Here is a 72,089-nt window from a genome sequence, read left to right on the forward strand (position 1 = left end):
TGGAACAATTCTGTATTTTTTTCTATGAGCCAATGCAAGACAACAAAACCAGGCAAAGCCCCTCTCAGTATTTGACCAGGACTAGGAGCCATAGTGTCTATTCCAGATAAATTAAAATAATAGGTAATTACAATATGGACTTAGAAGCCTTTTAAGACTTTGTCCTTTTCAACTTCTTCCAGTACAGTTGAGGTCTTTTCTTGTGAACAGATACATCCTGACTGCCTTAAAACAAATTGATACCAGTCTTGTGGAAAGGATGCAATTATCTCCTCCATTTGTACATACACTTAGAGACCCACTCCTCAAGTAAGCTCAGTAAGTGAGAATGTGAACACCCAGACTCCATTTTCCTTTGCAATAGCAGAATGTTCCACACAACTGCTTTGTGAAGATATTTTTTAGGAACTATGAAGCATGATCATCAATTCTCACTGATCCTGGAAAGGAAAATTTGTACCTGGAAAATCTTTCAACAAGAGTTTTTATTTTCCTTTTGTCTGTCTGTGTAAACTCAAATAGTCCTTTTCCTTGTCCAGGACAAAAATTGAGTAGGCTTCACTAATTTTTTCATCATTTGTACATCATAGAAAGAGCCATGAGCACTTTAGTCATGATGCAGGATCATGTGATATATTATCTGTGTCCAAGAAATTGGTAGGTAGGACAAGTCATAATTAAAATGAATTCCTTTGATTCTGAGTATGAAAATCTTTCACAAACCTATTGAAATGTATAGCAGTGAGGATAAATGTGAAGAAATGAGCAAAAGTTAAAGTGGCTGTTATTGGTCTCCTGAGATGGTTCTCCTCTGGGCCAGAAGGGTTTTGTAGTTTATTCATTTTAATTGCTATATAGAATTTCATAGCATCAACATACCACTGTTTAATCACTTTTGAAGAATAAATCACTGTGTTGTGTCTAATATTTTTCCTGTTCAACAATGTGGCAGCAAACTATTATACATTATCCTGTACCTGTGTGCTGGAGTTTCCTTAGATAGCTTAACCACAGAGTAGAATCCTGGGTCCGAAGGCATGAAGATATTTCACATTGCTGAAGGTTATTTTGTTCCTATCCTTAAAGAGGGTGGAAAAAAACCTTGCTAATAAGATGGGTATGAAACTTTATCTCATTGTTATTTTAATTTGCATTTCATTAAGAGCAAAGTCAAGTGTCTTTTCACATTGTTTATTGTCCATTCAAATTTATTCTGGAATTAACTACTGAGATATTTTTCCATTTTATTAGGATGTTGGTACTTTCCTAAAAGATCTGCAGGATGCATTTCATATTTGGCATATTAATCCTCTGTTGGTTATGTACATTGCAAATAGCTCCTAGTCTCTAGTTTGATTTTCATCTAAGGAGAGTGTGTTTGAAAGTGTGTCCATGGGCATTTAATACCAATCCTTTTCTTAATGGTTTAAATCTTATCAAAAATGTATCCTCTGTGACACATTTCTCTCTCTCTCTTTTTTTTTTCTTCCCCTCACACCATCATATGTGTATTTTGTATAACGATGAGGGTAGAGAGAGGTGATGGGAGGGGAGGGGAGGGGAGGGGGTATAGGAAGGGCAGCAGAGTACAACAGACACTAGGATTGCTGTATGTATATACGTGGGTGTATAACCAATGTGATCCTGCAGTCTGTACACGTGGAAAAATGAGAATTCATACCCCATTTGAATCAAATGTATGGTATGTCAAGATCATTGTATTGTCATGAGCAACTAATAAAAAATTTATCCTCAAGATAATGCCATAAAAATATTCTCTGTGTTCTTCCAAAAGTTTTAGTAACTTTCTTTAAACATTTAAGCCTTGAATCACCTTGGTGTATGTATAGTTGTAATGGGTTGACATAGAGATCTGGGGTTTTTTTTCCCTCTTCAAATAATTACCTATCTCTGCAACATTTATTGAAATGTGAATGCTTTCCCAGTGATTTTTTCCTTTGTCGGGTATAAATTTCAGTGTGAGAATGGATCTGTTTCTGGTAGTTCTCTTTTGTTCTATTGTTTCACCTTCTATCCCTACATTAATTCTCTTTGTCTTGTTACCATAGATTTGCAATATCCTGACAAATTGTAGCCCAATTCTCCAAATGTTTTCCTTTTTCAAAATAGTCCTTTCTCTTTGTGTCCTTTTTATTTCTCTCTGAGGTTGTTAAGACCTATTAAATTTTATCAGAAAACTCTGTTGGGATCTTATTAACATTATATTGGAGAATAATTAGAAATAGTTTGGGAAAATAGACATTTCTTACAACATAAAGTTTTTGAATTCATGAATGTGGTAGATTTCTACAATCACTCAGGTATGTTTTTATGTTTTTCAATAACGTTTTATAATTTTTCTCTATGGAGGTCAAGCTAACTTTTTTCCCCCAATGACAATTTTACCTGGTGATTTCTGGTATTTATTAGTAGTCCCTAATGCTTTTTTGAATCCCTTTTAATTAATATTCTTATCTAGAACATTTCATTTCTCCTAATTTTTGCCTATTATTGCTTTTATTTAATGAACTTTCAGGTTGCAGAAATGGAAATCATTAATTTTTAAATTTAAAATACATTGAATTCTATAAATTTATTGCTAAATGCTGCATTGGTTGCATTCTACAAGTTTTGATATAAAGTAATTTCATTGTTTAGTTTGCTATATTGCAAAGGCCATCAAAGGTTTTTTTTTTTATAAATTGGTTTTTCTAAGTTATACATGACAGTAGAACCATTTTTAATAAAATTATACATGCATGGAATATATCTTACTCTAATTAGAAGCCCATTTTGTGGGTGGGCATGATAGTGGGATTCACTAAGGTATTTTCATATACGTACGTAGGAAAATTATGTTAGATTTATTCTACTGTTTTTCCTATTCCTATTCCCTTTCCTTTCATTTCCTTTGTCTAATCTACTGAACTTCCCTTATTTCCCCTCCCCACCTTTATATTGTCTTTCCTTCCACATATTAGCAAAAACATTCAACCTTCGTTTTGGGGGTATTGGCTTATGTCACTTAGCATGATATTCTGCAGATCCATTTCCTGCAAATGTTATAACATAATTCTTTATGACTGAGTAATATTCCATAGTGTATATATACCACAATTTCTTCATCCATTCATCTGTTGGTGGGCATCTAGGTTGGTTCCATAGCTTAGCTATTGTTAATTGTGCTGCTACTAACATTGAAGTGGCTGCATCACTGTAGTATTCTGATATTTTACTGGTCAAAATAAAAGAAATTATGATATAGTAACAAAAAAAAAAGAAAACTCCACAAATCCCTTCTGTGACTGAAACACTAAAGCTCATGCCAAGTCTGCTACAAGTTCAGGTCACTCTCCACGGAGCTGCCCTCCAGGCACGGTTCAGCATTCCAGGGTGCAAAGTGAAAACTGCAGATCAATACATCAGTTCATATCACCATATAATGGAAAGAGTGTGCTGGAGAGTCTCATGTTTATAATTAAATGTTTATATGTAACCGTGACACATTTTATCATCCTTCATATTTTATTGGCCAAGTATATCATGTGGCCATGACTAACCTCAAATTGACATGAAGTGCAATTACCCAGTGTGAAAAGGAAAAAATATATATACACATGACCAACTCTATTATTTGCCAAAATCTACCCTTATGGTCATGAAATAATTTATTTACTGTCCTCTCACAGGCATGTGTGCTTAAGTAACCAGAAGAAAATCAAATGTGGAGAAAGGTTTACACAGGCTGTTAGGTAGTAGCTAGAAATGAGCTGCGAAACGCAGGCAAAATCACAGGTCTACTTTAATTTACTTTAGGGTCTTCTTTAAACTACTTCCAAAGCAAACGAGGAAGCAAAATGTGATAATTTATAAAAAAGAAACAGATACAAAAGGAGCTAATCAGGAATATGTCAAGAGAAAAGATTAATGGGACTAACTCTTGATCGGGTCCATTGATGTTGACATGAAGCTAGGAATTATGGCTAAAATTTTCTTCATTTATCTAGGGAGGAAGATTCCTTTGGTAGTGAAAGTGCACTAACCATAACTTCTGGCCAGATATTGACCCAAGAGCCCACATTAACATGGAATTGACTTGTAGATGAAGCCCTTAAACAGGATAGACACCATAACAGTTCTGGAGAGAATCAACTAAGGTAAAAAACTCCAGTGCCTGATGTAAAGGAGGAGTTGAACACCTGATTGGTAAAGAGTACAGAAGGTGGTCCCCAGTTCCCCTGGTAAATATCAAAGAATAATAAAATTGGGGACAGCATTGTTTTCTTCGTGGTTCTCTGCTTGAAGAGGATCCACTCTCTCCCTTGAGAGCGTTTTTAGCTTAAACTTCACTTTTCCTTTACTTTATTTTCACCTCACTTTCACTTCTAATAAAGTTCTTTTGCATGACTTTTGGTGTCTGACTTTAAATCTTTTTTTGTTGGAACACAAGAACCGAGGTTTGTGTTCCAAAAAAGCTCCCTGCTTTCGTATGACGTATTATTACTTGGTGCCATGACTTGGATGAAGAGCCAAATGCAGGACAGGTATTTACACTTGATCATCTCTCAGCTTTGGTTGAGATGACGTCTAACTTAGCCTCTGATATCTGGCCTTTGCCTTGGACTTCTATGTGTACATTTTCCTCTGCCAGAACCTCCTCCATATGCCAAGCCCTGGTGCTCCGTTTGTCTTATGCCGTCCTGTTGCGTTTGCTCAGCTCTTTATGTGGTCAACTACTTTAGTGACACTTTTCTGTTCTGGGTGGCATGGAGCATTCTACTCTCTCTTGCTTTTTGCAGCATATATTTTATTTTGATCAGGACCACTACAGAGGCAAAGAGATTATCTTCATTGCTGTGAATATTATCTTTTGGCATACACCTGACTCATTTTAGGAATGGGCATTTCACAATCTCATGTTAGAGGCTATAACCAAAATCTAGAGCATATTTAAGTCACTGTCTTTGTCTACTATGATCATTGTTCTTTTTTATGGCATTTATCCTGTGGTTATTTGCTGTTTCCAACATGGTGACACAAAACCTCTACTCCTCCCCCCCTCCACTTTTAAATGTCCAGCCTAAGCTACCCTTAAATGCTATGCAGAAGGATTAAGGGTCACTTCCCCAAAATTATTAAAGATGTTTCTTAAATTAGATTATAAGTGAGTGACAATAGTTGCAGCAGATAAGCCATGTGTTGCAGAACTTGGACAGGCAAGCTACACCAATTTCTCAGGAACAAGGGCAGAGACACTTCCTGATTCTAGGTTTAGAATGTAATGTACGGGAGAGACATCTTCATACATCCATTTCTCTTGGACATCAGTGATGCTGAGGGATACCTGAGATATTGACAGACTCTGGCTTTATCTTAGAGGGGAAATACTCCCTCACAGGGTTTTAAACCTCACCAGTAAGAACAAATAGTCCAGCAGGTTTCAGTCTTTTCTATGGCCACACATGAAAGAGAAGACAAAAAAATTACCAGGGGACTTGGAAAATAATGGTCAAAAGTGCCCAATGTATAAGTTTTTACCTCCCATGATCAAAACAGCAGCTTTCTTTGATCCTTAGTTGCCTGTCTGATAGCCACATAGAATGAAAGCTGCATAAACAAGTGCCCAAACTGATTTGAGACTGGAGGAAAAAGTGTTGCTTTAAATCCAAGCTGCTGTGAGACACAGAAAACTGTATTCTCTTTTCCTGTACTCTGGGATTCCACTCTTTTAATAATTTCCTCCCTCTCTTTGCTCAGATGGGCACAAGGAAGAAAAATAGATCTGGAGTGACTCTCATTTGATCCAAAAGTACACTGTTGATTTTTATGTCTATGTGTGCACGTATGTTTTTGTGTTGTGTCTATATGTGTACTTGTGTCTGTCATTTACATGGTACCAAAATTGGCATATAAATGCGTGCTCATAAATAAATAAAGTTGAATCCAAATAGCTTTCAATTCACTTGACTTAAAATTCTTAGAGATAAAAAATAAAGATATCTTTAAAATCACTAACCCACTCAGGTTTTTTTCCAGATTATCAGACAGTGAAGGGTGCTGTTTTGTATAAAATATTTAAGTGTAATGAAGTCCATTACATCTTAGATTTTCCTTCAACAGAAAAGGTTTACTTAAAATGTTAACTAAATTTGGTTTTCATGGGTAACCTAAGTTAAAAATGAATAAATCAGATTTAACATAAATGGGATAAACATTATAAATGTATTTTTTAAAATTGTTGCTCAATGGAAAGTTTAAGATTGATTTATTTCTGGTCTTCACTAAAATCAAGATGATTAAGGGTTAAAATTCCACATTCCTGTATGTTCTACATATAAAGATTAAGGAAAAAAACCTCAAAGGATGATAAGATACTGTTATTTTGTTTGGACCCAAGAATCCTTCAGTATTCTGACTCAAACCTTACGCCTCCTCAAAGCCAACACTTTTGGACTTCTGACTCTGGAAACAATGCCAGCAATAAGGGGAAGAAAAATCTGAGGCAGGGGAATGACCCCCGCTCCTCCACCTGCTCTGTACTCTTCACTATCCAAGCTAAGGGAAATTTGTATGTGCAAGTTTTTCAGTTTTAGTTCTCACCTGATAGCCCTGGTTTTGGTGATTCTTTCTTGTTTATCTGTTTTTTATATCTGTTACTGGCCTTTTAGTATATGGGCCATATTACATTGATCTTACTGGTAGTCTAAACTCGTCAGTCAAAAGCATAGACTGGCAGATTGGATTAAAAAACAAGACCCAACAATATGGTGCTTCCAAGAGACTCACCTCATAAGCAAAGACATCCACAGACTGAAAACTGGAAATCCAAACCTAGCAAAATGAAATTAAATCCCTATCTCTCACCCTGCACAAAAGTCAACTTAAAAATAGATCTAAGGTTTAGGCACTGGATTAGAGACTCTAAACCTAATAGAAGAAAAAGCAGGCCCAAATCTCTGCCATGTCAGCTTAGAAACTGGCTTCCTTAAAAAAACTCCTGAAGTGCAAGAATTAAAATCAAGAATCAATAAATGGAATAGAATCAAACTAAGAAGCTTCTTTACAGCAAAGCAAACAATCAACAATGTGAAGAGACAGCATACAGAATGGGAATTCTTTACCACACACACCTCAAAGAGCATTAATCTCCAAGATAGATAGAGAACTCAAAATTTAACACACACACACACACACACACACACACACACACACAAACAAACAAATAACCCAATCAGTAAATGGGCTAAGGAACTGAACAGAACTTCACAGAAGAAATACATTCTATCAACAAATATAGGAGAAAATGTTCAACATCACTAGCAATTAGAGAAATACAAATAAAAGCCACACTCAGATTCTATCTCACTTCAGTCAGAATGGCAATGATCAAAATTACAAGCAATCATATGTGTTGGTGAAGATGTAGGGAAAATGGCACACTCATACATTGCTGGTGGGACTGCGAATTGTTGCAATCACTCTTGAAAGCAGTATAGAGATTCCTTAGAAAACTTGAAATGGAACCACCATTTGACCAAACTATCCTGCTCCTCAGTCTATACTCAAAGGACTTAAAATCAGCATTCTACAGAGACACAACCACATCAATGTTTATAGCTGCTCAGTTTACAATAGCTAAACTGTGGAATCAAACTAGATGCCCTTCAATAGATGAATGGATAAAGAAAATGTGGCACATATATACAATGGAATATTACTCTGCTTTAAAGAAGAATAAAATTATGGCATTTGCAGGTAAACGGATGGAATAGAAACTATCATGCTAAGTGAAGTAAGCCAATCCCAGAAAACCAAAGGCCAGATATTTTCTCTGACAAGTGGATGCTTATCCAAAATGGGGGCAGAGAATAGAAGAACTTTGGATTGGGCAGAAATAAGTGAAGGGGTGGGAAAGGGGCTTGGGGGTAGGAAAGATGGTGGAATAAGATGGACATCATTACCCTAGGTACATGTAAAATTGCATGAATGGTATGACTCTACACCCTGTACAACAAGAGAAATGTAAAGTCCATTTGTGTACAATTAATCAAAATGCATTCTGCTGTCATGTATAACTAATTAGAACAAATTTAAAAATGAAACTATTGTGAATTCATTCAAATTTCATGAAGAATATTCATGCTGCTTTCCAGAGTGGTTTCCAGTCCCAATTTGCAGTCCCACCAGAAATGTATGAGTGAATAATTTTCCCCACATTCTTGCCAACTTTATTATTATTTGTATTCTTAATAATTTTTATTCTGACAGGTGTGAGATGGAATCTCAGTGTGGTTTTAATTTGCATTTCTCTAGTTGCTAGAGATGTTAAACATTTTTTACATATTTGTTGGTATTATGTATTTCTTCTTCAATGAAATGCCTGTTCAGTTCATTTGCCCATTTATTGATTGGGTTATTTGGTGGTTTGTTTGTTTTGGCATTAAGTTTTTTGAATTCTTTGTGTATTCCAAAGATTAATGCTCTGTCTGAGGTGCAGGTGGCAAAGATTTTCTAAATTTTCTAGATTCTGTAGGCTCTTTCTTCATGCTGTTGATTGTTTACTTTGCTGTGAAGAAGCTCTTTAGATTGATACCATCCCATTTATTGATTCATGATTTTACTACTTGTACCTTAGTAGTCTTGTTGAGGAATTGGGTTTCTGAGCTGATGTGATGGAGAGTTGGGCTTACACTTTCTTCTACTATGTGAAGAGTCTCTGGTCTGATGCCTAGGTTCTTGATCTACTTTGAGTTGAGTTTTGTGCGGGGTGAGAGATAAGGGGGAAATTTCATTCTGCTACATATGTATTTCCAGTCTTCCCAGCACCATTTTCTGAAGAGGTTATCTTTCTCCAATGTATGTTTATGGTGCCTTTGTCTAGTATGAGATAACTGGATTTACATAGATTTGTCTCTGTGTCTTCTATTTTGTACCATTGGTCTTCATATCTGTTTGGTGTCAATACCATGTTATTTTTGTCTCTATGGCTCTATAGTATAATTTAAGGTCTGGTATTGAGATGCCTCTTGATTTGCTTTTTTTTTGTAAGAATGCTTTGGCTATTCTGGGCCTTTAATTTTTCCAAAAATATTTCATGACTGCTTTTTCTATTTTCATGAAGAACATCTTGGAATTTCAATAGGTATTGCATTAAATCTGTGTAGCACTTTTGGTAGTAATTCTGCCTATTGAAGAACATGGTAGATGTTTCCATATTCTAAGGTCTTCTTCAATTTCGTTCTTTAGTGTTCTATAGTTTTAATTGTAGAGGTCTTTCACCTTTTTGGCATATTAGTTCCCAGTATTTTTTTGAGGCAATTGTGAGTGGGATTGTTTTTCTAATTTTCTTTCAGTTGATTCATCATTGGTAAAAAGTCTTCTTCAATTTCTTTCCTTACTTGATGTATATTCTTTTTTTTTTATTGGTCGTTCATAACATTACATAGTTCTTAATACATCATATTACACGGTTTGATTCACGTAGATTATGAACTCCCGCTTTTACCCCGTATACAAATTGCTGTATCACATCAGTTTCCCTTCCATTGATTGACATATTGCCTTTCTAGTGTCTGATGTATTCTGATGTCTGTCCTATTCTCTACTATCCCCCCTCCCCTCCCCTCCCCTCCCCTCCCCTCCCCTTTTCTCTCTCTACCCCTTCTACTGTAAATCATTTCTTCCATTTGTATTATCTTGTCTTACCCCTCCTTTCCTCTTGTATGACATTTTGTATATCCCTGAGGATCGCCTTCCATTTCCATGCAATTTCCCTTCTCACTCCCTTTCCCTCCCACCTCTCATCCCTGTTTAATGTAAATCTTCTTCTCAAGCTCTTCATCCCTACCCTGTCCTTGTTTACTCCCCTTATATCAAAGGAGTCATTTGGTATTTGTTTTTTAAAGATTGACTAGCTTCACTTAGCATAATCTGCTCTAATGCCATCCATTTCCCTCCAAATTCTATGATTTTGTCATTTTTTAATGCAGAATAATACTCCATAGTATATAAATGCCACATTTTTTTTATCCATTCATCTATTGAAGGGCATCTAGGCTGGTTCCACAGTCTTGCTATCGTGAATTGAGGTGCTATGAACATCGATGTAGCAGTGTCCCTGTAGCATGCTCTTGTTAGGGCTTTAGGGAATAGACCGAGAAGGGGAATAGCTGGGTCAAATGGTGGTTCCATTCCCAGCTTTCCAAGAAATCTCCATACTGCTTTCCAAATTGGCTGCACCAATTTGCAGTCCCACCAGCAATGAACAAGAGTGCCCTTTTCCCCACATCCTCTCCAGCACTTATTGTTGTTTGACTTCCTAATGGCTGCCAGTCTTACTGGAGTGAGATGGTATCTTAGGGTAGTTTTGATTTGCATTTCTCTGACTGCTAGCGATGGTGAGCATTTTTTCATGTACGTGTTGATTGATTGTATGTCCTCCTCTGAGAAGTGTCTGTTCAGGTCCTTGGCCCATTTATTGATTGGGTTATTTGTTATCTTATTGTCTAATTTTTTGAGTTCTTTGTATATTCTGGTTATTAGGGCTCTATCTGAAGTGTGTGGAGTAAAGATTTGTTCCCAGGATGTAGGCTCCCTGTTTATCTCTCTTATTGTTTCTTTTGCTGAGAAAAAACTTTTTAGTTTGAGTAAGTCCCATTTGTTGATTCTATTTGTTAACTCTAGCGCTATGGGTGTCCTATTGAGGAATTTGGAGCCCGATCCCACAGCGTGTAGATCATAACCAACTTTTTCTTCTATCAGATGCCATGTCTCTGATTTAATATCAAGCTCCTTGATCCATTTTGAGTTAACTTTTGTGCACGGCGAGAGATAGGGATTCAGATTCATTTTGGTGCAAATGGATTTCCAGTTTTCCCAGCACCATTTGTTGAAGATGCTATCCTTCCTCCATTGCATGCTTTTAGCCCCTTTATCAAAAATAAGATAGTTGTAGTTTTGTGGATTGGTTACTGTGTCCTCTATTCTGTACCATTGGTCCACCCGCCTGTTTTGGTACCAGTACCATGCTGTTTTTGTTACTATTGCTCTGTAGTATAGTTTGAAGTCTGGTATCGCTATACCACCTGATTCACACTTCCTGCTTAGTATTGTTTTTGCTATTCTGGGTCTTTTATTATTCCATATGAATTTCATGATTCTTTTATCGATTTCTATAAGATATGCTGTTGGGATTTTGATTGGCATTGCATTGAACTTATATAGGACTTTTGGTAATATCGCCATTTTGATGATGTTAGTTCTGCCTATCCATGAGCAGGGTATATTTTTCCATCTTCTAAGGTCTTCTTCTATGTCTTTCTTTAGGGTTCTGTAATTTTCATTGTATAAATCTTTCACCTCTTTTGTTAGGTTGATTCCCAAGTATTTTATTTTTGGGGGGGATATTGTGAATGGAGTAGTTGTCCTCATTTCCGTTTCAGAGGATTTGTCGCTCATATACAGGAATGCCTTTGATTTATGCGTGTTGATCTTATATCCTGCCACTTTGCTGAATTCATTTATTAGCTCTAATAGCTTCTTTGTGGACCCTTTTGGGTCTGCTAGGTATAGAATCATATCATCTGCAAATAGTGATAATTTAAGTTCTTCTTTTCCTATTTTTATGCCTTTAATTTCTTTCGTCTGCCTAATTGCTCTGGCCAGTGTTTCGAGGACTATGTTGAACAGAAGTGGCGAGAGAGGGCATCCCTGTCTTGTACCAGATCTTAGAGGGGATGCTTTCAATTTTTCTCCATTCAGAATGATGCTGGCCTGTGGCTTATCATAGATTGCTTTTACAATGTTGAGGTATGATCCAGTTATCCCTAATTTTTCTAGAGTTTTGAACATAAAGGGATGCTGTACTTTGTCGAAAGCTTTTTCTGCATCTATCGAGATGATCATATGGTTCTTGTTTTTAAGTCTATTGATGTGGTGGATAACATTTATTGATTTCCGTATATTGAACCAACCTTGCATACCAGGGATGAATCCTACTTGATCATGGTGTATAATTTTTTTGATATGTATTTGAATCCGATTCGCCAGAATTTTATTGAGGATTTTTGCATCAAGGTTCATTAGAGATATTGGTCTGTAGTTTTCTTTCTTTGAAGTGTCTTTGTCTGGTTTCGGAATCAGGGTGATGTTGGCCTCGTAGAATGAATTTGGAAGTTCTCCCTCTTTTTCTATTTCCTGAAATAGCTTGAAAAGTATTGGTGTTAGTTCCCTTTAAAGGTTTTGTAAAACTCTGCTGTATACCCATCCGGTCCTGGGCTTTTCTTAGTTGGTAGTCTTTTGATGGTTTCTTCTATTTCCTCTATTGTTATTGGTCTGTTTAGGTTGTCTATATCCTCCTGGCTCAATCTGGGCAGATCATAAGACTCAAGGAATTTATCTATGCTTTCACTATCTTCTATTTTATTGGAGTATAAGGATTCAAAGTACTTTCTTATTATCTTCTGTATTTCTGAAGTGTCTGTTGTGATATTGCCTTTTTCATCCCGTATGCTAGTAATTTGGGTTCTCTCTCTTCTTCTCTTCGTTAGCATGGCTAAGGGTCTGTCAATTTTATTTATTTTTTCAAAGAACCAGCTTTTAGTTTTGTCAATTTTTTCAATTGTTTCTTTTGTTTCAATTTCATTAATTTCAGCTCTGATTTTAATTATTTCTTGCCTTCTACTTCTTTTGCTGTTGTTTTGCTCTTCTTTTTCTAGGATTTTGAGATGAAGTATGAGATCATTTATTTGTTGGTTTTTTCTTTTTTTGAGGAATGAACTCCAAGCAATGAATTTTCCTCTTAGAACTGCTTTCAATGTGTCCCATAGATTCCGATATGTTGTGTCTGTGTTTTCATTTAACTCTAGGAATTTTTTAATTTCCTCCTTGATGTCTTCTAAAACCCATTGATCACTCAGCAACCTATTGTTCATTCTCCAGGTGATGCTTGATTTTTCCTTTCTTCTTTTATCATTGATTTTCAGTTTCATTCCATTATGATCAGACAAGATGCATGGTATTATCTCTACCTCTTTGTATTGTCTAAGAGTTGCCCTGTGACATAGTATATGGTCTATTTTTGAGAAGGTTCCATGTGCTGCTGAGAAAAAAGTGTAGCAACTTGATGTTGGGTGGTATAGTCTATATATGTCAATTAAGTCTAGGTTGTTAGTTGTGTTATTGAGTTCTATAGTTTCCTTATTTAACTTTTGTTTGGAAGATCTGTCCAGTGGTGAGAGAGGTGTGTTGAAGTCTCCCATGATTATTGTATGGTGGTCTATTAGACTCTTGAACTTGAGAAGAGTTTGCTTGATAAACACGGCTGCACCATTATTTGGGGCATATATATTTATGATTGTTATGTCTTGTTGGTGTATGGTTCCCTTGAGCAGTATGAAGTGTCCTTCTTTATCCCTTTTGATTAGCTTTGGCTTGAAATCTATTTTATTAGATATGAGTATGGACACTCCTGCTTGTTTCCGTGGTCCATATGAGTGATATGATTTTTCCCAACCTTTCACCTTCAGTCTATGTACATCTTTTCCTATCAAATGTGTCTCCTATAGACAGCATATTGTTGGGTCTTGTTTTGTGATCCATTCTACTAGCCTGTGTCTCTTAATTGGTGAGTTTAAGCCATTAACATTTAGGGTTATTATTGAGATATGGTTTGTTCTTCTATCCATATTTGTTTATTGATGTTACTATACCTGATTTGTTATCCTCTTTGACTACTTTCCCCCCTTTACTGTCCTACCTCCCATTGTTGGTTATCAATGTTATTTTCCATTTCCTCTTCCTGTAATGTTTTGCCAAGGATTTTTTGAAGAGATGGTTTTCTAGCTGCGAATTCTTTTAACTTTTGTTTATCGTGGAAGGTTTTCATTTCATCTTCTAATCTGAAGCTTAATTTCGCCGGATACACGATTCTTGGTTGGAATCCATTTTCTTTAAGCGTTTGAAATATGTTATTCCAGGATCTTCTAGCTTTTAGAGTCTGTGTTGAGAGATCAGCTGTTATCCTGATTGGTTTACCCCTAAATGTAATCTGCTTCCTTTCCCTTGTAGCTTTTAAAATTCTCTCCTTATTCTGTATGTTGGACATCTTCATTATAATGTGTCTAGGTGTGGATCTCTTATGATTTTGCACATTCGGCGTCCTGTAGGCTTCTAGGATTTGGGATTCTGTCTCATTCTTCAAGTCTGGGAAGTTTTCTTGTATTATTTCACTGAATAGATTGCTTAATCCTTTGGTTTGGAGCTCTGTGCCTTCCTGTATCCCAATGACTCTTAAGTTTGGTCTTTTGATATTATCCCATAGCTCTTGAATGTTCTGCTCATGGTTTCTTAGTAGACTTGCTGAGCTATCTATGTTCTTTTCAAGTTGAAATATTCTGTCTTCATTGTCTGATGTTCTATCTTCTAAGTGATCAACTCTGCTGGTAGTATTCTCAATTGAGTTTTTAAGTTGGTTTATTGATTCCTGCATCTCTAGTATTTCTATTTGTTTGTTTTTTATTACCTCTATCTCCCTGTGAAATTGATCTTTTATTTCCTGGATTTGTTTGTCAATATGATCTTTCATTGTCTGATTTTGCTGTCTCATGTCTTCCTTGAGACTCCAGATCATCTGAAGCATGTATGTCCTGAGCTCTCTATCTGACATTCCATCTGTTGCAGCTATTACCTCTTCTAAAGTTGAGTTTACCTGCATTGCCTGTGGTCCTTTCTTTCCTTGTCGTTTCATACTGCTGGTGTTTCTTTCTGCTTGGTGAAATTGTTGTGTCTTTGATATTTTCCCCCTCTATTTAATTATATTGCTCTTGTATAGTTGAAAAGTCACCCTTTCAGGGCAGGTAGTGGCTGTGATCCTCCTCCAATTAGTGTGATACTGGGGAGGAGAGATATTAGAAGGGGAGGGAAGAAGTCACTAAAGAGAATGAGTGTAGGCAGGTAGAATTCAAGGAAGGTGGAATAGGAATATTGAAAGAAGTGAGAAGACAAAAGAAAAAAAAAGTGAAAAGAAAGAAAGAAGAAACGAAAAAAAATAAAAATTTAAAACCAACAAAAAAAAAAGAAAAAAAGAAAAAATTTTATAATGATTTTAAAAAAATGGAAATTAAAGTTTAAAAAATAATAGTAATACTAATAAAATAAAAAGAATTTAAAAAAATTGAAACCATTAATAGGAACTTTAAAGAACAACAACTACATCAACAACAAAAAGTGAAAATAAAATTAAAAAAAATACTAATAATAATCATTAAAAAAAATAATAATAATAATAAATGCAGTCATATAGCTCGATTAACTTCTCATCCAGTTGGTGGAGCTATGCCCACTGGGCCAGGCTTTTCTTCTTGATAGGTGGGAACCAATCACTGTGCCTCAGCTCTTCTTCCCAGACTGTGTGGGTCTCTAATCCTGAGTGCCTAGGGCCTTCTCTTGTGGTTCCTCAAGCCAGGCCCCGCTCACCTGTGACACTCACCACAATACTGACTACACGCCAGGTCTGCTGCTCCTGGGAGCCCTGTTTTCATGGGTGCCTGGGCACACCCTTTCTGTTTGCCTCCCTCAGACCCTAAGTTTGTAGGGCTTGGGGCTGAGGGCCCCCAGCGAATTTGTTTGCCCTCAGGTAGCAGCAACTCCCCTGATAGCTGGTGCAAGGGACCTGTTGTCAGCACTGGTGATAGCAATAGCTGGGAGTCCTGCGCTGCTAGTCCTGCGTCACTCCTGATTCCCTGGGTCTGGCTGTGGTGCTCAGTTGGCTTTTACCTCTTTGAGTTCAGGCGGGCCGGCTAGTTATTTCAGTGGGATCATTAGTGTTGAGTCCATGAAGCAGGCGAACCTGAGCTAGAATGCAGCCAATTCGGGCTCGGTGTGTTCTGAGAAGGCTAGACCGTTTGCCCGGGGTCCACTTCAGCTCAACCGTGCCTAGTGGTCCTGAGCGAACAGTATTTTGACAGTTTCCTTCTCCCTATGCCCGTGCAGCTGAAGGGGTTAGAGACTTGATCTCTCCGCGTCCGCCGCCATGTTGGATCATTTAGATTTTAAATTGTCACTCATCTTATCAGCTGTTCCATTTTACTCGGTTAAGAGTCTGTTCTAAGGTGCTCCGCGGAAAGCAGTGGCGGCAGCGGCGGTGGCTGCAGCGGCGGCGGCGGTGGCGGCAAAGCTGTGGCCTTCGGGACCCCCGTGGAGGGGGTGCGGGCTGGGGGAGGGGAGGCAGCGCCTCGGGGCCCGCGCGGGCTAGGTACTGGGCACGCGAGAGAGCGGGTGGGGTGGGGGAAAGAGATTGAGATCTAGATTTAGGGAGTGAGCGTGGGAGGAGAGATGGCGTGGGAGAAGCGAAGCAGAGAGGCGGAGAGGGGAGTGAGAAGGGGCCCAGGGATCCCGGCAGCTCGGGGGCTGCAGCCTTACTGCTCGTGCTGAAGTCGTGGCGGATTCACTCCATCTAGGCCCTTTTCTTGACACGGTGCTGAATCCTTGTCGACAGATGTCCTTTGATGATCTTTACTTCTTCTTTTAAGAAGCAGCAACATACGCTGCGGCGGCGGTGGCGCGGAGCACAGAGCGGCTCACTCATTCCCAGCCGCCATCTTCCCAGAGCTGTATATTGTATTTATTTGCTGAGACTTCTATTTTCTCATTCATTTTAAAAGTTTTTTTAATTGGTTTTTAGATAATTTTTGTAATAGCTGCTTTTAAAATCTTTTTCATCTAATTCCAACATCTGTTATCTTAACATAGTTTCCACTGATTATCTTTCCTAATGTAACTTGAAATATTACTGACTTTTTGTATCTGAAGTGCTTTGCACTATCTCGTGAACGTTTCTAATACTATGAGATTATGGGCCTTATGAGATTATGTTATGAGATTATGGGCCTTACAAAGAATGTGAATATTCTAAATCACAAATATGAGATAGGGTTGACAAACATTGTATGTACTTAAATCATATAATATGAGGCTTTGATATGCATGTATATTGTATAGTGATTCTCTTAACCAAGCCTATTACCCTATATCAGCTTAAAAATATTTACCTATTTTGGTAGGAAAGCTTAAGATCTACTCTCTTAGCAAACCTCAAGTATGCAATACATTACCATTAATAAACTAAAGTCTCCATACTGAACCTTAGGTCCATAATTTATTCATCTTAAAACTTAAAGTTTGTACCCTTTGACCATTATTTCTCCATTTTCTTCCTCAGAAGCCCCTAGGCTTCAGAATTCTACTCTCTGATGAGATCAATAAATATTTTTATAGCCAGCCTTCTTGAAATAACCCAGTATTAGTTAAGGGTTTAATTAGATTCTCAAGTCACACTTCCTTAAATGCTGACTCACAACATTCTAACAATAATAAAATAAATAATAGTAGCTGGTAAGATACTCTATTCTTCAGATTCTTTGATAATGTAAACATAATCAAACAGTAAAATGTAAATAATTTCTAGATCACATTTTTTAGTATTTGAAGGGGGAAATTATAGCATCCAAAGAAATAGAAGATTAAAATAATGATCTGTGAGGTGACTAGAGAGACTACATATTGAGAGAAAATTATTACCCCTCACACATCAGATAGAGCACTAATCTCTAGGGTATATAAAGAACTCAAAAAGTTAAAAACCAAAAAAACAAATAACCCAATCAATAAATGGGGCAAGGACCTGAACAAACACTTCTCAGAAGAGGATATTTAATCAATCAGCACATATATGAAAAAATGTTCCTCATCTCTAGCAATTAGAGAAATGCAAATCAAAACTACTCTAAGTTATCATCTCATTCCTGTCAGAATGGCAGCTATTATGAAAACAAACAACAATAAGTGTTGGCGAGGATGTGGGGAAAAAGGTACACTCATACATTGATGGTGGAACTGCAAATTGGTGCAGCCAATATGAAAAGCAGGAGATTCCTTGGAAAACTTGGAATGGAACCACCATGTGACCCAGCTATCCCTCTCCTCCATCTGTACCCAAAGGACTTAAAAACAGCATAATACAGGGACCCAGCCACATCAATATTTATAGCAGCACAATTCACAATAGCTAGACTGTGAAACCAACCTAGATGTCTTTTAGTAGATGAATGGATTTTAAAAATGTGGCATATATACACAATGGAATATTACTCAGCAATAAAAGGGAATAAAATCATGGCATTTGCAGGTAAATGGATGGTGTTAGAGAAGATAATGCTAAGTGAAGTTAGCCAATCCTCCCCCCACAAAAAAAAATGGTGAATGTTTTCTCTGATATAAGGTGACTGACTCATAGTGGGGTAGGGAGAGGGAGCATGGGAGGGAGGGAAAAGGAGGGGGCAATGGGTTAGCAATGATGATATAATGTGATGGACATCATTATCCAAAGTACATGCATGAAGACATGAATTGGTGGGAACATACTTTATATACAAACAGAGATATGAAAAATTGTGTTCTATATGTGGAATAAGAATTGTGATGCATTCCACTATCATGTATTTAAAAAATAAAAGCAATTAAAAATTTTAAAATAAATAAATGTTGCCCCATTCAAAAAATAAAGTTATTATGAGCCAGAAAAAAATTAAAATAGAACTTGAATATGGACAATCTATTGTACCTTCTTTGCTGTACATAATAAAAAAAACCAAGTCTCCACCCTCTTCAGTCACTTTATGTCAGTCTTTCTAATATACTTGAACCTGAGAATGCAAGGCCATATGAAAATATGTAGGCAAAAACCATGGCCAGGCAACAATGAAAGTTTTATCATCAGCTCAGTAGAGGAAAAGGAAAGGGCTTCTTCTCATTGCATGGTCAGGTCAATGATTTAAACAATTTTCCATACATTTGAATAAAGTGGTATTGTGAATAATTATTTACTAAAATCTATGGCATTGATTTGGTAGGGCCACCTTAACAACATAAATTATTAGAAATTATAGTTCTGGAGGCCAAAAGTCTGGAATGAAGGTATTTGTAGATTTGGCTTTTTCTGTGGTTTTCTCTCTTGGAATTAAATATACCATTTTCTTCTTATGTCTTCACATGGTCACACATTGGTGTATGTTTTGTCTGCATCCCAATCTCTTCTGATAAGGTATGAAAACTTCTGAAAAATGGGAGCCATTCCTCCCATACCCATAAAAATGAAGCCAAGTGTGCATGGGGAAAAAATGCACAGGTAACAGACACCTGCTCTACCAACTACCTTCTAAAACCAATCAAATGGAATAGGACTGCCATAACTTTTTGTATGCAGTTTTCTAGTAAATAGACCAATTTCAAGTAAGGAAATTTTAGCAACCTTCAAAAATCTTCCAACTAAGAAAATCCCAGGACTGCATAGATTCTCAGCAGAATTCTACCAGGCCTTTAAAGATGACCTAATACCAATTCTCCTGAAATTACTGCATGAAATACAAAAGAGGAAACACTGCCGAACTCATTCTATGAAGCTAGACAAAAACCAAAACCAAAGATATGTCAAAGAAAGAAAACTTCAGATCAACATCCTTGATGAACATAGATGCAAAAATTCTTAATAAAATATTGGCAAACCACAAACAAAAACACTTTAAAAAGATAGCGGAGCATGATCAAGTTGGTTTCATCCCACAGATGCAAGGTTAGTTCAATATACACAAAACAATAATTGTAATTGACCATAAATAGACTTAAAGATAAGAATCACATGATTATCTGACTAAATGCAGAGAAAACATTTGGCAAAATACAGCATCAATTTATGTTTAAAACATGAGGTAAACTAAAGATGAAGAAACATACCTCAATATTGTAGAAGCTATATACAACAAATCCAAGGCCAACAAAGTTTTTCATTCTAAACAAAGAAAAATTAAAAACACTCTCTAAAAATTGGAACATGACAGGGATACTTACTTTCTCCACTTTTATTCAGCATAGTCCTTAAAACTCTAGCCAGAGCAATCATGCAAAAAAAAATAAATCAGCTTAATGAGAAATTAGGAAAATTATCCCATTCACAATAGCCTCAGAAAAAGTACTTGTTTAGAGTTGAATTCTATCTCTAATATATATATATATATATATATATATATATATATATATATATATATAATATGTGTGTGTTTGTGTATATAATATATATATATATATATTATATGTGTGTGTTTGTGTATATATATATATATATATATACATATATATATATATATATTCATTCTAAAATTTGTGAAAATCCAAATCTAAAACAATCTAGTCTTAGGTATTTAATATAAAAGATAAATTGTATGTTGTGAAATATGTTCACTTTATCTCTATGTAACAGCAGCTTTAATACCACAATAGTCATACTACCCATAGGAAATCAGTTGTTTTAATATAACTTGACCTATAACTTTAAAACTATTTTTTATGTGTCTATTTTTCACTTTGTAAAATCCACACTAATATGTTTAGCATATTCTAATTGTGAACAAAAGAAATGTTGAAAAGTAAAATTTGCATTCATAGTGAATTTTGGATATAATATAAAATTCTATGTCTAGTTCATAGCAAGAAAATTAATATAAACTTGAAAGACAGTTATTTTGAGGTCAAGTAATGAGCAAATTAGACTTTGTTATTACACATAACTCAAAATAACTATGGATTACGAATATTTAAAATGAACAACTCACAGCTTGTTGAAATTATTGATTTGATTTGGAAAAAATCTTCTCTACATCACACTTTGTATTTATTTTATATTTAAAAACAAAATTTGAAAAATAATTGAGATATATTAGTTGTTTACTTGATGGCATACGATGACAAAATCTAAAATATTAATATGAATATGGAAAATTTATTTTTAAAAAGTGATCAACAGGCAATTTGGTTACAAGCTGCAAGAGTTTTGTTTCAGATACATCTTGGACAGCATTTTGTGAGCTCTATATAAGGTACGTGGCTCCTAATTCTTCAGATGCTGTCATGGTATTTGTCTGTTCTCTGACATGAAAACTTCCATTTCTGAATCTGAAAATCCCTGATGATCTGTGTTTTTTCTGATTCCTGATGTCTCAATCTTGCTCAAAGATAAAACAGAATATTTTGAACAACTTTTGATTTAGTGAAATTTGAAGTTGGAAGGGATCAGTAAAACTATCTTTTTTATAAATCTAGAGATGGGAAATAAGATGTTCAGAAGTTTTAAGTGACCAAATTATTCCAGGGTCAAAGAGACTTTAAAAAATTAAGATGAATTAAACTACCAGTTTCTATTGTCACATTTCATTTATTTATTTGCTTTTCTACCTGAGAGCTAAGAAAAGAAAGCATTCATCTGAACCATGGTATAGATCTTAAAATGCCACCACCTTCACTTTTTCCTGCTCACTGGCTTTAGTGCACTGCTAATAGTGGGATTCAACATGAAAAATGAGGCCCAAAATAGGCTGAATATTGAATTAGAGTTTTGCTCTTCCCTGCCTCAGGAAAGACACTTCAGAAAAGCCAATAAACCAGTTATTGTATGATGAGTGTCCACAGCAAGCAAACTACTGTGTAAAGTTATCTGGGATAAACAAACAAACATGAAGAGGCAACATCTTAGACTATGAAAAATTTATATTTGCTATAAAATAAAAATAACTAAACTACAAAGATGCCTGTGTGTGTGTGTGTGTGTGTGTGTGTCCAGAAAGGAAAGAAGTGCTTGAGAAATGATACACATAGTTAAAACAATTTAAAACACAGTTTATCAAGGATATATTTAACAAATATGAGATGATATAAATGTCACCATCTCTTTTTTTATTGGTTTCTCAAAACATTACAATGATCTTGACATATTATATGTCATACATTTTATTCACATGGGGTATGAATTCTTATTTTTACCATGTGTACAGATTGCAGGATCACATTGGTTACACATCCACGTTTATACACACTGCCATACTAGTGTCTGTTGTATTCTGCTGCGTTTCGTAAATACTTTTATTCAGAAAGCCTGAAGGTAATTTTATACAATATTTTTAGTGTTCCTATATTTTGCTTTGACTTATCACTGGGGACAGGTGTGGAATCTTGCACTTCTGGTATCATATTGACACTCAAAAAGTTTCAGATTTTGGAGCATTTGTATTTGGATTTTCAGATTAGGATACTTGTATCTTATTGTCCTGGGACGAAAATATCTATTAGAACAGTGTTTACTTTCTCTTTAAAGAAAGGATAACAGGATTTTATTCTGCTCTGTCAAATATTCCTTGATTTCACTACTAGAAAAATGCTTCCCCTTAGTGCATAGAATTCTCAAAATATTCACAGAGCAGTTGGATTTTTAAAATGCAGCCAGTTGAACTGGGATTTGGTGTTGACCTTTAACAGAACAATAGTATAAGCTTCCACAGTCTTCCTCTACTATCAGATCACAATTTTGTGATGCTGTTTTCACATAAAATGTTTCTTTACAAGTTTCATTTCATTTTTAACATTCATAAACCAATAAACATTAAACTGTTAATGTATTCATAACATTAAATAAAGCAACTGCATTAGTTTAGCAAATTCAAATTGGATACATATGGGGCTTTTTTATTTGTAATATAACCAGCTCTTTTTGTATCTTATTTTTTAAAAAACTAAGCTTTGTGATGCATGTCCCTAAACTTTGACATTTTGTACATCTTATTTTAGTTTCCAAAGATAGTTCTGTTTTTTTTCCAGTTACCATAACAGTTTTTACAACAAGCTTTCTAGTTTTATAAGAGTATTCTTTAGTTTCAGAGTCAATATGTGTTCAAAAAACACAACATTGTTTTTATCTCACAATGTTAAGCAGAATTTTGTCAGAATAAAACTCATCATTATAACACAGTTAAAATTCTTCTAGTTATAGAAATATATTTTCTTTATTTGATGAATATTTAATAAAATAATTCAACATGTGCAAAAAAAAAGTACTTGTGAATCAATCTAAAAATAGAGATGAAGGACATCTATAGTGAAAACTAGACAAAACTAAAGACAGAAATAAAGGAAGACCCTAGAAGATAAAATGACTTCCCATGTTCTTAAATAGGCATAATTAATATTGTCAAATGGCCATAATACCCAAAGCACTATACAGATTCAATGCAATTCCCATCAAAATTCCAATGACATTCTTCATAGAAACAGAAAAAGCCATCATGATATTTATCTGGAAATATAATAGACCATAAATAACCAAAGCCATCCTTAGCAAGAAAAGAGAAGCAGAAGGCATCACAATCCCTGACCTTAAATTTTACTACATTGTAATAGTAACAAAAACAGCATGGTATTGGTACCAAAACAGGCAAGAAGACCAATGGAACATAGTAGAAGACATAGAGACAATACCCCTAAATACAGTTACCTCACACTTGATACATTTGTCAAAAATATACATTGGAGAAAAGGTAGCTACTTCAACAAATGGTGCTGGGAAAACTGAAAAATCTCTGTATTGTAGAATGGAAATTGAACCCCTATGTCTCACCCTGAACAAAAGTTAACTCAAGTCAGATCAAAACCTAGTAATCAGACCTGAAACCCTGCACCTACTAGAAGAAAATGTAGATCCAACACTCCAACATGTCTTAATATCTAATTTGCAAGAAGTAAAATCACGAATCAATAAATGGGATGGTATCAAACTAAAAAGCTTCTTCACAGCAAAGGAAATAATAACATGAAGAGAGAGCCTATAGAATGGGAGAAAATATTTGCCACCTGCACCTCAGAAGGAGCTTTCATTTTCAGGATATATAAAGAACTCAAAAACTTAGCACCATAAAACAAATAAACCAATAAAAATGGGTAGTAAATGTTGGCACGGATTGGGGGAAAAGGTATGCTCATATATTGTGAGTAGGACAGCAAATGGTTGCAACCACTTTGGAAAGCAGTATAGAGATTCCTTGAAAAACTAGGAATAGAACTTTCATTTGACCCCATTGTCCCACTCCTTGGTTTATATCCAAACATTTAAATTCAGCATAGTATAGTGACACAACCCCATCAATGTTTATAGCAGCACAATACACAATAGTTATGGAACCAACCTAGATGTCCTTCAACAGATGAATGGGTAAAGAAATTGTGGTATTGAAATGGAGTGTTAGTTAGCCATAAATAAGAATAACTTTATGAAATTTGCAAGTATATGGGTGGCCCTGGATACTATCATGCTAAGTGAAATAAACCAATCCAAAATACCAAAGGTCAAATATTTTCACAGATATGTGGGAGCTAACACACAATAAAAGGGAAGAGGGGAAGAGCAGATATTCAGTAGATTAGACAAAGAGGAAGGGAGGGTGGATAGGAAAATGAAAGGTACTGAAATAAATTTGAAATAATTTTTCTAAGTATTTATATGAATACAACATAATGAATTTCACCATCATGTACATCCATAAGAATGGGATCCTAACTAGAATAAGATATATTTCATGCTTGTACAATTATATTAAAATGAAATTCTACTGTCATGTGTAACTAAAAAGAACCAATAAAAACAAGTTTTTAAAAAAATTTGTCTAACAAAAGAGGTAAAGAACCTATGAAAACCATAGAACACTAAAGAAAGATATTGAAGAAGATCTTAGAAGATAAGAAGACCTCCCATATTATTAGGTAGGAAGAATTAATATTGTCAAAATAGCTATACCACCAAAAATAATATATAGATTCAATGTAATTCCCATCATTATTCCAATGATATTCTTCACAGAAAAAGGAAAAGTAATCCTGACATTCATTTGGAAAAATAAGAGGCTCAGGATCACTAAAGCAATCCTTAGTGAGAAAAGTAAACCAGAAGGTATCACAATAATACACCTAAATTATAATACGGAGCAATAGTAACAACCACAGACAGCATGGTATTAGCACCAAAATAGGCATGAAGACCAATAAAATAGAATAGAAAGCACAGAGAAAACCACATATAAATACAGTTAGCTGATACTATACAAATGTACCAAACACATATGTTGGAGAAAAGATAGTCTTTTAAATAAATGGTACTGGAAAAAAATGGAAATCCATTTGTAGTAGAATGAAATTTAACCCCTGTATCTCACTCTGCACAAAACTCAACTCAAAATGGATTAACTATGTACATATTAGACATGTACACCTGTGCCTGCTAGAAGAAAATATAGACATTCCAACATATTAGCTCAGGAACTGACTTAACAAGAGTCCTAAAGCTCAAGAAGGAATATCTAATCAATATGTGAGATAGCATCAAATTAGAAGCCTTCACAGCAAAGGAAACCTGAGTATGGATAGCCAACAGAATGGGAGAGAATCTTTGCCAACTGCTACTCAGGGCATTAATATCCAAGATTTCATCTCACTGCAGTCAGAATGGGAATTATCAAGAATACAAGTAACAGTAAATGTTGGTGAGCATGTGGAATAAGGCATACTGATTCATTGTTGGTGGGCCTACAAATTGGTGCAACCAATCTGGAAAGCAGTATGGGGATTCCTTAAAAAACAGGAATGGAACCACCATAAGATCTGATCCGGCTATCTCGCTACATGGTATATATTCAAAACATTTAAAAACAGCACACTACAGGGACATAGCCACATCAGTGTTTATAGTAGCACAGTTCAAAATAGCCAACCTAGGTGCTCTTCAACAGATGAATAGATAATAAAGAGAATGTGGTATACAAACATAAGAATGTGTTACTCAGCCATAAGAAAGAATGACATTATAGGATTTGCTGGTAAATGGATGGAACTGGAGATTATCATGCCAAGTGAAATAAACCAAAAGTCCAATGTTTTCGCTGATATGTGGAAGATAATACAAATAAAGAGCAGAGAATAAAAAATAGAGGAAAGATCAGTGGAATAGATGGAGAAGAATGTAGGGAAGGGAGGAAGAGTGTAATAGGGAAAGACAGTGAAATGAATCTGACCTAACTTTCCTATATGGATGTGTGAATATAGCACAGTGCATTTTACCGTCTTTTATACCCTTAAGACACTAATTTTAAAATCTCCTAAGTAAATAGCAGAAAGGTCAATATAATAGAGTGAAGGGAACAGAGGAGGGAGCGGAAGGGAAATGGGATGTAATGAGGACTGAACCAAAGTACCATGCTTCTATAATTATGTCAAAATGATTCTTAATGTTATGTATAACCAAAAAGAACCAATAAGAAAAACAAAGAGCAAAGAGAATAATCAACAAACTGAAATTCAGCCTAACAACTGGGAAAATATATTTGCAAACATGTAACTAAGAAGAAGTTTATGTTCGAATTTTATAAATAACTCTAAAGATTAAATTGGAGAAAATAAGGACCCATTTAGAAATGGGCACAGGAATTTCTCCAAAGATATCAAAAGGGTCCAAATACATATGAAATATGTTCTGTATCTGTAATCATCAGGAAAATACACACTGAAGCCACTATACGTTTCCTTTTTTTTTTAATTTTAGGATAATGTTTATTTATCCAAATAGGTCACATCATAGTCCCCATATGGCTTTCTGTTTCACAATCACCCCTTTACAAACAATGATGAATCTTTAATGAAAGTTAAATTTATAAACACTGTAAGATAGTTCAGGAAATATGTAGTTTAAAAAAATGAGGTCCACAAATTACAAATATTTTTTCTAATATACAAACTGTCAATTGGCAAATGCAAGCTACTTAACTGGTTTATTTAATGTGGGAATTTTTCTAAAAAAACTTCAGTTGGGGTAAGTGATATATTTATGCCCTTTGACAAAGATGACAGGTATAGTATTGTTGTGACTAAAAACGAAGTATATAATATTACTGCTTTAGCTCATTAAATTTCACAGAATATGTAAGATTCTGCCATGTCCAATGAGTTAGGCAAATGTAATAGAAGGTGCAGTGGGCTGAAACACGTTTTCATCACACAAATCTTCTGGTAGTTCTTCTTCATCTCCATCAGGAAAATACGTAGGGAATGGTAAATTTTTTTCTGAAATCCTTATATGCAGGCAGATGAGAATCTCTGACCTTTACTAAACAATTTGTATGTCCAGGTACAGAGCCATTTACATAGATTATATTGTGCTTTGTGTTTATTCTCCACACTTTCAGTCCAAACAATGTCTTATCTATGTTTCCCATTTGTCCAGGCATTGTAGTTCCAGGCCAGACTCTGGCAACATCACCAGTTGAAATAGCTCCAGGTCGCCTATGGGTTTTCCTTTGACCATGAGTGGCAGGCTGGCCTTTAAATCCCCATCTTTTCAATGACACCTTGAAAACTTTTACCAATAGTTTTGGCTGTGACATCCACATACTGTCCTGGATGAAAGTGAGCAGCATAAAGAGGAGTGCCTGGTTTAATTACAGCATTATCTGTTACATTAAAGATTTTAATTTTCTGTTTTGGTGGCGATCCATGTTCTCGTTAAAATTTCACTACAGATGTAGGTTTATGGAAACGTGATACAGTTTTTCCTCCTACAGTCAGGGCCGCGGTTTTTCCATTATGGTTTTCCGTTGGAGTACATTTTAGAACATGGCAATCTTGTACCTGAAGTAATGTGACTGCATGTTTCTGACCATCCTTAGTCCACAGAGGCATCACACCCAGTTTCACAGCAATAAGGCCAACTCTGGAAGAACCTGGTTCCTAAGGATGTATAGGCCATGGTTCATCTTTCAGAGGACTCATTTTACTTGCTAATTGGGCTTTATCTTCATCAGAGACCAGCTGCTTAACGAATGAGGCATTTTCTTCAGAAAGATGCTCAGACCACCAAGTACTACTCTTGCCTTGGAGCCCTCTAGCAAAAAGCCAGATGTTTGTTCTACACCCCAAGCTCAGGTTAGCACCCAAGCCGCCTCCGCTTGCGCAGCCCAGCACCTGGGCGCCTGCCTGAGCCAGCAGCCTCCAATCTGGCATGAAGCGGCAGAGGAGGACTCGGTTCCCGACACCTCAGGGTGCTCCGCTTCTACTTTAAAAGCGTCCACACTCAGGCACCTTGTGTTCCTAGCTGCCGGTCTGCTAAAATCCTCTGCGACAGAAAGAGAACCACAGTAGCAATTTCCGGCCCCTATATGTTTCCTAAGGAAATTAAAATTAGAACTATCATACAATCCAGCAATTCTTCTTTTGGGACATGAAATTACCACCTCACATCATGTCCATTGTAGTACTATTTACCATAACCAAGATGTGGAAACAACCTTGGTGTCCATTGATGGACAAATGAATAAGCAACCTGTGATATGTAGTCACAATGAAATATTATTCTTTCTTCAAAAAAAGAAAGCAATCCTGTCATTGGACATAGTGTGAATAAGCCAGGAAGACACGCTGAATGAACCACACATAGAAAGAAAATATGGCATTATCTCACTTTTTTAAAAATATTTTTTAGTTGTAGATGGACATAATACCTTCATTTTGTTTATTTTTATGTGGTGCCAGGGATCGAACCCAGTGCCTCATGCGTGCTAGGCAAGTGCTCTACCACTGAGCCACAACTCCAGCCCCTATCTCAATTTTAGGAGAAAAAAATTTTAAAGGGTCAAATTTACAGAGATGGAAAATAAAGCACTGGTTGCCATTTGCAGGGAGTTGGGTAGAAATGGGGAGATGTAGATCAAACAAGTCCAGAGATATAATGTACAAAATGAAGATAGAGTTAATAAAATTGGGTTGTTAGGGACTTTGTTAAATAGATTTAATCTGTTCTTGTCATCAAAAAAGTCAGATGTGAGTATCCCATGAGATGAAACATATGTTAATGTGCTTCACCAGGATGACCATTTCACTCTCTCAGTGAATCCCATATCATGCTGTGAGCCTGAAATGTAAATAATAAAATGTATTCTGAAAATTAATGAATAACTATTAAACAATCCAAAGGAAATGGATGCCAATGTGTTCACATTCCATTACATGCAGGAAAAATCACCTTTAATTCCCTGTATCAGACTGCCAATTGAGGGACTATAGAAGTCATTCACCGGTTCTGTCAGGATTAGAGGACCCATGATCCCTGATGATCAATTAGCCATTGCCAGAGTGAGAAGATCCAGCAAAACCCAAGGGATGTTGATTTCCATGGAGATGACATTTGCTTCCCATAAGATAGGATTTGTAACAAAGCCATGCTATATGTGCCCCAATATATCAGTTGCCTCTTAAAATTTCTTGACTATGAGGTACATGCTCCAATTAATATAATTGAGTGGCTACATTCTCTGCAAGCTAGTAAAATACCAACACATTACCACAAAATAATTATTATTAAATACAGTTCTGTTTGTTCAAATAAAGCCTTCTATTAGGTGTACATATGTTTAAATTATTTAGACCTTGATACACAAGTGTACAGAGAAAAAACACAATATTTCATGAGGATTATTGGTTGGTGTCTTGAATTAATAAATATAAAAAATATAGATTCTTAGGCAGATAAAATTTTGAATAAGAGATTTAAATATTGAGTATCCACTTTATGTCTGGGTAATTTGAAATAAGTCAGTCTCCTGAAAAGTAAAACTAATAGGAAGAGGGGATAAAGCTATATTTCATTTTGTAAGAATTAACTGTGATGATGTAGTATAATGCATAGCATAATGCTTAAACTATATATTCCTTTGGGAAGGGGAAAATATGGCCCCTGACCAAAATGTAAATAAATCAGAAGAGTTTAGAACACTGACCAGAATCAGTGAAGTACATTAAACCCCCTCCAACCATGTTTCTTTCAAATCTAAATATTCCTTCATTACAATTTTGTTCTGAGAAAACAGAACTGGTGGATTACCTTTAGAATCTCAGAAGCCTGTGTCTCAGCTTCACTCCATATTTGCCATGTGAACATGTATAAGTTGCTTAAACCATTGGAAACTTAATCTCATCATGAGTAAGCAGGGAATACTACTACTCTCACAATGATGTTGTTAGGATTAATGACAATATTTGCAAAACAAGTTTTCCAAATATTAAACAAATATAATGATTGTTCGGGAATAAATGGTGATTCACTCAATGTGAAATTTATGGACACTGTTAAAGGTTATGAACAAAGATATTTCTCTCTCTCTCTCTCTCTCTCTCTCTCTCTCTCTCTCTCTCTCTCTCCCCACACCCCCTCCATTCTCTTTTTCTTCTTGATTTGTGATGCTCTGATTTATTCTTTATTCTTTTCTATTTAACTTCCTCTTGGCTCATTTTTCTTATGCCCATTTCTTTTCTACTCTCTTCTCTTTCACGAAAATGTGTTGTCTATGACACCGAGCAGCATTTCTGAGACTAGAGGTGCATCCAATGAGACACTGATTTCTCCTTTTACATAATGCCTCCCAGTGATCTTGCCTTTTTCTTTGAGTAGTAAGTGACATTTTGTATGCTTCATGAACTACCTCTGATCATTATCTTCTTACTTGCTCCAAGTATTATAGAAGGCTAGCCACTTCAAGAGACTTTAAAAACAGGCCCCTAGATGTAAAGGGACATGTCCAGGGTAACAATTAATAAGAAGAGTAGGCCTCAATCCAAGTCCTTTGCCTTTGGTTACAATGTGATCTATATGGCATGATGCTGGGAAGATATTGGAGTTCTGAATTAATTTTACTTTGACTCTCAGACTTGTTAAGAACCTATCTCCACCACCTACAAATGGATACAAGGCATCCACTTCCCAAGCATTATAATACAAATGCTTAGTCCTTTTTGCACATTGATCACAGACCCAGAACTAGCAAGCATCTCAATATGTTTTCTCTTCCCACTTTCAAACGCAGAAGAAACCAAAACCCTAAGGCCTTTCTACTAACCAACTGCCTTGCAAGAACAGGTCGGGTTTTATAATTGAAGAGCTACCATACAAAATTGTATTGATGTCCCTTTCCTCTTCTACCCTGAGTTTCTGCCTCTTCCTGCTATCTTTTTCAGAGCCCCCTTCACATCCTTGTTTCTTAGGGTATAGATCAAAGGATTGAGCATGGGGGTAATTATAGTATAAAAAAGGGCAACAAACTTTCCTTCACTCTCAGAGTAGCTACCTGTGGGTTGGAGGTATGTGTAAATAGTTGACCCATAAAAAAGAGAAACCACCAGGAGGTGAGACCCACATGTCCCAAAAGCTTTTCTGCGCCCAGCCATTGACTTGATCCTCAGCACTGCCTGAGCAATGTGTGCATAGGAGCCAACAATCAGTGCTGCAGGAAAGACCAAGATTATGGCGCGGGCCACAAACATCTTGGCCTCTGTGCCTTCTGTGTCCTCACAAGCCAGCTTCAAAAATACAGGCATCTCACAGAAGAAGTGGTTCAGGTAATGGAGGCCACAGAGAGGCATGGCCATCATGAGGCTTGTCTGAATCAGAGAGTTCATGAGACCTCCCATCCAGGCAGCAATAGCCAGAGTCAGGCAGAGAAGGGGGTGCATAATGGTTGTGTAGTGGAGTGGACGACACACAGCAGCATAGCGGTCAAAGGCCATCACCACCAAGAGCATACTCTCAATGGAACCCAGGGCAAGGACAATGAAGAGCTGGGCCACACACCCTCCATAGGTGATGGTCCGGTCAAGTCTGGAGAGGTTGATCAGCAGCTGGGGCACAGTGCTGGTGGTATAGCAGAGGTCCAGGAAGGAGAGGTGGCAGAGGAAGAAGTACATGGGCGTGTGCAGTCGAGGGTCCAGTCTCGAGAGAGCGATGATGGTGGTGTTGCCAATGAGAGTTAGGGAGTAGAGAATTGAAATAAAAACAAAAAGGATGAGTTCCAGTTGTGGCCAATCTGAGAAGCCCACCAAAATGAAGCCCTCTCCAAAACTGGCATTGAAACTTCCCATAGCCTCGCTCCTGCACAAACAGCAAAAGAAAAATTCAATGGATCCTATGAGAAACTTGGGTTAAAACATTTCACAATAACAACTAAATACATCCAAAACCATATTTTTATTTTATACCTTGCTATTCAATTCACTTCTGTTCAGTCTTCTATTCTGACTCTTTTCTTTAGACTCCAAATCACTATATTATGATTGATGTCATCTGTGTTTGAACCACAGTGCTATTGCCTATCTGTGACCAGACTTTAGCCAGGATAGGATGGATATGATGCCTCTTGGTCTGAAAGTAGAGATGATGTATTGCCTCCCTCACAGCAGTGAGATGAGGACCTAACCTGACACACTTTCTTATAATCTTTTTTGATTTTTTTTTATCACAAGTAATATCAACTTTTCACAGCAACTTCTTATGCCTATCCTACTTATCAGAGTTTATTAATGTGGATTATCAGCTAATAATGTGAGCACTACTTTTAAAATGCAAATGTGTAAAAAGTGGCATTATTATTCTATTTTACTTTGCTTCTCTTCTTGACCTATTAGGTAGAGTGTTTCAATAGGTTAAGATCTAGAACTAGATCCAGGCTGAGATCACAAGTTTAACTCCTGGGTGCTTATCTGCTTTCTTCTGCTCATGAATATTGTCACCACACCAATCATGGAAGCCCTGTTGGTGACCACCTGCAAGTCACATATGTGTTTTCCTTTAAGGGAAAAAATAATTTGCAACAAAATATGTTCCTCAAGATGAGTTATTATGCCCGGAATATTTTCTGCCTTTTTGTGCAATTGATAAATACATCCCTTAACTCCCTAGGAAGAGTTATTTTCTCCTCTCTAGGTCAATCTTCTTTGTAGAGTTTCTCTTTAGCACTTGTCATACAAACTGAAAGTCTTGTACATGTCTTTCACCCTTTCCATACTGTGAGCTCCTGGGTGGTAGAGAACAGAGTGAGTTTAAAAAATATTGGTGTCTTCTCTTCTGGCATGTGAGAAATTCTAAATTAATATTACTCTTGTTCTTGTTTATTTTAAATAATTTTATTGAGTGAAACATTTGACTCTTCCTTCAAATCTCAAGATAAATTCATTTCCCCTCTGAAACTTGCTTATTAGCTGCTAATCCACATTAATAAACTCTGATAAGTAGGATAGGCATAAGAAGTTGATGTGAAAGGTTGATATTACTTGTGATTAAAAAAAAATCCAAAAAGATTCTAAGAAAGTGTGTCAGGAAGCACAAAAGAGAAAATAGTGATCAAAATACATTTAGCATGTACTCAATACAAACAATCTTGCCAGATTAATTTATTTCTCTTTTTACAAAGTCTACCAAACTGAAAGATCATCATCAATACATCAACACTAGAACAAGATTCCAATAAGAATTTGGTTGTTTCCCTTCATATCTTTATGGAAAAATGAAGAAAATGTGAATTATAATAATAAAGTGTTAATATGTGGTTCACTTAACCAACACTCCAAAGTTGTTTTTGTCTTTTGTCTTTTTCTTTTTCCTTTTTCCACCCTGAGCACTGAGGTAAAGTGAAGTCCATGGTCAGATCCTTTTAGGACAATTCTATCACTGACCAGTGAAAATTTTACTAAAAAAAAATCTGCTTTTGTACATCAATTTACTTAGTTGTAGAGAAATTAACATGTTTCACAGGTTTCTGATTGTAATTAAATTGTTTTCTATATTCTCAAGCTACAAAGAGTGTGCTTTGTACATTTTAACCACTTGGCAGTGTCCAGGTGTCCATCAGTAATCTTTCATTTCCATGAAACCAGGCCTGGTTAATTAATTCACCACTGTATTCCTGTCTCCACAGGTCTGCTTCATTCCCACATTCAGAAGTCATGGGAGGAGAAAAATTCTTCTTATCTGCACAACTCCTGGGAGTCCCTTCCATCTTTCAAGAGCAGGTGAAAGTTATTACTCATATTAACTCAAAAAAAATCGAACATATTATCGCTAGTCCTACATCTCATAACTGAGGTAGGTAGGGTTTGACCCTGGTCAAATGCCTCAGGGATTAGACAGCATAGAGCCTTCATCAGTAGAGTCCCAGGACATGCAGATGAGTGGGTGAGGGGGCACACAAAATAAATAGCAATCCTCCAAATATTGAGGGAAAGCATTACGATATGCAAGCTTTGCTTCATTCCATGTTCCTCAAGTGAAGGTAACAGCTTCAAAATTTCCATTTCCTCTCATATTTCCCAAACCTATCATTCTAGTAAAAGAATGAAATGATATTATGCTGAGATAACTTGTATCTAATGACTCTTATTTTTATGCCATACATATGTAGGCAAATTATCCTACAATTTCACATTTAAATAAAAGCATAATACCTAACACTCTATACTGGCCAAACAGAATTTTGAGTAATTTCCAGTTCTTGTCAGTGGATTTGGATTAAAAATTTGATAGAATATATGGAACTTAAGGACAATGAAGTCAATAAGTCATCTGAAAACATCCTGCATGAGAAACAGGTGTTTTAAGTTTTTAAGTTTTTTTTTGGATTAAAAAGGAGGATTCTAAAGAAAAGCATGATAATTTATATTATTAGCAATTTAGCAATCAGTGATCACTGATTACTAAAATTCATCTCTATGTGTCTGTGTGTATATATTCATGTATGAATAGGTCTATGTGTGCATAATCTATTTAAATAATAAAGTTTTTGAGGTCAGAAATCATGTTTACAATCTTTTTAGACAACATGCAATACTCTATTCTTCATAAGAGTCTGCCAATTTTACAATATTGGCTTTTCATAATGGAGCCATATTCCGGCTAGAAAATTTAATGCTCTGAGCAAAGGGAGGAAGTTCCAATGTCTCTTTTTAATTACCTTTATTGCAAGATCATCCATCCTTAAATCTGAACTGAATTTCACTTCCTCAATATGTCTCACATGTGGTACTCTTATTAGTTTGTGGAAGACTGAACTCATTATCAAATCTAGGAAGTCACCAAAACATTCTGTGCATTGTCAGTTGTAGTCTACTCTTCTGCAAACTCCATCATCCTTTTACCCAGGTACATTGTCTTACGTAAGAAATAAAACAATATCCATTCTTTCACACAAGTCCTCAGGGTGATGCACAAGATCCCTCTATCAAGTGTCCAATAATAATACCCCACCAACATTTTCTAGTAAAAGACCAGAAAACTACAGTTGGAGTTCAGTCATTTTGGTTCACATCTAAAGTCTGAAATTAACGAATTCTTCATTTTAACTTTGACTCCCAACACAGAACATTGTCTCCATCTAAGATGTATTCCTTCCTGTTGTTTATTTCTCCAAGAAGTCTTTCTTGATTTATGAAAATTAACAAACAAACAAAAAACTCCTCTGACCATGCTTTTATCCTTTGTCACCTGGCTCTGATATCTACTATTTATTTTCCATATGAAAACCTTGGCATAACAGTACTTGTGTACTGAAAAGGATTTCAAATGGTTTTAAGCTAATCCTCACATTTTACATTTAAAGAATATGTGTTTACACTAAGTTTAGGTAATTGGAGAGAAATAGAAACAGGTAAGATTATTTTTTGACATACTGAGTATAGATGAGTAGGTGGATGAATAGAAAGTGATAAAGAAAGACTATCAGTGATAAAATATATCTTGTGCGAATTTAACATTTCTACATACTCAAGCTAGGGAATCAACCTAATGGAACCCATTGCTAGTTACCTATAGAAATTTTTCTAGTTTTGGATTAATTGTGAAGCCAAAGTAGCCCATCCAGGCAGTTCCAGGAAAGAAAACTGATGATTTAACCTGCTTCAATTCAATTGTTTCCAAAGGCCTTGTGAGATCCATTGAGGACTGGTAACATCTGGAGATGGCTGAGAGGGACACTTACCTCCTTTTTCCTGACTTTATCTTTAAGGTAAAGTGTGGATCACAGCTATTGTCCTGGAGAAATCATAATTACATATGGTATTCTCCTCCAACAGGGGAGTCTGCTGATACTCATAAATAATAGGTTTAAGAGAATCCTCCCGACTCCTGGGCACACTCTAACACACACATTCCAGGAAGGAGCTGGTGCAATATCAAACCACCTCCTGACTCTAAAGCTAAGTATATCAGTTCTGCCCTGGGGAATTGGAAGTCCTCCTTAAAAGCATTGGAGAAAGAATTGTTTACCAAGGACAACCTTGGAGACTTCTGGGTCCCTACATGGCAATTAAAATCAAGTTACTGGCTCAAGATCTGCCTTGCAATTCTCAGTTCGCTCCCTTCATCACATTCTGTCCAAACCAAACTGATGTATCTACTGTCCCCAGAACACAACTTCTCCCTTGCTCATGGGACTCTGAAGTCTTGGATTTCTCCCACTTTCCTTACTTTGACCCTCATCCTATCAGACCTTCAATCAGACCAAATTCTATGTCTCACTTGGAGCCACCATGGTCACCACAATCCAAATGTCTTTCTTCCCTTATATCTGCATCTAATGCTCATGTTCTCATTTTATCTAGCAACTAAACATTTACTTCCTTGATCAAAAATTTGAAGTTATATATTTCTCTCATACACTATACTATGTATTAATATTTCTTATTTCTTTATACCCTGCTTTTATCCACAACAAATTTTAAAATAAAATGAATTCATTTATTAGCTCAAACTACAATTCCTTATTGAGAAATTAACATTATGCCAAATGCTCTGATAAATAAAAATCTTATTTAGATTCAAAATTTTCTATGTGCTTTAAAAACATCATAATGTGATACAGGGAAATGGCTCTGCTATTACTAGCTTTATGACTTTGAAGAGCTTTCTTGATAGGCTCGAGCTTCAGTTTTCTCATCATAGAGATGACGTTAATGTGGCATATTCTGTAACAGTGTTTATGGATTAATAGCACAATGAATGTGAGGTGCCTGGTGTGTGGTAGACATTTACTCCGTGGTAATTAGGGTTAGAGTAGTACAAGTACTTATTTGGTGCTTACTCTTTGCCTGAAATAAACATAAAAAATGCAATCTCTGGTTCCACAAAAGTTCACAGCCAATGAGAGACCTATATCACCTTAAATATTTGAAATCAAAGTAGCAATAGTGTCCACCTTTACTCTGGGAGCATAGATAGCACTGTCTTATTTCTGTAATGAATGGAGGATCTACATGCATGCAAATGTGTGGCTATATAAACAAAAAAAAGTATGGGAATGATTTTACTGTGCTGCCTATTAGATAAAAGATGTTGAATATAGAAAACGAGTGGGGAGAGATGGAATTTTCTTCACACAATGATAGTTTTCTGTTCCTTGTAAGTAGCACATATGACTTTCAATATCTTTATGAAGATACAATCCACCCATTATACAGTTCACACATTTAAAGTATGAAATTCAATTATTTTTACTACATTCCTGGAACTGTGCATCCATCTTTTTTTAATATTTCCATTAACCCAAAATGATAAGTCATGCCCATTCACAGTCTCTTGCTCTTCTCACCCTCAACTTTAGGCAAGAACTAATGTAATTTCTTTTTTTAAATTTAAGTTATTTATTTTAACTAAGTATATATAGCAACAGAAGGCATTTTGATTACTTGTACACAATTTCAGCATAACTTTTCATTTCTCTGGTTGTACATGATGTAGCATCACACCGTATGTGCAGTCATACATGTACCTAGGGTAATAATGTCCATCACATTCTACCATCTTGCCTGCCCTCATATGCCCTTCCTTCTCCCCCTCCCCTTTGCCCAATCAAAGTTCCTCTATTTTTCCCATGCCCTCCCCCAATATGGATCAGTATTCACTAATCAGAAAGAACATTCGGCCTTTGGATTTGGGGGATTGGCTTACTTCGCTTAGCATGATATTCTCCAATTCCATCCATTTACCTGCAAATGTCATCATTTCAATCTTCTTTAAGGCTGGGTAATAGTACACTGTTTATATGTACCACATTTTCTTTATCCATTCATCTGTTAAAGGGCAGCTTGTTTGGTTCCGTAGCTTAGCTACTGTGAGTTGAGCTGTTATAAACATTGATGCAGCTATGTCACAGTAGTATGCTGATTTTAAGTCCTTTGGGTATAAACCAAGGTTGGGATAGCTGGGTCAAATTGTGGTTCCATTCCCAGTTTTCCGAGGAATCTCCATACTACTTTCCAGAGTGGGTGCACCAATTTGCAGTCCCACCAGCAATGTATGAGTGTGCCTTTTTCCCCACATCCTCACCAACATTTATTATTGCTTGTATTCTTGATAATTGCCTTTATGAAGAGAGTGACATGAATTTTAGAGTAGTTTTGATTTATATTTCTCTAATTGCTAGAGATGTTAAAAAGTTTTCCATATTTTTGTTGATTGATTCTATTTCTTTTTCTGTGGAGTGTCTGTTCAGTTTCTTAGCCCATTTACTGATTGGGATTTTAACAGGAAAAAAATAAAACTTCATGCTTTCACTAAAACCTTTATTTCATACCTTTATACTTTTCATAAAATTTGCATTTAAAAATATATTGCTAATTAAGACATTGGTCAAATGGAACTCATAGACTATAACCATTAATACAAATTTATTTTTATGTGTTGTGATCCCTCTAAACCCAATGGAAAACTTCCTTTTATTGTCCAAGATGAACCCTGAGAAGGTGTCGCAACTGTTTTCATCATTTATAGATAACAGAAAGTCCTTGGAAACCTGTAGACCAAAAACACAGAATAATTTAACAAACTCGCTGTGACCAAGAAATTACTAAAATGGGAAACCCATAATTAAAACAAAATCCCTTTGATTCTGATGTAAAAATCTTTCCCACATTCTACTATATATTTATAACCACAGGATAAATATGAAGAAATGGGTCATAAGTGAAAATGACTGTCACTGGCCTCCTCAGATGGTTTTCTACTTGGTGGGGGTTGAGGGGTTCATTCATTTTAATTGCTACATAGAATCATGGCATTAATATACCACCCTTTAGTCACATATTCAACGAACAATCTATATGCTGTTTCAAATATTTGGCCACTTCAAACAATATGGCAATGAGCATTTTTATACCCTGCTCTTGTGTCTGTGGACAAGAGTTTTTTCTAAATGATTTATCACAGTCATATCTGAGTCCAAAAATACAAAGTATCTTCAACATTGAAAGATACTTAGAATTGCTAGAATTTGTCTCTTCTCTGTCCTAACAAAATAAAACACACAAAAAAGCTTTAAATGTTTACTAATGTGATAAGTATGTAATTGTACCTCATTGGCAATTTTAATTTGCTTGTCATTGATTATGAGTGAGGGTGAGCATTTTTTCACATTATGTGTTCCCCAATTTTCTTCTGAAATTATCTAAATATGTATTTTTCTATTTTATTGGTATATTTTTGCTTTTCAACAAGACTTGTAAGATCAATTTTATTTTGGGCATATTAATCTTCCATTGATTAGGCACAATGAAAACACCTCCTAATATCTAGCTTAGTTTTTACTTTATGGGGAATATGTATGTATGTTTGTGCACACACTTGCACTCACACACATGTGTTTGTGTCCATGTATGTTTAATAACAGTCCTTTTCCTATGGTTGTGTCTTCTCAAAAATGAATCTTTGAGATTGTTCAATGAAGGTCACACTGCAGTATCTGAGGCTCTCTGTGTAGACTCTGTGTAGATTGCCTGCAATACTGTCCAGAGCCAGAGGTCAAGCTGCTAAAGATTTGCACAGATCCTGTCTGCTAAGCTGTGTGGACTATCTTTTTTCACAGTTTCCTCCCCAATCCTCAGTGGCCTCTACTTTGATGCAGTGTGGATCTTTGTCCAGCACCTCACTCGTCAGCCCTGTGGGAGCATAGCAAATCCATCTGGAGAGATTGCTCTCTGACTGCTGCCCAATGGCCATCATTTGACCACTTGCCCACCTTTTGATTGCCCATTGCCCATCTCCTGACTTCTACCAGCCAACCGCCCACTGTTTGCCTATGGATCGCCTGCTGCCTGCTGCCCATTTTTGCCTGGAAGTTCATTGTCAGGGCACCTGCAGGCTTGGTTATACACAGCTACCACCATCTTGGGACACTGGCCAGAGCCAGGGAGTCCAGGAACAAGGGGCCTGCAGGTTTGTTGCTGCCACCTCTGCCATCTTGGAGTGTAACTGACTCAGTTTGAGGTCACCTGCCAGGGTCTGGAGATATATTGTCAGGGTACCTGCACTGAGATCTTCCTGGTGAATGTGTTGCCATCTGGCTGCCTCTTTGCAGGGTTGTTCCTTTGTGTGAGCACATCCCTGGTGGTGTCTCTGCAAGTTGGAACAGCATTGAGATCTTGGAACTGCAGCAAGGCAGAGCCTGGGCAATCTGAAACCCAAATCTGTCAGATTGCAGCTAGGTCTGAGTGGGCCAGTCTGAGCCTGGCTAGCCTGTGGAAAGCTAAAGATGGGGGGAAGTTCCCCAGAGGTAGCACAGGTTGGAGAAACTAGAGAGAACTCTGCTCTCTCCAGCTCAGTGAGTCCTGATGTGCACAGGGAAGGAAGGGGCCAGATACAATGGGTGGGAAGACTGGAAGAAGATGTGAGGGTATCTTGCTATCAGCTCACCCAGCCAACCAGTCCAGCACCCACCAGACTGGAGCTACCATCAAAATTTAGACAATCCCACCCATCTGTGGAGAAAGGCAGCTGAGAAAAATTTTTGAAAGACAATGAAAGCAATTGTTCAATTTTCCATTGAAACTTTTCTTTTTAAATTTTTATTATTTAAAAAAAATTTAGTTGTAGATGGACACAATATCTTTATTTTATTTTTTTATGTGGTGCTGGGGATTGAACCCAGTGCCTCTACCACTGAGCCACAATCCTGGCCCTTAATATTATTTTTATTATTTTATTTTTCTCTCCCTCACATCTTTACCACCTTCGAATCCAAACATTTTTTATGCATTAATTTATTGAGGCATGGGATGTCTAAGTAGTATATTAGAGTTTTGTTGTGTAGTCTTTTTTTATTATTATTTTTCAAAATTTGTATATATTTTTTCACTCACTTATCTGTCTCCCTGGATTCTCTTTCTCACTTCTCTCATGCTAACAGCCAACCTCTATTAATTCTTCCTTCACTCTTACTATAAATTTTTATGTCTTCTCTCCTCCCTCATAAACATCACATCTTACACTACTGTTCCCATTCGTCCAGCATTTAAAATAGTAAACTCTTTTACAAACTTACTGTTCATATTGTAGATAATAATTGAACACATAATTTCTGTTTATTACAAAACCTATTGGAGCTATTTTGTTTAAGGCTGTATATTTTTTGCATTGAGTGCTGTTCATATTGGTCTCTCCCTTAAAGGTGAGGTACTGGAAGCCTTCAGAAACACTACAAGACTACAGGGTAGAAACTGTACTGCCTTAGCTTCATATCACTAGGTAGGAAGACATACAAACAATATGAAAAGACAAGGAAACAAAGCACCTCAAAAAAATGAAGTTATTCCAACAATAGAATCCATAGACAACATAGTAGAAGAAATGTCAGAGAAGGAGTTTAGAAGGTACACAGTTAAACTGATCTTTGAAATAAAGAATGGTATCATAGAGAAAATACAGGAAGTGAAAGATCACTTCAACAAAGAGGCAGAGATTATAAAAAGGAACCAAGCAGAAATCCTCAAAATTGAAGGAAAAATAAACCAAATTAGAAATTCAATGAAAAGTGACACTAAGACTAGACCACTTGGAAGACAGAACCTCAGGAAATGAAGATAAAATATATACTCTTGAAAATAAAGTCAACTGTACAGACATGATGGTTAGTTAACAATGAACAGAACTTCCAAGAAACATGGAATAACATGAAGACCAAATTTAAGATTTATCAGAATACACAAAGCTGTGGAAAAATCAAAGGAATGCACAATCTTCTCAATTACATAATATTAGAAAATTTCCCAAATCTAAAGAATAAAATAGAAAATCAATTATGAGAGTCTTACAAAATCCCAAAAGTACAAAATTTTACAGCAGGCCCAAAGCAAGCCACATTATAATGATAGTGACCAACACAGAGAATAAGGATAGAATTTTAAAATTTGCAAGAGAAAAAAGTTAAATTATATATGGAGAAAACCAATTCAGATCTCAGCTGTTTTCTCAATCCAGACCCTCAACACCAGGAGGTCCTGGAATAGTATATATCTAGCTTTGAAAGAAAATGGATGCCAACCAAGAATTTTATATCCAGCTAAACTAAGCTTCAGATTTGAAGATGAAATTCAAACCTCCCATGATAAACAAAAGTTAAAAGAATTCACAACTAGAAAGCCTGCACTATAGAACATTCTCAGCAATGTTCAATCAGAGAGAAATTGAAACTATAGCCAGAGCCACCAGAAGGAAATTGAAGAAGACCTTAGAAGATGGAAAGATTTCTAATAATCTTGGATAGGCAAAATTAATATTGTCAAAATGGCCATACTACAAAAACTGTTATACATGAGGAGGAAATGAAAAAAAAAAACTACCAAAGGGAGGACCACACCAAAGAGAAATCAATCAAAGGTGAAACCAAGTCAAGTTAAAATCCAAAATTAAACCCAAATGACCAGGAATACAAATCATATCTCAATAAAAACCTGAATGTTAATGGCCTAACCTCATTAATCAAAAGACATAGACTGGTAGATTGGGTTTTTTAAAAAGATCCAACAATATTCTATCTTCAAGAGACTCACCTCTTAGGAAAAGACATCCACAGACTGAAGGTGAAAGGGTGGGAAAAAACATAACACTCACATGGATTGCATAAACAAGCAGAGGTTTCAATCCACACATCAGATAAAGTGGACTTCAAGCCAAAGTTAATCAGAAGGGACAAAGAAGGGCTTTTTATACTGTCAACAAGACATAACAATCTTAAATATATATGCTCCAAACAATGGAACATCTATGTACATTAAACAAACTCTTCTCAATTTCAAGAATCAAATAGATTACAACACAATAATTCTGGGTGACTTTAACACTCCTCTCTCACTACTGGATAGATCTTTCAAACAAAAGCTAAACAAAGAAACTATAAAACTAAATAATACAATCAATAATTTAGAATTAATGAACATATATAGAGTATTTCATCTATCCATGAGTGAATACGTGAATACACTTTTTTTCTCAGCAGCACATGGATCCTTCTCTAAAACAGACCAAATGTTATGCCACAAAGTGACTCTCAGCAAATACACGCACGCACACACACACACACACACACACACACACACACACACTACCCTGTATTCTTTCATATCATTATAGAGTAAAACTAGTAATCAATGATAAAATTAAAAAGTACTTCACCTGGAGACTAAATAACATACTATTGAACGATGAATGGATAGTAGTAGGAATCAGGGAGGAAATAAAAAAGTACTAAGAGATAATGAAAACACCTATACAACATATCAAAATCTCTGGGACACTATAAAAGCCAGTGCTAAGAGGAAAGTTCATTGTATTGAGCTCATTCATTAAAATAATAAAAAGTCAATAAATAAATGACCTAATATTACATCTCAAAGCCATAGAAAAAGAAGAACAAATCAACACCAAAAGCAGGAGAAGACAGGAAATAATTAAATTCAGAGCTGAAGTCAATGACATTGAAACAAAAGAAACAATTCAAAAAATTGACAAAACAAAAAGTTGGTTCTTTGAAAAATAAAATGGATAAACCCTTAGCTATACTAACAAAGAGAGAAAGAAAACTGAAATTACTAACATTTGTGATGGAAAAGGAAATATCGTGACAGACACTACTGAAATACAGAAGATAATTAGGAACTATTTTGAAAATTTATACTCAAATAAAATAGAAAATCTTGAAGACACTGACAAATCTCTAGAGACACATGATCTACCCAAACTGAACCAAGAGGACTTACTAAATTTAAACAGATCAATTTCAAGTAATGAAATAGCAGACACCACCAAAAGCCTATTAATCAAGAAAAGCCCAGGACAAGATGGATTCTCAGCCAAATTCTACAAGACCTTCAAAGAAGAATTAACACCAATACTCCTCAAATTATTCCATGAAATAGAAAAGAATTGAACACTTCCAAACTCATTCTATGAGGCTAATATCACCCTGATACAAAAACCAGACAAAGACTCATCAAGGGAAGAAAACCTCAGACCAATATCCCTGATGAACATAGATGCAAAAATTCCCCCCAAAATTCTGACAAATTACATACAAAAACATATTTAAAAGAGTATAGCATTATTCAGTGGGGTTCATCCCAGGGATGCAAGGTTGGTTCAACATATGGATATCAATCAACATAATACATCACATAAATCGACTTAAAGATAAGAATCATATGACCATCTCAATAGATGCAGAAAAAGCATTTGACAAAATACAGTGCCTCCTCATGTTTAAAACATTAGAAAAACTAGGGATAGTAAAAACATAACCCAACATTATAAAAGGTATCTATGTTAAGCCCAAAGTCAACAGAATTCTAAATGGAGAAAAATTGGAAGCATTACCTCTAAAAACTGGAACAAGATAGGGATGTCCCCAGTCTCCACTTCTATTTAGCATAGTCCTTAAATCTCTAGCCAGAGCAATCAGAGAGAAATTGAAACGATAGCCAGAGCCACCAGAAATAAATTGAAGAAGACCTCAGAAGATGGAAAGATTTCCAATAATCTTGGATAGGCAAAATTAATATCATCAAAATGGCCATACTACCAAAACTATTATACAGATTCAACGCAATTCCTATTACAGTCCCAATTACATTCTTCATAGAATTAGAAAAAGCAATCATGAAACTCATTTGGAAAAGTAAGAGACCCAGAAAAGCCAAAGCAATCCTTAGCAAGAAAAGTGAAGCAGGAGGCATTATACTTAAGTGAAATAAGCCAAGTGGAAAGCAAATAAATACTGCATGTTCTCTCTCATTATGGAAGCTAAAAGAGTCAACCTTAAAGTAGAATAGTGACTACTGGATATTGGAAAAGGTGTGGAGTTGAAGTAGGAGGGAGGTTTTTGGATTTGATCAATGCATGCTGTATGCAAGTATGGAAATATCATGCTAAACCCCATTAGTATGTACGATTAATATATGTTAATATTTTCCCTAAAAACTAAGAAAAATGAGAAAAAAAAACTACGAAAAAATCTAAGCACCTAGGTATATTCTTACCTATGGTCTCCTGAAAAATTTGGTATCTTGCTTTTTCACATTGAGGCCTCAAATCAACTTGGTGTACAGTTTAACACAGAGATTTATATTTTTTTGTTTCAGATAATCTATTGTCTGAGTAACATTTAATGGACCACCCCAGTTTCCCTGATGATTTTTCCTTTGGCATGTATCAAATTTCAGTATATGCATGGATCTCTTTCTGGTGCTTCTTTTTTTCAATGGTTCCATCTTCTGTCCTTATATTAATACCTGTTGTCTTTATTATTAGATTTACAACTTGATAATTTATAGCCCAGGTCTCCAAAGATTTTTTTTTTTTACTTTTTAGAAGAAGTCTCTTTACTCTTTTTGGCTTTTTGTTTTTTCATGAGAATGTTCAAGTCTATTAAAGTTCTATCAAAGGCCTCTCTTTGGATATTTTTAGAATTACATTGGAGAATAATTAGAATTTGTTTGAGAAAAGTAGAAAATTCTTAGATTCTTGCAAACATGAATATGTCAGTCTTTATAATGATTTAGGTGTTTTTACATGTTCCTCAGATATATTTTGTAATTTTCTCTATTAAGGTCATTATAAATTTTTCTATGACATTTTCTACATAATAATTACTGATGTTTAGAATACTACTAATTTTAAGTGCTTTGTGTGATTGTTATCAAATAAACATAACATAAATTTTACCATTTTAACCATTTTAAGTATACAGGTCAATGGCATTATAGATATTCGTATTGTTGTGTGACAGGTCTCCAGAACTATTTATTCTTACAAAACTGAAACTCTATATTCATTAGATAACAAATCCCCATTTTTCTCTTCTCTAATCCCTAGAAACAACAATTCTAATTTTTCTTTCTATGAATTCTCTAGATTATACAGTATTTGTCTTTTTGTGACTGGTTATTTAACTTAAATTATACTTCATAGTTCACAAAGTTCTACCATGCTATAGCATATGTTTGAATTGACTTTTTAAAATGCTTGATAGAGTTCCATTGAGTGTGTGTGTGCGCGCGTGCACATGCTCATGCACAGGTGGGCCACATTTTACACATCCATTAACCTGTATGTGAACACTGGTATTGCTTGTACTTCTTGGCTAATGTGAATGATGCTGCTATGGATGCAGGTTTGATGGTTAATTAATTAATTTCTATTGTCAATTTAACTGGATTAATAAATACCAAAAGAACTGGTAAAGTATTATTTCTGAATGTGTTTGTGAGGATATTTCCAGAGTAGATTGACATGTTAGTGATGTTAGTGTAGCTGGGAAGATCTGTTCAAGGTAGAAAGTGGGCAAGTGGGCACTCTCGGGCTGGGGCTATAGCTCAGTGACAGAGCACTTGTCTACCATGTATGAGGCACTGGGTTAGATCTTTGGCATTACATAAAAATAAACAAATCAAATAAAGACATTCTGTCCATTTACAACTACAGAATCAAAAAACAAGTAGAAAAGAAAGAAAGTGGGCACTCTCTAATTAGCTGGGAACCAGAATAGAATACCAAAAAAAAATAAAATAAAATAAAATAAACAGAATTCTCTCTCTCTTCCTCTTTCTCTCTCACCCCCCTCTCTCTGTCCTGGCACACTATTCTCCCTGGTTGGACATCAGGACTCCAGGCTTCCTAGCCTTTGGATGCCAGGACTTAAGCCAGGGGCCCCTGTTCTCAGGGCTCACTCTCAGTGAAAGTTACAATATTGGCTTTCCTTGTTCTGAAGCTTTCAGACTGAGCCATATTCCTGGCATTTCAGTCTCCAGCTTACAGGTGGCCTGATGAGGGGCTTCTCAACCTCTTTAACTACATGAGCAAATTCCCCTAATAAATGCCTTCATATTTCCTCCCACATGGTCCTGTCTTTCTGGACAACCCTAGAACAATGGGCATGCAAATATCTCTTCAAAACCCTGTGTTCAGTTCTTTTGAATATGCACCCAGAAATAAAATGACTAGTCACTATGGTAATCCTATTTTTATTTATTTTATAATGTGAAACACCATACTTTCTTTCCATTGAGATAACAAAAATTTATATTAGTACCAAGACATAGACATAAAACATTAATTTCACTTTATTCTCACCATCATATGTTATCTTTGGGTTTTAAAAATACTATTCATCCTAATAGATACAAGTAGCATATGTGTGAGGTTTTGATTTGCATTAACTAATGATCAGTTATTTGAGCATTTTTTATTGTGCTTGCTAGCCATTTGTATACCTTCTTTAGTGGAATGCCTATTCAATTCCTTTACCCGTCTTTAAATCAGGTTATTCATTTTTGTTGTTGAATTGTAGGTGGTCTTTATATATTATGGATATTAATCCATTACCAGATATGTGATTTGGAAAAATTATCTTCCATTGGATACTTTGTTCTTTCACTCTGTTGATTGTGTCTTTTGATGCACAAAGATTTTAATTTTGATGTGGGCCTATTTATATAATTTTACTTCTGTTGTCTATGCTTTTGGTGTCATATCTAAGAATTCATTGCCAATTTCTAATGTCATAAAATTTTTCTCATATTTTCTTAGAAAAGCTTTATAGTTTTCCATTTTATGTGAAAGGTAAGAGTGTGTGTGTGTGTGTGTGCTCGCGCGCGCATGAGTGCGCACACACACACACACACACACACATGCACAGGTGGGCCACATTCATCCTTTGCATGTGGTTAGCCAGTTTTTCCAGAACCAATTGTTGAAGAGACTGTCCTTTTCCTTTTGTATTACCCTAGAGCCCTTTCATATCACCTACAACATTTCTTTCTTACCTCAATATTTCTCTATTACTAGTTTTCTCTCAGAAAATAGAACTGGAAATGTGTTATAATAAGGGTTCTCTTTAGGATCACAGAAAGCTTGTCTCAGCTTCATCCCTTATTTGCTATGTGAACTTGAATAAATTCCTTAAAAACTCTGAAACAGCGTTGTCATTAATAAGCATGAATATAAATAGAACTATCGCTCACAATGCTCTTATAGGATTAATGAATATTTATGCAAAATAAATTTTCACATATTAATCAAATACTAGTGATAGCTATTCAAATAAAAGATGATTCACTCAAATTGAAATTTGCAAACACAGCAAAGGGTTATTAACAAAGATACCTGTAATTTTCTTCATGAATCCATCCTCTAAATATTTGTAATGCAATGAAAGTGGTGGAACTATGGTATTGCTGTAAAGATGGACATACACAAATGTAATAGAGTATAGCCAGACATAAAACTTCACATGTGGTCAAATTATAATCATTTATTAGCCTTTTGCTTTGTTTCTTTTTATTTCCTTAGTTAAAGTTGAGATAAACATTTTCCTGTATAATTTTCTTTTACCTGCCGATGTACAGCATAGGATTATTTTTATCTAAAAATTTTCCATTCATTCATTATTGTATACTGATTTCTTCTCTATTGTCTTCTGGCTTACATGGGAAATTTCTTCTCAATGACACCAAATAGCATTACTAAGATTCTTGGTGAGACTGACAAGATATTACTCTCTTCCTTTATTCAGTGCTAACCAAATGATTTTGGCTTTTTCTTCAATGGGTAAATGATACCCATGTCTGAAACTTACATGCTCCATGAAATAGCCCTGTTCTTGATGAATTATTTGCTCCAAGTATCCTAGAAGAGTGACCTCTGTAAGAGACCTTTGAAACAGGCCCTGAGACATGAAGAAGTGGGGTCAGGGTCATAGAAAATTAGAAAATCAATGTTAACTCAAGTGCTCTGCCTTTGTAACAGTGTCATCTATGTGGAATCACATTGGTATCTGACTTTGAAAAAATGGTGGTTATTTTTAATTAATACTTCTCTTACTTTGAAACATCAAGAATCCAAGGTTCATCCTTCCCAACTGGTCATGATGCAGACTCATTCCTTTAGAAAGTAGTGATATGAACCAATACTTCCTCCCTGCTACACTGATCACAAAAACGGAACATCCCGATAAAAATCCAATCCAAACTTCTAAACAAGATAACCAAAACCCTGAGACCTGTTGAGAACTGTTTTCCACACATTAACTACTCCACAACGAACAGGATGGGCTCCATCATCTGAGGGTTCTGACAAAAATTTATTCAAATTTCATTAATCTGTTACTCTCTGTCTCTGCCTCTTTCTAGTACTTTCCAGAGAGCCCCTTTCATGTCCTTGTTTCTTAGGGTATAGATCAGAGGATTGAGCATGGGGATGATGATAGTATAGAAAAGGGCCACAAACTTTCCCCCACTCTCAGAGTAACTACCTGTGGGTTGGAGGTATGTGTACATGGCTGAGCCATAAAACAGACAAACCACAAGGAGGTGGGACCCACAGGTCCCAAAAGCCTTTCTGCGTCCAGCCATTGACTTGATCCTCAGCACTGCCTGTGCAATGTGTGCATAGGAGCCAACAATCAGTGCTGCAGGAACAGCCACAACTATGACTCGGGCCACAAACATCTTGGCCTCTGTGCCTTCTGTGTCCTCACAAGCCAGCTTCAAAAATACAGGCATCTCACAGAAGAAGTGGTTCAGGTAATGGAGGCCACAGAGAGGCATGGCCATCATGAGGCTTGTCTGAATCAGAGAGTTCGTGAGGCCTCCCACCCAGGCAGCAATAGCCAGGGACTGGCAGAGAAGGGGATTCATGATGGCTGTGTAGTGGAGTGGACGACACACAGCAGCATAGCGGTCAAAGGCCATCACCACCAAGAGCATACTCTCAATGGAACCCAGGGCAAGGACAATGAAGAGCTGGGCCACACACCCTCCATAGGTGATGGTCCGGTCAAGTCTGGAGAGGTTGATCAGCAGCTGGGGCACAGTGCTGGTGGTATAGCAGAGGTCCAGGAAGGAGAGGTGGCAGAGGAAGAAGTACATGGGCGTGTGCAGTCGAGGGTCCAGTCTCGAGAGAGCGATGATGGTGGTGTTGCCAATGAGAGTTAGGGAGTAGAGAATTGAAATAAAAACAAAAAGGATGAGTTCCAGTTGTGGCCAATCTGAGAAGCCCACCAAAATGAAGCCCTCTCCAAAACTGGTGTTGAAATTTTTCATAGCCATTTGCCTGCATAAATAATGGAAGACAATTCAATGCCCCCTATGAAGAACATGGATGAAAAAAGTATTCACAATATTCCCTAAATACTCCAAAATGATGTGTTTCCCTGTTTTCTATTCAGTTCAGTTCTATGCAGTCCTCTTATTTTTTTCCTATTAAAACTGTAAATCACTGGATTAGGAATAATGTCATCTTTATTTGACCGTAGCCCTGCTGCCTGTGTGTTCTGGGACAGGTCAGGTCACTCAGTCCTATGGATCTTATGCTTCCTTGTCTGAAAGTAGAGGTGACACTTTGTTTCCACCTTGCATTGAGATTAGAACAAATTTAAAATTAGCTTTTAAATACCTAATGTATAAAAATGCAACATTATTATTGTTTTTCTTCTTTTTTTTTTCCTCTCCTGGATCTATTGGTAACTTCTTTCAGATTTTAATCCAGGACTTATCACACTGATATCAGAAGTTTGACTTCTGGGTGTAAAAAGGCTTTTCAACTCAATAAATATAGTCAGTGCACCAATCCTGGAAAATTTGTTCATGACCAGCTGCCTTTGATCAGAAAAGACTCAGTAGACTGTTGATCCATCTCTTTAGGGAAAAAAAAAAAACAATTAGCAACAAATATGTTCTTTATAGTGAGTCATCATGCCTGGAATGCCAGTTGCCCACATCTTCATCTGATAAATCCTATACTTCACCTGCACAGAAAGAGCTGTTCTTTCTTTTCTCACCCAGCCCTCTTTGCATAGTTTCTTTCTAGTACTTGTCCATTCACTGAAATCTTTTTACATGTCTTTTCCTTTCTCAGCTGAGAGTTCCTCAGTGGTACAGAACTAATTGAATATAAAATAAATATTAGCATCTTCATTTATGATACTCAAGATATGATAAATTAATGTTATATTAATTCATTACACATAAGAGCTATTAAAGAAATTTTGTCATGTATAGCATTTGACTCTTCCTGTAAATTTCATTAAAAATATTTATTTCTTTTAAGAAATCCACAGGATGACAAATAACACTTTTTGATACATTATGGAAGAGGAATAGACATGAAAATTTGCCTTCCATGAAAGGCTAGCATTTCTTGTGGCAAAAATCCAAACAAGACCATTTGAAAATATGTCAGAAAGTAAAAGAGGAAAAAGTGATCAGCAATAGAATCCATAATCCAAAAGAGAACTTTAATATGATGATACCTGAACAATCAAAATATAAATGGTCATTTTAGTTAATAAAATAATAATATATTTGAACTGAAAGAATTGAACTTAGCTTCCAAACCTCAGTTGGACAATGGAGAACATAAAACTTGCCAACTTAATAGCTAAATACAATCCCATATAGCCAAAGTAATTCTGAAAAATTTTTTAAAGTTGTGGTATTGCATTTCCTGATTTAATTTTTTTTTACAAAACAAAAGTAACCAAAACACAGTATGGTACACACACGCACACACACACACACACACACACACACACGACACATGAACCAGTGAAGCAGAAGATATGATCCAGATATAAATCCTAACATATCTGTTTAACTTTTCACCAGGGCACTAATAGAACACAATAAGGAAAGGATAGTGTCTTTCATAAATTATCCTGGGTTAAATAAATTTCTTCAGGCAAAGAAATGAAATTAGTCTTATATCATTTCATGCACAAGAACAATTTAAAAGACAAGAATAGCCTGCCATTTACTATAACATGGATGGAACTGGGTGACATTATGTAAGGGAAATAACAAAAACTGTGTGGTCTCATTAAGTGGGCAAGGTGAAAGAAAAATAAGTCAGATACATAGAGATAGTAAAAAACAAGGTTGCTGATAATGAGGTGGGGCAGGAAATGAGGAATATAAGTCAAAGGATACTAAATAGAAGATATTTGGGATGAAAAAGTCTATACATCTAATAACAATGTGAAAACTAGGTGTAATATATTTGTATATTACTTGGGATTTGTACTAAAATAACAAATTTTAGCTGTTCTTCTCAAAAAAACAAAGAAAAAATGTGAGAAATTATGTGATACAATATATAGTATCCCATAGAATCATGATTTATACTTTAAATATACATGATAAAATTTATTCTTGCAAATGAAGTAAGAAATAAAAAAACAGAAGACAAAGTGAATTAACCAAATCATTCAAATATGTGTGTGTGTGTGTGTGTGTGTGTGTGTGTATATATATATATATATATATATATATATATATATATCCATTGGGTATATCCATAGGACAATAATTTTTTTTAAAGTAAACTGTAAATAGATTGAAGAGGGATTGGTAGAGTGGAGAGAGGCAGAGGAGAGTGAGGTGGGAGGAAAGTGCTGGGGATTGAATTGGAGCAGATTGTGTTTCATGCTTTTGTGATAATGTCAGGTTGTATCCTGGTGTTGTTTGTAACTAATAAGAAAAATTTTAAAAATAAAGAAAGGCATGTCATCTTGCAATAGTTTGACTCTTATTTAGAAAGTGAGCTATGGAGGTAGTTTTTTGTCATTGGAATCTAGTACTTTTTAATCCAGAAACTAGTGTGCAAGAACAGGGGCACCACATTATGTACACTCTAAGTTAATTTTTTTCTATCCCTGCTCCATCATATTGAATTTTTCGAACCAAAAACTCAGCACCTGCCTGCTTGATTGCAAGCAACTTGCTTGGTTGATGTGCCCTTCTTTCTCAAATCCCAGGGGCCTGATAAAGTATGGTCTGATATCCAGAAACACAATTCCCAAATGAAGTGTCCCACTAAACTTCTCCCTGTGACTCCCTGTGTTCAGCACAGTCTACCTTACCCTCCTACTTTAGGCACTTCTCTGACACTAGGAAACCAGATCCTACAGTGATGACTGTCTTCCAGTCCCTTGTAGAGATTTTCCCCACACTTCTCTGGGCTCACTGCTGGGGTCTGCCTCAATCCCACATCTGGTAATCATGGAAAGAAAAGCTCTTCTTACTCATGAACTCCCTGAGAATCTTTTTATCTTCAAGAAAAGTTATGCATTACGTCTCAGATGGACCTCACATTTGGGAGCCTGTGTAGATCCCACACAATATTCCTAGCCCTCTATCTCATAACCCACAAGGGTTTGAGACCTAAGAAGGCAAGTCCACCGTTGGTCAAAATGGCTCAGGGAATGGGTGCCATTAGGCCTCAGGCAAATTATCACAGTGCATATAGTTGGAAAATGTGGGAAAGGTCTCATTAAGGGAGCCTACAGAATAGACCCAATTCTCCTTTCAATTGACAGTATTCTATATTCTGAAGGAAATAACCAAGCTATGCAAACTTTACTGGATTCCATATTCCTTAAATGAAGGTGATAATTGCAAAATGAGCATTTCCTTACCAAATCTGTTATTCCAGTAAAAGAGGGAAATGACAACCTGATATAAAGATCCCTAAGGACTCCTGATTTTAGAGCAGCCCTCTCTTAAGTGTTTAAACGTGATCTGTGTCTACACATATCTCTTTAAATAATAAACTTTTTTTTTCTTTTTAGCAGCGCTGGCAATCAAACCCATAGCCTCTCACAAGCTAAGCAAGAATTTACCTCTGAGCTACATCCGCAGCCAAAAATAAACTTCTTGAGATAAAAATAATCATACACTACATTGTTCATAACATTCCTTTAATTTAATGACACTGTCTGGATAATAATGAACCACAGTAAAATCAGAAAATTTAACCATGTATCTGAGAGGAAGATGTTCCTCAAACTCCTTACTAATATCCTTCCTTGTCCGAAGATCTATCCTTAAATTTGAATTGAATTTTTCCTTTTCTTATTCTCATCTTAAACAACTCTCTTATTAGTTAGTTTATAGAGGATTGAACTCACTACCAAACCTAATGAAGCACAAGAGTATCCTCCCTATTGTTCATCACAGACTGCACTTGTATAGACTCAATCAATCCCTCAAAATACCCCATCATCTCACATTAGAAATCACACAATTTCCATCCCACCCCCCAAATATTAAGGGTGATCTTCAAGACTCTTTTAAAGTTATGAACAATGCACTGATGTCGTATAGTGTAGGACCAGAAAACTACCTTTGGAGTCAAAGACAGCTTAATAGATATTCAAAGGATGAACTAACAAATCGCTTTGTAATTCTAACTCCCCACACAGAACATTGTCACCAAATATGATGGATTTTTCTCAAGTTCTTCCAGGAGGCGTCCACTCCTCCAAGAAACCTCCTTTGATTTATCAGCCATAAGTTTGATCATGACTCTGTTCTGGGTCCCCTGGTTCTAAAAGTCACTTTACATATAATGGCATCATAGGAATTGAGTATTGTGAAGCCAGAGTGGCACACCCAGTCAGTTCTCACTCAGAGTTTTATTTTAAAAAATTGCTACATTTACCTTCCTTGATTCTATTGCCTTCAAGATAACGTGGAACCTGTTTAACACTGGTAGCGCTCAGAGATGTCTGGGAAAGACAGTTTCCTTTTTGATCCTGACTTCATCTGTCGGGTGGAGGGCTTGTACTGAAGTCTTGTTCTGCAGAAGTCATGCTTCCGTATGGTTCCTGCCCTCAACCCTCAACAGGAGGCTGAAGCATTTTCCCACTGTACTCTGATTCAGTCACCCTAACCAGATGAAAACAGGAAGAAGCTGGTGTATTGTCAGATCACCTTCTGGCTCTAAGGCTGAGCACACCAATTCTCCCCTGGGGATACTGCCACAATCTCTTTAAGAGCAGTGGAGACAGAACTGATAACTAAGAGAGCTTGGAGACCTCTGAGTCCCAACGTGGCAATTAAAACCAACTGACTGGCTCAAGATCTGCCTTGCAGTCCTCAGTTCTCCCTAGCCTCACACTCTGCCCAAACCAAACTGATGTATCCAGTGTGCTCAGAACACCCCTTCTCCCTTGCTCATGGACAGTATAGCCTTTCCCCAAATTTGACCCCAGTCCTACCAGCCCTTCATTTAAACCAAATTTCATGTCTCACTTGAAGCTAAAATATTTATCACAATTCAAATATCTTCCTTCTCTGGAATCTTTATCTAATGCTCATGTTCTGATTTCTGCTAACAACTATTTATTTCCTTTATGAAAAAGTGATGCATTTTTTATATTTCTTTCTCACATACTACACTCAATGCCTTTCTTCATAACTTGATATTATGCACTACAAATTTAAAAATATAATGCATTGATTTATCAGTTTATACCACAATTACTTATTGAGCAATGAACACCATTCTAAATGTCATAAGAAATGAAAAGTAGCATTAAAGGTTGTGTATATCAATTAAGATATCACAGTAAGATGGAGCAAGTAGCTCTGCCAGTACAATCTTTGTGACCTTGGAAAAGGTTTCTCAACATGCCTCAGTCCCAGTTTCCCCATCTATAATATGATATTAATGTGGCCTATCCTGCCTGGTGTGTGGTAGACATTGATTCAGTGGTAGTTAGTCTTGTAGGAATACAAACATTTATTCAGTGCCTTCTATTTTTCTGAAATAAAAGAAGAAAATGTTATCTCTGTCTACAAGGACGTCCCCAGTCTAACAAGAGAAAGATATCACATGAAATAATTGCAAACAGGGTGGTAAGTTCAAATTCTCTTGTTCTTATTCAGAGAACATAAAGATAGAAAGGTAATATCAATAATATTTTAAAGCATTATTATATTAATAGCAAAGAATTAGTGGCAAGGAATATATGAATTTTGAACAACATAGATTCTTCCAAATGTGAATATGCAGATCTTCATAATCATCTTTTCATGCTCATGCTCTTCAGAATGTTTTGTTAATTGTCCCCCATGGCGGTTAATTGTTTTCTACATGATTATTATTGGCATTCTGAATGTAACTTATTTTAAAGTTTTTTTCCTAATTGTATTCATATACGTATAGTACAATCTTACCATCTTAACCATTTTAAGTCTACCATTCAATATTGAGAAATATAATCACATGACAGATTGCCAGAACATTTTTTAATTTATTTTAATTAGCTATACATGACAGTAGAATGCATTTTGACACATCATACATAAATGGAGTATAAGTTCTCGTTCTTTTATTTGTACATGATGTAGAATCATACCGGTCATGTAGTCAAATATGCACATAGGGTAAAGTGTCCAATTCATTCTATTATCCTTCCTATCCCCAGCACCCCCCACTTCACTCCCCTCTGCCTAATCTGAATTACCTCTAGTCTTCCCTAACTAACCCCATTATTGTGAATTAGCATACGGATAGCAGAGAAAACATTCGCTCTTTGGTTTGGGGGGATTGGCTTATTTTGCTTAGCATGATATTCTCCAGCTACATCCATTTACCTGCAAACATCATAATTTCACTCTTTTTTAAGGCTAAGTAATAGTCCATTGTGTATATATACCACAGTTACTTTATTCATTCATCTATCAAAGGGCACTTAGGTTGGTTTCATAGTTTGTGAATTGAGCTGCTATAAACATTGATGTGGCTGCATCATTGTAGTATGCTGATTTTAAGTTCCTTGGTTATAAACTGAGGAGTAGGATAGCTGGGTCAAATAGTGGTTCCCATAGTGGTTGCACCAATTTGCAATCCTACTGGCAATGTATGAGTGTACCTTTTCCCCCATATCCTCGCCAACATTTGTTATTGCTTGTATTCTGACTGGAGTGAGAGAAAATCTTGGAGTAGTTTTGATTTGCATTTGTCTAATTGCTAGAGATATTGAGCAGTTTTTTATATTTTTGTTAGTCAATTATATTTCTTCTTCTCTGACATGTCTGTTCAGTTCTTTAGCCTATTCGTTGAATGGATTTTTTTGGTGTTGAGTTTTTTGAGTTCTTTTTATATCCTGAAGATTAATGCTCTATCTGAGGTGCATCTGGTAAAGATTTTTTCCCATTATGTAGGCTTTCTCTTTGCATTATTGATTCACAGTAGCCTAAAAAAAATACTTGGGAATCAATATAACAAAAGAGGTGAAAGACATATACAATGAAAACTACAGAAAACTAGAGAAAGAAATTGAAGAAGACCATAAAACATGGAAAGATCTCCTATGCTCTTGGATAGGCAGAATTAATATTGTCAAAATGGTCATACTACCAAAAGTTTTATACAGATTTAATGCAATTCCAATTAAAATCTCAATGACATTTTAGTTGTACATGATGTAGAATCATATCAGTGATTACATTGAATTACATGGCTTAATCAAAGTACTTTGAATTAGGTGGAGGGGGGTGAAGGGAGGGGAGGGAGGAGGGGGGGAGGAAGGATAATTGAATGAATTGTATGCTATTACCAATCACACAGAAATAGAAAAAGCAATCATGAAATTCATTTGGAAAAATAGGAGACCCAGAATAGCCAAAGCAATTCTTAGCAAGAAAAGTAAAGCAGGAGGCATCTTAATACCAGAACTTTAACTATACTACAAAGCAATAGTAACAAAAACAGCATGACATTGGCAATAAAACAGACACAACATCAATGATACAGAATATAAGACACAATAAAAACCCACATGCAGTTATCTCATACTAGACAAAGGCTCCAAAAACATTGTCTTCAACAAATAGTGCTGGGAAAACTGGAAATCCATATGTAGCAAAACTAAATTAAACCCCTATCTCTCACCCAGCATGAAACTCAATTCAAAATGGATCAAATACTTAGACACTAGAATAGAGACCTTGTTCCTGTGAATGGATATGCACACTAAGGCTGTTTGCCCTCTACTGTGCAGTCATTCAATAAAAAGCTTTGGAATATTGATTAAGCTACATGTGAAATACTTTATTATCATTAATTCACTATTTATTTTTTCCTTCAAGACCTCAAGGATAGCCTCCAAATTCATTATTATCATTGATCCAGCCTTTGATCCATTGATGGATCTTCCAGTTGAATAGACGTGGCATGGAGAAGAATCAGCTAATTAGGAAAAAATGTTTTATATTGAGTACATACCAGGCTTCTGTTGATTACTTGTTTTCTCTTTTACTTTCTGACATATTTTCAAATGGTCTTGTTTGGATTTTTGACACAAGAAACATCAATTTTTCATGGAAGGCCCAAATCTCCACCATGTTGGCTTAGGAACCGTCTTTCTTAACAAGACTCCTAAAGCACAAGAAGTAAAATCATGAATTAATACATAGGATGGATTCAAACTAAAAAGCTTCTTCTCAGCATAGGAAACAATCAATAATGTAAAGAGAGAGCCTCCAGTACATTTTAATATTATGAAACTGAAACTCTGTCCCATTAAGCAACTACGTGTTTTCCTCCTCTCTTCCCCCTGAAAACCACAATTCTATTTTCTGTTTCTAGTGATTTTGACTGCTCTATTCTGCTCCCACCTCATATAAATAGAATCATCCATAATGCTTTCACTTTATATTTCACAAGATTTATCCATTTCATAGCATGTACCTGAATTATCTTTTAATGCTGAATTATATTCCACTGTGTGTGTGGTGGGGGAGGTGTGTGAGCATGCACACACATATCCATTCATCCATAGGTGAAAACTAGTGCTGCTTCCACCTCTTGGCTATTGTGACTAATTCTGCTATGTATATGGGCTTAAGGATTAATTTTAGGTGTCAACTTGATTACGTTAAGAAATCCCAAAAGAATGGTAAAGCATTATCCAGATGTGTCTGTGAGAGTATTTCCAGAGTAGATTGTTGTTTGTCAGTGGACTGAGTTAAAAAGATCTCTCATTTTTAGCAGTCACTGTCCAATTAGCTAGGAACAGAATGGAACAAAAAAGCAAAGATCAGGTAATTATTTTTCCTCTCTCTGAAACTAAGACCTCACACCTCTCCCTTCAATGGAAATTAAGACTCCAGGCTCTCCAGCCTTTGGACTCTAGGACTTAGAACCCTGGACCTCAGCTCTTCAGGCTTGGATGAGAGTTGCAACACTGGCTTTCATGGTTCTGAAGTTTGGGACTTGAATTGAGCCATGCTACTGGCATTACAGGGTCTCAAATTTTCAGGAGGACCATTGTGGGGCTTCTCAAACTCCACAACTGCATGAGCAATTTTACTAGTAAAATACCCTCCTCTCTCTCTCTCTCTCTCTCTCTCTCTCTCTCTCTCCACACACACACTGTCTCTCTCTCTCTACACACACACACACACACACACACACACACAAACACACACACACACACACACACACTATATATATATATATATATATATATATATATATATATATATATATATATATATAACAGCACCTATTGGTCCTTTTTCTCCAGAGTTCTAATATTATGGATATGCTAACATATATTTGGGAATCTGCTTTCTAACTATACATGCCCTGAAGTCAAATGGGTTGATCACATGATAATTATACTTTTATTTATTTTTTAAGGAAACCCCATACTGTTTTACATAGAGATGATATCACTTAACATTCTCACCAAGAATGCACTAAGAGTTGTAATTTCTCCACAATGCATGTCATCTTTGGAATTTTTAAAATGGTATTTGTCTTAATGGATGTTAAGCTGTATTGTATATCCTTGAGGTTTTGATTTGAATTAACCCAATAATTAGCAAATTGAACATCTTTTAATATAATTACTGGTTGTTTATCTTTTTCAGAGAAATATCTGTCCAAATCCTTTCATAATTTTCAGTTGGGTTATTTGGTTTTTGTTGTTGAATTGTGGTCATTATATATTAATATATATATTAATGATATTAACTATTATCAGATGTATAAATTGAAAATATTTTGTCCAGACAAGTGCAATGGCTCATGCCTGTAATCCCAGTGACTTGGGAGGCTGAGGCAGGAAGATTGCAAGTTTAAAGCCAGCCTCAACAAAAGTGAGGTGCTAAGCAACTCAGTGAGAACCTGTCTCTAAATAAAATACAAAATAGGGCTGTGGCTCAGAGATTGAGTGCCCCTGAGTTTAATCCCTGGAATGACCCCCCCACAAAAGGAAAATATTTTGTTCGTCTTTTATGCACAGATGTTTTTAAGTTTGGTGTGGTCCTGTTTATATAGTTTTACTTTTATTGTCTATGCTTCTGGTGTCATATCCAAGAAATTATTGCCAAGTCTAACATCATAAAGATTTTCTCACATTTCCACCTAAGAGCCTTATAGTTGCATATTTATGTTTAAGCCTTTGATACATTTTTTAAAGATTTTTTAAGACAGACACAGTATCTTTACTTCATTTATATATTTTTATGTGGTGCTGAGGATCAAACCCAGTGCCTCATATGTACAAGGCAAGCACTCTACTGCTGAGCTATAACCCCAGCCTGCCTTTGATACATTTTAAGTCATGTTTTGTATTTGGCATAAAGTAAAAATCTCACTTCACTCTTTTGCATATGCATAGCCATATTTCCCAGAACCATTGTTGAATAGACTGTCCTTTCTCTATTGTATTCTCATGCCTTCCTTTTTACCGCTTACCATGTTTCTTTCTAGCCTCAATCTTCCTCTATTAAAAATTCACTCTCAGCCGTGTCCAATGACACACCTGTAGTCTCAGGAGGCTGAGGCAGGAGGATCATGATTTCAAAGCCAACCTTAGCAAAAGAGAGGTGCTAAGCAACTCAATGAGACCTTGTCTCTAAATAAAGTACAAAATAGGGGCTGGGGATGTGGCTCAGTGGTCAAGTACCCCTGAGGTCAATCCTTAGTACAAAAAAAAATCATTCTCAGAAAAAGAACTGGCAGAATGTTGAAGTAAAGGTTATTTTTAAGATTGCATAATTCTGGATCACATATTGAACCCATATTGGCTATGTGAATGTGAGTAAGTTCCTTAAACACTTATTTTCATAATGTTTAAGAAAATAATACAACAAAATCTGAATATAAAAACTCTCACAATATGGCTATGAGATTAATTACAATTTATTCCACACAAGCTTTACTTTTTTAAGCAAATAATAGTGACTAGTATTGAAATAAATGATGACTCCATCAAATTGAAATTTAAAAACATTGAAAAGGTTATTAACAAAACTACCTGCATTTTGTAACATGAAACTATCTTATAAGTACATAGAATAAAATGATAATCATTGAAATGTGGTACTTCAATAAAAAATATAATTATCAAAAAAATGGATAAAGCAAAGACCTCAAATGAACTTTCATTTGTATGGTCAAATAATGAATATTTAAGATTTATTTATTTATAAATTTACTAATCAAATATATAATTTAAATATTTATTTCCTTTGTTCACTCTCTTTGAGATTAATATTTTTCTGTATAATTTTCTTTCAATGCTGGGGTACAATGTAATAGTATGCCTTATTTCAAATTTTTCCTTCTTAGATCTTTATTTGTATATCATTGCTTTTATCTTCTTAGAAAAGATGCACCTTAGATGAGAAAATTTTCCATGACACCAAGCAGCAAGAATGAGACGCCAGGTAAGGTTTACAAGATGTTGCTTTCTCCCATTATTCAGTGATGACCAATTGCTTTTACCTTTTGCTTCAATGAGTAAATGACACTAATTTCTGAAATTTACGTGCTCCATTACCCCAAGTATCTTGGAAGGGGAACCACGATAAGAATTAACATTTGAAATAGGCCCTTAGATATGAAGAAATGTGGCCAGAGTCACAGATAATCAGAAAACCAGGGTCCAACTCGTTTCCTCTGCCTTTGTCACAGTGCCCTCTGCATGGCAGCACATTGGCATCTGATTGGAAAAAGTGTGGTCAAAAAGAAATGATCCTTCTATCATCTTCAGATATGCAAAGAACCCCATATCACTCTTCATAAGTGTTCACAAGGCATCCTGTTCCCATCTCATTCTTTTAGAAAGCAGTGATACAAATCAACACATAATCTCTGCTGCACAATTATCATGACAGCTGATCAACTCAAGAGATCCACACTTTCTGATTCCAATTAAGGGCAGCAGTAAAACCTCATGTCTTATAGAGAACTTGTTGCTACAGACTAACTACAAGGAAAGGGATGGGCTCCATCATATAAAAGTCATAGAAATTGTTTAAAAAAAATAGATGTTGATGGACCTTTTTTATTTTATTCATTTATTTATACATTGTGCTGAGAATTAAAGCCAGTGCCTCACACATGCTAGGCAAGCGCTCTACCACTGAGCCATAGTTCCAGCGCTAAGTCATAGAAATTTTACTAACCCTCTTTCCCCTTCTATTTTGAGTCTTTGCTTCTCCCCAGTACCTTCCACAGAGCCCCCTTCACATCCTTGTTCCTTCTGGTATAGATCAGAGGATTGAGCATGGGGGTAATTATAGTATAGAAAAGGGCAATAAACTTTCCCTCATTCTCAGAATAACTGCCTAGGGGTTGGAGGTATGTGTACATGGCTGAGCCATAAAACAGACAAACCACAAGGAGATGGGACCCACAGGTCCCAAAAGCCTTTCTGCACCCTGCCATTGACTTGATCCTCAGCACTGCCTGAGCAATGTGTGCATAGGAGCCTAGAATCAGTGCTGCAGGAATAACAATGATTATGACTCGGGCCACAAACATCTTGGCCTCTGTGCCTCCTGTGTCCTCACAAGCCAACTTCTGGAGTACAAGCATCTCACAGAAGAAGTGGTTCAAGTAATGGAGGCCACAGAGAGGCATGGCCATCATGAGGCTTGTCTGAATCAGAGAGTTCATGAGACCTCCCACCCAGGCAGCAATAGCCAGAGACTGGCAGAGAAGGGGGTTCATGATGGTTGTGTAGTGGAGTGGACGACACACAGCAGCATAGTGGTCAAAGGCCATTACCACCAGAAGCACACACTCAGTTCCACCCAGAGAGAGCGATATAAAAAGCTGAGCCACACACCCTCCATAGCTAATGGTCCTGTCCAGTCCAGAAAGATTGATCAGCAGCTGAGGCACAGTGCTGGTGGTATAGCAGAGGTCCAGGAAGGAGAGGTGGCAGAGGAAGAAGTACATGGGCATGTGCTGTCGAGCGTCCACTTGTGAAAGTGTGATAATGGTTATGTTTCCAAACAGTGTTAGGGAGTAAAGAATTGAAATGAAGACAAAATAGACAAGTTCCAGTTGTGGCCAATCTGAGAAGCCCATCAAAATGAAGCCCTCTTGAAAACTGGTGTTGAAACTCCCCATAGCCTTGCACCTGCACAAATAATGCAAGACAATTCAATGTCCTCCAGGAAGAACATGGATTAAAAAATTATTCACAGTATTCCCTCTGAAATGCATTTCTTTATCTATTTTGCTATTCAGTTCAGTTATGTGCAGTCTTCTATTTTACTCTTTTCTTAAAACTGTAAATCACTGGATTGGGAATGATGTCATCTTTATTTGATTGTAGCCTTGCTGCCTGTGTGTTCTGTGACATTAGCCAGGTCATTCAGTCCTGTGGATCTGGTGCTTCCTTGTCTGAAAGAGGAGATGACATTATCTCTGCATTGCATTGAATTAGGACAAAATGTAGTAATGTGGAAACTGCTTTTAAATATCTAAAATATAAAAACACAGCATTATTATTCTCTATTATTTTCTTTTGCTCCTTTCCTAGGTCTGTTAGTGACCTTATTTCAAATTTGAATCAAGGATTAAAGCAGCCTGAGATCACAATTTTGACCTGTGGACGCTGATAAACTACCATCTGCTGGAAGAACATAGCTAGTGCACCTGTCCCAGAAACCCAGCTCATGATCAGCTTCCATCTGTCACATGAACTGAGAAAATTTGTTCCTTAATAGTTAAAAATGAAAAAAAAAAAAGGATCAGTAACAAATTGTTCCAGTCATCATGTTTTGAATACTCCTCCCCTGATTTCATTAGCTGATAAGGACCATCCTTGAGATCCACTGAAAGGCCTCTTCTTACTTTTCTAGCCACCCCCACATTGTACAGCTTCTTTCTAGCACTTGTCCACTCACTGAATTTTTTCCCTTGTCTTTGTACCTTTCTCAGCTGAGAACTCCTTATTCATAGAGAACAAGTTGAATAGTTTTAGAAATCAGCATTTTCCTTTATGATACAAAGATATGATGAAAGAATGTTGGTTTAATGCATTACACATAGTACCTATTAGACAAATTTTGTTGTGTACAGCATTGGCTTCTCTAGTCTAATCTCATGAAATTCTATTCCTCTAAGAAACCTACATATTAACTAATACACACTTTGATGAATTTAGAAGAGGGATAGACATCAAAAGTTGTCTTCCATAAAAGGTTGGTCTTTCTTGTAGCTAAAAATCCAAACAATGTACATGAAAATACTTCAGAAAACAAAGCAGGAAACAGGTGATCAATAGAAGCCTGGCTGTGCTCAGTATAAAAGATCTTTTCCTAATTAGCTGATTCTTCTCCATTCTGAACATCATCAATGGATCTATGCTGGATCAATGAAAATAATGAATTTTGAGGCTATTCTTGCAGCCTCAAAGGAAAAGATAACTGTGAATTAATGATAATGAAGTATTAATTCATATGTAGTTTAACCAATACTCCAAAGCTTTTTATTGAATGACCATCATAGCAGAGAACAACAGCCTAGTGTGAGTACCTTTTCCTGCTGATCAATTCTACCACTGACTGGCTACTCCACCTGTTCTGAAAATTTTATATCTTTGCCTATAAAACAAATTCGTTTACCTATAAAACAAATAAATAAATAACATTTCATAGGATTTTTATTGGTATTAAATGACATGCATTCTGAATTGGTGATTAAAAACAAAAGCTATTCCCACTCTTAGTACTTGTCTTTCTCCATCACTAATCTTTAAATTCCATGAAATAAGGTCTGCTTAACTTATCCTTCTATTCCCATCCCAGGGCAGTGCCTAGTAAATAAATGGCTCTGACAAATATTGTTGAATAAATTAATGAATGCTTTGACCACCCTGATTCTGTGATCTGTGCACATAAATGTCTCAGAAATATTGGTTTCTTCTACAACCTGAAAGAATTAACACACCTGCATTGTTTCTCATTTAGTTCCACAAAGTTTTTAATCATTCTTGCTGCATGTGTTTATCAATGATTTTAATAATATCATATGATATGCTTCATATATTTGAAATTTAACAAAATTTAGAAGCATAATTAACATGATAAACAATAAATCATAATACAATATGATAATTATTGATAATTATGATAATAATTATCAATAATTACGATATAATAATAATATGATAAAACTTGGAGATTTAAAAAACAAGTGGTTACTTTAGTGGATAAGAAAATGAGATATCTTTGACCTGGGAGAATTGAACTTAACTTCCTAATCTTAGTTGGACAGATGTAGAATAGATGACATGAAACTTGCAAACTTGACAGAATGTCAAGAATTATACCTTAAATATACATGATAAAATTTATTCTTGGACAATCATGTTCATAAAACATAAAGGACAAAACCAAACAGCCAAAGCAATACTTAGAAAGTAAAACAAAGTTGTGGTATCAAAATTCATGATTTAAAATTTTGTTACAAAGCAATAGAAACAAAAAATGTCTGGTACTCTTAAACACAACACATACACACACAGAAAAACAGATATATAGACCAATGGGATAGAAGACATGACCTAGATACAAATATAATTTAATTTTTCAAGAGGGTCACAATGAGGAAAGGATAATTCCCTTCATAATTGGTACTGGGAGAAATAAATTTCTTCATGTAAAAGAATGAAATTGGACCTTAGACCCTGCACAAAAACAATTTAAAATGGGTAAGACAAGGAGATCCTGTCATTTACCACAACATGGATAAGACTGGGAGACATTATATAAGGCAAATAATCCAGAAATAGAAAACAAAACTTGCCTGATCTCACTTAGATGTACAATGAAAGAGATAATCCAGATCCAAACATAAACAAAATATGCAAACATAAATAGCACGTGGTTGTCAGTATGAGCTGGGGGGATGAAAGGACAAGATATAGGTCAAAGGAGAATAGAAGATATTTAGGGTGAAAAAGTCTAGAGATCTAATCATAACATGAAAAGATAGTTTAAAATGATGGAATTTATGTTAAATTAAAAATATTAACTGTTCTGACCACAAAAACAAAGAAATATGAGAAATTGTGAGAAAATGTATATTAACATGCTTCATGATCATAGTATACATGCATCATGATACTATTTATATATCTCATAGTATCATGTTTTATACCTTAAAAATACATGATAAAATTTATTCTTGCAAATAAAATAAGAAATAAAGAGCAGAAGATAAAGATGAGTTGGAAAGGAGGAACCAAATACCCAATATATGTCAATAGGGCCTGTGATAATCAGATTTTCATCACTCTGACCAAACTATCTTACACAAACAACTTGGAGGAGGAAAGGTTTCAGAGGTTTCACTCAAGGTAGGCTGGCTCCATTGTTCTGGGCCTGGAGTGAGACACAACATCCTGGTAGAATGGTGTGATAAGAGAAAGTTGCTCAGCACAGGGCAGCTGGTCAGCAGAGACAAAGAGAAGAAGGGCCAAGGAGAAGATATAGTCCCCAGCGGCACATTCATATTATCTACCACCTCTACATTTTACACCACCTGCCAGAAGTCCATTAAAATTATCAATCCATCAAGTGGATTGATCCACAGGTGAGATTAGAGACTTCATTAGACAATCTTTTCCAAAATGGCTAATCATTGGACATTGCTGCACTGGGGACCACACCTTCTGCACATGAGCTTTTGGGGAATAATCCAGATCCAAACCAAAACAGTACTTATTGACTTTTGAATTCTAGTAAAAAAAAATCTCAGATTCATTAAACACTGAAATACAGGATCTGTACTTTCCTAATTTAGAAGAAAATGTACCATCCATTTGTTCATATCTCTTTAAAAATCTGATACTGTACAAAGTCTCAAACCAAGAGCTTGTTTAATGAAGTGCCACCTTGTTTCCTCATGCCTACACTTTTGCCCTTTGGGTTCTCTCAGCTCCCCACTTTCATCTTTGTGTTTTGTATTCCTTGTTCAATCGATATTCACCATGTCAGTATCTTTAACTTACCACTCTGTAACATCCACCTAACTCTGGAAGAATATAATATTTATAGTTTCTATAGCTAAAATCGGGTTAATTAAATTCTTCTGAAAAGAATAACACAAATATCCAAGTTAATCATATCAAAAATTCACAGTCTTTTCAAGGTGTCTTTAACATTCCCCTCTCTACTGCCTCTTTCCCAATAGAGGTACCTAAGAGCAAGCCTCTCTCACTTAAACACATTTCCTTTCACTCTATGACCAATTTTGGTTACATCTTTATGTCTTTCTTCATAGATGACTTTTTTACAGAATTGTCTCTACTCATTGTTTCCACCATTTCCCTTCCCACTAATCCTCAACCCACTACTATATGGATTACGTCCTCTCTAATTTTTATGAAAAAACACAGTGCACATTTTCAGTTCTTTCCTTGGTCACGTTGATTACTATCCTTTTTTTACACAAAACCTCTTCCTCTTTCCTCTTGAATATCTTCCTCTTTTCTGGCCATCTCTTAGTCTCCTTGGTGTGCTCCTTTTGGTGCACTCCCTACATCTTATGGTTCCTCCTCAGGGTTCCACCTCAAATCCTTTTCTCTTAACATTCAAAAGACCCTTCCTGGAAAATGCCATCCATTTCCAGGCTTGAACCACAGAGTTTCCATGTGGATAACACCCAGATGTATGTCTCCACCCACAAGGTCTTATATGAATTTCAGACTTTAATAAGCCAGTTGTATTAAAATGCATTTTATTTTATATATAACATATATAAGTATACATTAGATGTTTATATACTTATATATAGCATATGTAGTATATATAAATATATGAGTATATAACTATATATTTATATTGAATATTTAAAATATATATGAATATATATACATTATTTGTATTATATATAATGTATATATAAATATATAATGGATTGATACTTGGGGACTTGATAGACCTTGGAGGTACTGTCTTATTCAGGGGTAGACAACAAAAGAATTTCCTAAAAACAATTTTCATGGACAAACCACCTAATCCAGAACTTATATTTCAGCCATCTCCTTTATTTGGGTTGAACTGGGTCCTTACACTTTGAGCCATTATGTAAAGTGCTTCGATCAAACCAAGGCCAGGTACCATATAATTTAAGACATCCCTTATTTCCCAGAGACTGTTGAAAATATTCAAACTCACACATTTGGAGCCTGTTTAAACTACCTGTCCCATTTCAAACTGCAGAAAACATAGTATCATATCCCTATTAACCTGGTGCTTCATGGTGTGGCCCCATGTGGCATGCCATGTCTCTTCCTCTAAGGAATTGTGAGTAATAAACTTTTATATGACAATCATTTCCTGATCCATTGTCTCACCATACCTAAATAATAATTAAAAAGTACCTATTAAACTCTATCTTCTTCCTGGGTATCCGGAAGACTGCCAGGGACAACAGATTAAGCATGTTTAATGTGAAACTCATCCTTTTCCCCTTCAAAACTTCTTTTCCTCCTCTGTACCCTGTCAGGGACTGGCACCACAGCTACACAGTTTACAAAAACAGAAAATTGGTCATCAATGTTCAACAACTCCACTTGTATTCAAGTTACACCTTCCCTGTCACTTCATCTGTGATACAGTTTTTCAAACAGGGGTAATTTGACTATTAAGGACATTTATGGCCATGGCTGTAGAAATTTGGGGTGGGTACAATTGGCATCTATTGGTCAGATGTACTGCTAAACATCCTACAACACACTAGACATTTCATACCCAAATTTATCACATAAGAATTATCTTATTCAAAAATGTCACTATTGCTGTGATTGAGAAAATGTCCTCTAAGAAATATTTTGTATTTATTTATCTTGTCTGAGATAAGCCCCTTGTTATATAATCCCATGTGGTGATGTAATTGCTCATATGCAAATTACCATGCTCAACTTATTTTCTAACTTGATTATTTCCCTATGCAACCATGTTATAGCCTAGAACCAGCAGAATTGTGTCTACAATATTGGCAATTACAGGATTAGTTCCTAGACTGTTGAGTAAAAGATAAAAGTACCAAATATGCCCCTGAGACTGTAAGCACTCACCTGAACCAACTTTTAGAAAGGCATGCCATCAGAGTGTTTTGTTGAAAGAAAGAAAAGAAGGGAGGGAGGAAGGGAGGGAAGTAAAGAGAGAAAGAGAAAGAGAAAGAAAGAAAGAAAGAAAGAAAGAAAGAAAGAAAGAAAGAAAGAAAGAAAGAAAGAAAGAAAGAAAGAAAGAAAGAAAAAGAAAGAAAGAAAGAAAGAAAGAAAGAAAGAAAGAAAAAAGAAAGAAAGAAAGAAAGAGAGAGAGAGAGAGAAACATAATGCACAATGACTTCTAAGTGACCTGCCCAATTAAGTTGTATAGGTCAATTCATTTATACAAAAAACTACAATCAGGGGTGGGGAAGCATGTCATTTTGCAATATTTTCACTCTATTTAAAGGTGGAATGTGGAGTTAGTCCTTTGTCTTTGAAATCTGGTGCTTTTTATCCAGAAGCTAGTGTGCAAGAACAGGGACAGAACATTATCTACTCTCTAGGCTAAAGTTTTTTTTTTCTTTCTCCATCTTATTAAATTATTCTACCTAAAAAACTTGGCTCCTTCCTGCCTCATTGCATTCCCATTTCCTGATTAATGTGCCCTGCTTTCCAAAATCCCCTGATGAGAATGGACCGATCTCCAGAAACACAGCATACATGACCAAAGGAAGTGTCCCATAAAACCTGTACTGACACTGTAACTCCCTGTGCTCAGCCCAGTCAACCTCACCCTCCCCGCACTAGGCACATCTCTGCCATTCAGAAATTGGTTCCTATAGTGATGACTGTTTTCCAGTCCCTCATGGATATTCTTCCCACCCTTCCTTAGGCTAACTGCGGGGGTTAGTCTCATCCACATACCTGGTAATCATGGAAAGAAAAGCTCTTATTCACAAACTCACTGGTAGCCTTTTCATCTTTAAGAATAGTTGCACATTACTCTTCAAATGGAGCACACATTGGGATTCCAGTAGATACCGCACAATATCCAGCCCTATATCTCATAACCCAAGAGGGTCTGATCCGAAGGCAAGCCCAGCACTGATCTAGATAGCTCAGGGGATGGACAACCTTCTATTTCATATGAACAGTCCCAGTTCATACACATAGGAAAGAAGGGGAAGTTCTCATTAGGGGAGCACACAAAATAAACCCCAACTTCCTTTCAAATGACAGTACTCCATTTGCAGAAGGAAACAATCAATCTATGCAATCTTTATGGATTCCATATTTTTAAGTGAAGGTAGAAACTTCAAAATGACCATTTCTTTTCCAAATTTGTCATTTAGTAAAAGAGGAAAAAGGTAGAATGATAAAACTGCTTCCTAATGACTCCTGTTTTTATGGCATCCATCTCTAAGTGTTTATAAGTCATCTTTGTCTGCGAACAACTCTGTATATACTAAACATTTTTGCCAACTGAGCAATCAAATCCATCTCCTCACACATGATAGGAAAGCACTGTAAACTGAGCTAAACCCCCAGTCAATAATGAATTTCTTGAGATCAGAATCATGTACTAAATTCTTCATATCTTTCCCCAAGTTAATGTTATTCTCTGACCATGACACAGGCACTTTGAGCCAGAAAAGATAATCTCCTATGTGAAGGATGATAGTCTGTAAATTTCTTATGAACTGCCTTATTGTAAGACATTGATCCTTCAATTTGAATCAAATTTTCCTTCCTCGTGTTATGTTCACATTACAACTCTTCTGTTAGTTTAAAGAGGATTAAACTCACTACCAAACCTGACTAGCTATGAAAGAATTCTTCTCCCTGTTCTCCATCACAGTTTGCACTTACAAACTCCATCTCTCATTCTAAGCCCATAGCTCTCACACTAGGTAACACACAATCTCCTTCCTATCTCCATGTATTTAGGGTGATATTCAAGACTCTTTAAAAATCCTTCATAATAACATGCTAATGCTTTCCAGTATTGATCCAGAAAACCACAACTGGGGTCCAGTCGCTGACCGACATTCAAAGGGTGAATTTAACAAATTGCTTTTTTAAAGCTGACTCCCCACATAACATTGTCTCTAAATACAATAAATTCTTTCCAACCTCCATGATTGTCTCCAAACTTTCTTGATTGATTTTCAACAACTCTAACTCTGTCTCCTGGTTCTGATGTCTACACTTTACATTTACCTGCCTCAATTCTATTGCCTTCAAAATGACGTGGAACCCATTCAGCACTGGTGGCATCTAGAGATGTCTGGGAAAGACAGGTTCTTCCGTGGTCCCGACTTCATCTGTGGAGTGGAGGGCTTTCACCAGAGTCTTGTCCTGGAGAAGTCATGCTTCTACATGGTTCTCTCCCTCCACAGGGGAGCCTGCTGAGGTCCAGAATAGGAGATGGAAGCATCTTCTCTCTGCACTCTGGTTCAGTCACCCTAACTAGCTGAGCAGGAATGAGCTGGTGTTTATCAGACCACCTCCCACAAAGGAGAATTGACTGAACACTGCCAATTATCCCCTGGAGACACTGCCACAATCTCTTTAAGGACAGTGGAGAAAGAATTGCATACCCAGACTGGCCTTGGAGAACTCTGGGCCCCAATGTAGCAATTATAACCAACTGACTGGCTCAAGATCTACCCTGAAGTCCTCAGTTCTCTCCTTTCCCCCCACTCTGCCCAAGCCAAACTGATATATCCAGTGTCCTCAGAACATGCCTTCTCACTTATTCATGGGACTCGGTAGCCTGGGGTTCCTCACACTTTCTCAGATTTGAACCTCAGTCTACTAGACCTTCAATCAAACCAAATATCATTTCTCATTTGAAAGCAAAATGTTTATCACAATCCAAATGTCTTCCTTCTCTGGAGTTTTCTAATACTCATGGTCTCATTTATTTTCTATCAACTAATATTTTATTTCTTTTATAAAAAATGATTATTTTTATTTTTCACATAAATGTATTCAATG

At 36.1% G+C, this 72,089-nt stretch overlaps 3 protein-coding genes and 1 pseudogene across 3 annotated transcripts; all 4 read right to left on the minus strand.

The window, feature by feature from the left end:
• Nucleotides 1–26,678: 26,678 nt before the first annotated feature.
• LOC113177150 (large ribosomal subunit protein uL3m pseudogene) lies at nucleotides 26,679–27,918 on the minus strand (annotated as a pseudogene).
• A 2,967-nt stretch (nucleotides 27,919–30,885) lies between these two features.
• LOC113177151 (olfactory receptor 2Y1B-like) lies at nucleotides 30,886–31,824 on the minus strand. Its single transcript, XM_026381681.2, has one exon. The coding sequence runs from the start codon at nucleotides 31,822–31,824 to the stop codon at nucleotides 30,886–30,888; it is 939 nt and encodes a 312-aa protein (XP_026237466.2).
• Nucleotides 31,825–49,155: 17,331 nt separating this feature from the next.
• Nucleotides 49,156–50,094, minus strand: LOC113177154 (olfactory receptor 2Y1-like). The gene has a single exon (XM_026381684.2). The coding sequence runs from the start codon at nucleotides 50,092–50,094 to the stop codon at nucleotides 49,156–49,158; it is 939 nt and encodes a 312-aa protein (XP_026237469.2).
• A 12,178-nt stretch (nucleotides 50,095–62,272) lies between these two features.
• Nucleotides 62,273–63,211, minus strand: LOC113177147 (olfactory receptor 2Y1B-like). Its single transcript, XM_026381678.2, has one exon. The coding sequence runs from the start codon at nucleotides 63,209–63,211 to the stop codon at nucleotides 62,273–62,275; it is 939 nt and encodes a 312-aa protein (XP_026237463.2).
• Between the last annotated feature and the right edge of the window lie 8,878 nt (nucleotides 63,212–72,089).

Source organism: Urocitellus parryii, chromosome 1 (assembly GCF_045843805.1).
Source record: "Urocitellus parryii isolate mUroPar1 chromosome 1, mUroPar1.hap1, whole genome shotgun sequence".
NCBI lineage: Eukaryota > Metazoa > Chordata > Mammalia > Rodentia > Sciuridae > Urocitellus > Urocitellus parryii.

Excerpts from the sequence above, each read along its gene's own strand:
- LOC113177154 (XM_026381684.2), bottom strand. The coding sequence starts at position 50,094 with ATGAAAAATTTCAACACCAGTTTTGGAGAGGGCTTCATTTTGGTGGGC.
- LOC113177151 (XM_026381681.2), bottom strand. The coding sequence starts at position 31,824 with ATGGGAAGTTTCAATGCCAGTTTTGGAGAGGGCTTCATTTTGGTGGGC.
- LOC113177147 (XM_026381678.2), bottom strand. The coding sequence starts at position 63,211 with ATGGGGAGTTTCAACACCAGTTTTCAAGAGGGCTTCATTTTGATGGGC.